Source organism: Spinacia oleracea, chromosome 4, assembly GCF_020520425.1.
Source record: "Spinacia oleracea cultivar Varoflay chromosome 4, BTI_SOV_V1, whole genome shotgun sequence".
NCBI lineage: Eukaryota > Viridiplantae > Streptophyta > Magnoliopsida > Caryophyllales > Amaranthaceae > Spinacia > Spinacia oleracea.
The window spans coordinates 44,816,658-44,888,746 of NC_079490.1; the positions used below are offsets into that span (position 1 = coordinate 44,816,658).

Below are 72,089 nucleotides of genomic sequence, written 5' to 3' on the forward strand. Positions count from 1 at the left end.
AGTACCTCTGGACATAATAAAAATGACTACTCTTACCTTATGTTCATGAACAGGCATCAAGCGACAAAGGAATTAGGAAATGCACACTTGTTCCTAAGGACAAGTGGGAGACTGAAGGAAATAATTCCCTTGGTCCAAGTATGCATTCAATGCTAAGTCTAATAAATGCGGTTCAGTATTAATTAATAAGTTAATAAATTCAGTGAGATCAAGTGAACTGAATTCCTAGCTAGAGGTCGCTTCCGTTCAAGTGGAATTAAAAATATTAATCGACAACTTACTCTTGACTGAACCCGTAGGGTCACACTAAAGGAAATAATGCCCTTGGTCCAAGTATGCATTCAATGATAAGTCTAATAAATGCGGTTCAGTATTAATTAACAAGTTAATAATTCAGTGAGATCAAGTGAGCTGAATGCCTAGCTAGAGGCCGCTTCAGTTCAAGTGGAATTAATGATATTAATCCACAGCTTACTCTTGAATGAACCCGTAGGGTCACACAAATAGTACGTAAACGGATCAAGTATTTAATGGCATTAAATACTCTATCTATGGATATTCGGAATCGACGGATCTTGGTTTCAGTGGGAGCTGAGATCGTCACAAGCAAGTGAATACTCCGGAAACGATGATATTGCCGGAAACGGAAATATGGATCGCATCGGAAATATAAATATTATCCAAGTCGTATATGTTGCCGGAAACGGAAACATGGTACGTATCGGAAAATATTATCGGAAATGGAAATATTGCCGGAATCAGAAATATTGCCGGAAACGGAAATATTGTCAGAATCGGAAATATTATCGGAATCGGAAAATAATTCCGAAAACGGAAATATTAAATATTTGTTCGAAACGGAAATTAATTCCGGAATCGGAAATATTAAATATTGTTCGTATCGGAAATGAATTCCGGAACCGGGAATTTAATCGGAAGCGTATCGTACGAATAAGCATCGGACGAGGCCTGCCGGACGAAGGCCCAGCACGAAGCCAGGCCATCGCCCAGCAAGCAAGGACGCGCGCCAACGCCCAGCCCAAGGCAGCGCCAGGCCCACCGCAAGGCAGGCCCAGCGCGCCAAGGCAAGGCTGCCCAGCGTGGGCTGCGTGGACCGAGCGCACGCGTGCGGGCGCCCTCGTGGCTCCATGCGTGTGTGTTTGTGTCCATGCACAATTCCTAAATCTATTAGGATTTGGTGTGTGATTAAATTCCTATTCCTTTTAGGATTATTTAATTAATTAGAGTCCTTGTAGGATTCTAAGTTTAATTAAATCGTATCCTACTAGGATTCCAATTCCCTTTCCAAACCTCTATAAATAAGGGCCTAGGGTCATAATTTATAGAGACGATTGAAGTATTCAAAAGGGTAAGTTTTGAAAGAAAATTCAGCCACACTCTTGCACAATAATAGCCGAAAATTCCTAAGCACCTTAAGGGCGATTCTAGTTGGTCAATCTTGAGGCGGATCCGGACGTACTGTGGACTATCTACGGAGGGACGACATTTGGAGTCCTAAAGACTTGTTCTTGTTCGGTTCGGGCGCAGCTAGGGAAGGCACGCTACAAAGTGTATGCATCTATACTATGCTAAATGATTATGTGTAAATAATATGCTTTCCTGGCTTTATAGTTTTTCCGCATGATTTATGTATTGTCATATGTATCATAACCTAACAGTGGTATCACGAGTCTCTTATTATTTTCATAATCTAAATTGCATAAACATGGTTAAATATTACAAATTTGCAAGAATTAAAAGGGGTGATTAATTTTCGTAATTGTTAATTAATTGCAAATTGCGTTTATTTAATTATATGTACGCAGTTTTTCGGCAGTTTCTTCGTTACTCATCTAAATCGAGTGATTTTTGTGTCAATTCCGCATGTAAAAGGCATTCTAAAATTTTGACAAAAACATTATTTTTCGGCCGAACCCAGAATTCTCAAATTCGAAGCCTAACTATGACTTTTTGGAGGTTTTAGTTTTTCGAACGCAAAATTTCGTAAATTTAAGATGTTAAATTAAATATTTGCGATTCTTGTTGATAAATCTTGAATTTTTGATTGACCTACTGTATATGTTTAACAAGTTTGAATGCCTAGCCTTGTTAATTATGCAATCTAATTTGTAATTATGATTAATTTGTTGAAATTTGGAATAATTTAGAATTAATTTAATTTTCATAATTAGTTAATAATTTAATTAGATACCTATGATTAAAAACCACTACAAAAATTGTAAATTTGTGTTAAATTTTAAATTTTTATGACCTAGACTTGAATCCATGTTAATCGGAAATCAATTAATTAATAAATTTTCGATTTTTCGCCCTAAAATTATGAAATTAATATGATTTATTAATTTGTCATTAATTTTGAAAATAAAATTTTAATTTTTATGCGATTCGCTCATATAACTTGCACGCACAAAGCAATGAACGCTACGTGTTACCCTTAAGGGGTGTTGTATAGTGCGGGCGTGCGACGACGAGCAAGGGAGCTCGTCGCCCACGCGGTACGAATGCAGCGAGCAAGGCGATGGCGCGCGAGCACAAGGCAGCAGCCCTGCCTTGTGTCGAGCGATGTGCGCGATGGGCGATGGGCGAAGCCATGGCACGCTGTGGGCGCGCGAGCGAGCGAGAGTTGGTCGCCCAGCGATCGCTGCTCTGCGCACCACAACGCGTGGCCTCGAGCGAGCGATCGAGCGAGCGAGCGTGCGATCGAGCGAGCGAGCGAGGAGCATCGTAGCTGCTGCGATGCTATGGGCAGGCAGGCTGCGCGCAAGCGTGGCTTGTCTTGCTGCCTTGCGCGTGGCTGCTGCGACGTTGTGCCATGGACATCGATGGGTCGTGCACTCGACGGGGCTTGGGCGCAAGCCCAAGTGCTCGTCATGTCACGATTGTCGAGTTTTAAAACTTTAATTTGAAATTTTCAGTTTACGTAATTTTAATTAATTTTAAAATTAATAATTTAAATTGTTTTCTTGGATTTTAATTTTGAATATTATAATTATAATAAATTTCATTTATTCTAATTATTTTACTAAAATTAAAATCATGAATTAATTTAAATACGACTGAAAAATAAATTAAATATGTGGATTCAATTATAAATTTATATGAGCTTTGAATTTTAATTAAATTTGTATGTTTCCGGTTAGACTAGAAATACATTTTTATGTTTAAAATTAGTAAAGCATATGAATTTATTGGTTTAAGTGGGAGCCCTTTTAGTCATAAACTCTTGATTAGGTCTACAAATCCTTAAGGTTAAAACAACTTGATTAGAATTAATAAGGACTGAATAATTTGTAGATTATTGGTGCCCTTGATTAATTGCTGCAAATATTTATGTGATGCATAACGTGTTTTACTAACCAGCTATGTGGGCCATTCATGATAATGAATGGGTGAATGGTATATATTGTATATGTACTGTTTTGCAGGTTATGAAGTGACTAGTATGGACCAAATAGGATAGAAAATATGGTCTGCGTACCATTAATTTGAATGTAATTGGTCTAAAGTACCAAAATTGTTTTTCAATTCAAATATGGTCTGCGTACCATCAAATAGTTGTAATTAGTTTAATTATAGCTTATCCTATTTGAAGAAAATGGTGCCTCCCACGGAGATTTTCGAGACGGACTTTGAAGTTGAAGCTTCAAGATGAAGTCGGGCCATACTAGATCACATTTATCTTATGCATGCTTTAAGTTATTTATTGCTTTAAATATGTCTTAATTATGAATGAGATTGTGGCTTGATTATGTTGCATGATTAAGGATTTTAGTTCACTTAAAATCTAACCAACATAGTAAGAGCCTTAAGTTCCAAACTTAAAAAATTGAGTTAAAAGGTGCCATGCCAAAATATACACTTGCTTGGATATCCTTTACATCAATCTAGTAATAGTTTTCGCTCAGCGAGGTGTTACTTATTGGTCCTAAAGGGGCAAGGTACACAAATAAATTGTGAGTACATGTTAGTTTTGGTGAAACTCAACGATATAAGTAAGGAGTCCTTTTATGTCGTGGAAAAATCGATAGGTTTACCTAATAAGTTCTTAGACGTGCCTATCAACCAAGAATAGTTTCTAGACTATTAGCAAAAGGTTTTTGCTTACCTAAAATGTTTTAGGATTGAGTCGACAAACTGTGCTTAATTCTTCAATGGATTTTAGGATCTTGGAATCATTTTATTCACACCTGCCGGAACACATAACTTGAATAAAATGCTTAATGAACATTGAATTATGCATGTATGCTAGAATTTAAGTTTATTAAGAGTACCTGTGAATGGTTATTTATTTGTTTATTCTTTTCAATTGTAGTTTTAATTATGGCAAACAACAATTCATTCAACATAGATCAATTCTCGAAAAGGAGAAGTTGAGCGGGAAAAACTTCCTTGACTGGCAAAGGAACTTGCAAATAGTTCTTATGCAGGAAGAAAAGGAGTATGTCCTGGAAGAGGCGATGCCCGAAGCCGCAGGCGACGGGGTCACTCAGGCAGCCCTTAATCGTTGGATTGATGCCAACAAGGATGTGAAATGTCTAATGCTAGCCACCATGAGTGCAGATCTGCAGAAAACGTTCATCAACTCAGATGCTTTCACGATCATCAGTGAGTTAAAGAACATGTTCCAAGATCAGGCTCGAGTCGAAAGATTCGAGACTCATAGGCAAATTCTTGAGACCAAGCATAAGAAAGGCAAGCCCGTAAGTCCACATGTTCTCAAAATGATTGGACTCATTGAGAATATGAGTCGGCTGGATCAGCGATTCTCTCAGGAAATGGTTGTAGACACCATCCTCCATTCTCTTCATAACGGGTATGATCAGTTCAAACTGAACTACAGTATGAATAGTCTGGACAAAACGCTCACTGAGCTTCACGGTATGCTGAAGACCGCTGAAAAGACGCTCAAAAGTGATAAGCAAGATGTGCTTATGGTGTGTGGGGGCAAGTTCAAGAAATCTGGAAAGAAGAGGAATGCTAAGAAAGGTGGCAACAAGGCCAGCCCAACTAAGCAAACTGGCGCCAAGTCTGAAAAGAGGAAGGTCAGTCAACCTACTTCTGAATCCGAATGCTTCTACTGCAAGAAGAAGGGGCATTGGAAGAGAGATTGCTTGAAGCTAAAGGAAGATCAGAAGAACGGAATAGTCGTTCCATCTTCAGGTATTTTCGTTATAGACTGTATACTTGCTAATTCAACTTCTTGGGTATTAGATACAGGTTGTGGCTCACACTTATGTTCCAATCCACAGGGACTAAGAAGAAGTAGAAAGTTAAGCAAGGGAGAAGTTGACCTACGAGTGGGAAATGGAGCACGGATTGCTGCATTAGCTGTAGGAACTTATTATTTGTCGTTGCCCTCTGGGCTAGTTTTGGAACTGGAAGAGTGTTTCCATGTTCCAAGTCTTACTAAAAACATCATTTCAGTTTCTTGCTTAGATGCTAAGGGATTTTCCTTTTTAATAAAAGACAATAGTTGTTCGTTTTATTTGAAAGAGATGTTTTATGGATCTGCTAGATTAGTCAATGGACTTTATTTATTAGATCACGACAAACAAGTTTATAACATAAATACCAAAAAGGCCAAAAAGGATGATTCAGATCTCACCTATCTGTGGCATTGTCGATTAGGCCATATAAACTTGAAACGCTTAGAAAGACTTCAAAAGGAAGGAATTCTAGAACCATTTGACTTAGAGGATTATGGTAAATGCGAATCATGTTTACTTGGCAAAATGACAAAGCAACCTTTCTCTAAAGTTGGAGAAAGAGCAACTGAACTATTGGGTTTAATCCATACAGATGTATGTGGACCAATGAGTACAAATGCTAGAGGTGGTTTCAGCTACTTTATCACTTTCACTGATGACTTCAGTAGATATGGTTATGTCTACCTAATGAAGCATAAGTCTGAATCCTTTGACAAATTCAAGGAATTTCAGAGTGAAGTAGAGAATCAATTAGGCAAGAAGATTAAGGCACTGCGGTCTGATAGAGGCGATGAATATCTGAGCTATGAATTTGATGACCATCTAAAAGAGTGTGGAATTCTGTCAGAATTGACTCCTCCTGGAACACCACAATGGAATGGTGTGTCAGAACGGAGGAACAGAACCTTGCTAGACATGGTCAGGTCAATGATGGGTCAGGCCGAACTTCCAATAGAATTTTGGGGACATGCACTAAATACAGCTGCACTCACTATAAATAGAGCTCCGTCTAAAGCTGTCGAAAAGACTCCCTATGAGTTATGGTTTGGAAAGCCTCCAAATGTGTCTTTTCTTAAGATTTGGGGATGTGAACGTCAAACGATTAATTTCAGACAAACTTCATCCGAAATCTGACAAATGTATCCTTGTGGGCTATCCAAAGGAAACAAAGGGGTATTACTTCTACAATACATCTGAGAACAAGGTGTTTGTTGCTCGAGATGGTGTCTTTTTGGAGAAAGATCACATTTCCAAAATGACAAGTGGGAGAAGGTAGACCTCGAAGAAATTCGAGTCGAACAACAAACTCTAGAGAATGCTCAAGATGACATTCAGGATGAAACTCAGAGATCTTTAGAAGAATCTGGTGAGAATCATGGTCAATCTAGAAATGTTACCCCGCGTAGATCGCAAAGATATAGATCTCAACCGGAAAGGTACTTAGGTATTTTGACAAACGAGAGCTATGACGTTCTATTACTTGAAAGTGATGAACCTGCGACTTACAAACAAGCTATGACGAGCCCTAGCTCCAAGCAATGGCAAGAAGCCATGCAATCTGAATTAGACTCCATGTCTGAAAACCAAGTATGGGATTTGGTCGATTTGCCAGATGGCTACCAAGCCATTGGAAGCAAATGGGTTTTCAAACTGAAAAAGGACAAGGATGGGAAACTTGAAGTTTTCAAAGCTAGATTGGTTGCAAAAGGTTACAGGCAAGTCCACAGTGTGGATTACGATGAAACCTTTTCACCAGTTGCAATGCTAAAGTCTATTCGAATAATGTTAGCAATCGCTGCATATTACGATTACGAAATATGGCAGATGGATGTCAAAACCGCTTTCTTAAACGGCGTTTTAACAGAAACTGTGTTCATGACACAGCCTGAAGGTTTTGAGGATCCAAAGAATGCTAAAAAGGTATGCAAGCTAAAGAAATCAATCTACGGATTGAAGCAGGCATCCAGGAGCTGGAATATACGTTTTGATGAAGCAGTCAGTGACTTTGGTTTCATCAAGAACGCAGACGAATCTTGTGTATACAAGAAGGTCAGTGGGAGCAAAATTGTTTTCCTAGTATTATATGTCGACGACATATTACTTATCGGAAATGACATTCCTATGTTGAACTCTGTCAAGATTTGGCTTGGGAAATGTTTTTTGATGAAGGATCTAGGAGAAGCACAGTACATATTGGGCATCAAGATTTACAGAGATAGATCTAAAAGGATGATTGGACTTAGTCAAAGCACTTATATCAATAAGGTGCTTGATAGGTTCAAGATGGCAGACTCCAAGCGAGGCTACCTACCCATGTCTCATGGAATAACTCTAAGCAAGACTCAGTGCCCAAAAACACTTGATGAGCGTAGACGAATGAATGGGATTCCATATGCGTCATTGATTGGTTCAATAATGTATGCTATGATATGTAGACGCCCGGATGTTGCGTACGCACTCAGTGCTACGAGCAGATACCAGTCAGACCCAGGAGAGGCACATTGGACTGCTCCCAAGAATATTCTGAAGTACCTGAAAAGGCACAAAGATGACTTCCTGGTCTATGGTGGAGATGATGAATTAATTGTTAAAGGCTATACGGACGCAAGTTTCCAAACCGACAAAGATGATTTCAGATCACAGTCTGGGTTTGTCTTCTGCCTCAACGGAGGTGCAGTAAGCTGGAAAAGTGCTAAGCAAAGCACCATTGCGGATTCTACAACTGAAGCGGAGTACATTGCTGCACATGAAGCAGCAAAGGAAGTTATATGGCTAAGGAAGTTCATAGGTGAACTAGGTGTAGTCCCCTCCATTAAAGGACCAATAGCCCTGTATTGTGATAACAACGGAGCTATTGCACAGGCAAAGGAGCCTAGACACCACCAAAGAGTCAAGCATGTACTTCGTAGATTTCACCTTCTACGAGAGTTCGTTAAAAGAAAAGAGGTCGAGATAAGCAAGGTTGGAACTGATGACAACATATCAGATCCATTGACTAAACCTCTGCCGCAGGCGAAGCACAACTCGCACACTGCAGCCATGGGAATCAAACATATTGGAGAATGGCTTTGATGTCCTTATTTAATGTTTTAGAGTTTTAGAGTTTAAATCTTTGTAAAACATTATTGGTTAATCATTCACATAAATGAATAGAATTCATTTTTCCATTTAATTTGTGGTTTATTAAAATGATGAGTCCCTTCAATTTGACGATATATTCAAGATAGACTGTCAGGACCAGTCCTGTGACTAAGAAATGTCTATCAAGTGAACTTGAATATCAAAAGTTGAAAATGGTCCCTGGTCGGAGTTTTCTATAAAATTGGACGCATAGAAAACATTAGACGACTAGAATGCAAGATGACTAGTAGTTCTGTTTGTTGAACTATGTGGACATGGCAATGGCATAATCATTTGCATAGATACTTACTTTGGGAAGACCAGTATCGGACAGACCTATGAAACTTTACTGTAAGAGATGAAAATCTGTCATAAGTAAATTTCATTAAAATTATTAGACACTAAATCCTCAATACCTGAGTGATTTGAGATTACTTGTTTGAGAACTGGTTGCTTTGACGTTGACCAACCGTCGCACCGTAAAAGGAGGCTATAAAGGCAACGCTCAGGTAATCACCTATCAAACGAAGTCTAATCTCAAGATCGCAAGATTGGGATTGTCCTCCCATAAATCGGGATGAGATGCTTAAAATTTGTACAAGGCCACTCGGAGAGCTAGAAACTGTGAAATGCATGGCCGTGCTCAGATGAATCATAGGCTATGATTATCTGCTTATTTGATCAGTTGAACTCTGAAACTGAGAAACACCTCTGGACATAATAAGGATGATAACTCTTAGCTTATGTTCAAGAGCAAGCATCGAGCGACAAAGGAATTAGGTAATGAACATTTGTCCCTAAGGACAAGTGGGAGACTGAAGGAAATAATGCCCTTGGTCCAAGTATGCATTCAATGATAAGTCTAATAAATGCGGTTCAGTATTAATTAACAAGCTAATAATTCAGTGAGATCAAGTGAGCTGAATGCCTAGCTAGAGGCCGCTTCAGTTCAAGTGGAATTAATGATATTAATCCACAGCTTACTCTTGACTGAACCTGTAGGGTCACACAAATAGTACGTAAACGGATCAAGTATTTAATGGCATTAAATACTCTATCTATGGATATTCGGAATCGATGGATCTTGGTTTCAGTGGGAGCTGAGATCGTCACAAGCAAGTGAATACTACGGAAACGATGATATTGCCGGAAACGGAAATATGGATCGCATCGGAAATATAAATATTATCCAAGTCGTAGATGTTGCCGGAAACGGAAACATGGTACGTATCGGAAAATATTATCGGAAATGGAAATATTGCCGGAATCGGAAATATTGCCGGAAACGGAAATATTGTCAGAATCGGAAATATTATCGGAATCGGAAAATAATTCCGGAAACGGAAATATTAAATATTTTTTCGAAACGGAAATTAATTCCGGAATCGAAAATATTAAATATTGTTCGTATCGGAAATGAATTCCGAAACCGGGAATTTAATCGGAAGCGTATCGTACGAATAAGCATCGGACGAGGCCTGCCGGACGAAGGCCCAGCACGAAGCCAGGCCATCGCCCAGCAAGCAAGGACGCGCGCCAACGCCCAGCCCAAGGCAGCGCCAGGCCCACCGCAAGGCAGGCCCAGCGCGCCAAGGCAAGGCTGCCCAGCGTGGGCTGCGTGGGCCGAGCGCACGCGTGCGGGCGCCCTCGTGGATCCATGCGTGTGTGTTTGTGTCCATGCACAATTCCTAAATCTATTAGGATTTGGTGTGTGATTAAATTCCTATTCCTATTAGGATTATTTAATTAATTAGAGTCCTTGTAGGATTCTAAGTTTAATTAAATCGTATCCTACTAGGATTCCAATTCCCTTTCCAAACCTCTATAAATAAGGGCCTAGGGTCATAATTTATAGAGACGATTAAAGTATTCAAAAGGGTAAGTTTTGAAAGAAAATTCAGCCACACTCTTGCACAATAATAGCCGAAAATTCCTAAGCACCTTAAGGGCGATTCTAGTTGGTCAATCTTGAGGCGGATCCGGACGTACTGTGGACTATCTACGGAGGGACGACATTTGGAGTCCTAAAGACTTGTTCTTGTTCAGTTCGGGCGCAGCTAGGGAAGGCACGCTACAAAGTGTATGCATCTATACTATGCTAAATGATTATGTGTAAATAATATGCTTTCCTGGCTTTATGGTTTTTCCGCATGATTTATGTATTGTCATATGTATCATAACCTAACACACACAAATAGTACGTGAACGGACCAGGTATTTAAGTGGATTAATGAGCGACTTTTATGTCGCTCTTAGCTTAGGATTTCATAAGTTTATTATGCTTTTTCATAGTTTTTATAGCTTTTCGTATGATTTTTATAAGTTTCTTTCCATCTTGTGCTTTATAGGTGATTATGGTGAAATATGATGGAAACAAGTAGAATTGAGCCAAAAACAGGGGGTGTGCTACCGAACAGGAGTTCTTGCGCCCGAACAGTGCTGAACTGGTGGACTCATGGAAGATGGAGCTTTGTGCGACCGAACAGCCCTTTTTGTTCGATCGCACAAAAGCCCCTTTGTGCGATCGATCTCTGTTAAACGGTCGCACAAATTGGATTTTGGAGACAGAATGCCCCAATTTTGGTAAACGACCGCACATGATTTCGTTTGACCGCACAGGAATTTGTGCGCCCACACATGATTAGCTGTTCGACCAAATTGAAATACGAAGAAGACATGAGCCATGAAAAGCTCATTCGACCGAACAAGATTTCTTGTTCGGTCGCACATGGCGAAGGAGTTTGTCTGCTTCGTTTGCTCGCACAGGATCAAGAGTTTGCTCGAATTGGTTTTCTCTATTCGACCGCACACAGGGTATGTGCGACCGAACACTGACGCGGGCTGCAGATTTTTGAATTAAAACGTCTATTTGGGGAAACTTATAAATAGATTTTTCATTTTAATTTTAGAACATTAACTTTTACATTTACATTTTTAGAATTCCCAATTACATTTTCAGCATTTTCTAGAGAGAGAAACTCCTTGCTTTGAAGCTTCAAGTTGTAATTTCTTAACTCTCTTTCAATTTCTTGCAATTTTAATTCAATTCCTTAGTTCTTTGTTCTTGCTATTTTGCTATTGTTCTTTAATTCTTCTTTGATTCTAGAATTCCTCTTTGCTTTGATTTTAGTTTCATTGATTCTCAATTCTTCGATTGGTTTTGCAATTGAATGCTCAACTTCTTGATTCCTTCCTTCTACTCTTTCAATTACATGATTACTTGCCTAGAATTCACGAATTTCCTAATTTCAAGCATGTGTAGTGAGTAGACTTAGGTTAGGGATATGGGAGAATTTAGGGGCTTAATTAGGGGAAATTGATGGTTGAATGTTGATTGATTAATGTAATTAAATTTGATTTGGTGATAGGATATCCATGACTAATTGAGTGGTAGTTGCAAATACTATTTGATTGGATTTGATTAGATTGTATAGGCTAGGTTTGGCAAGACATTGTGAGCCTATTTTATGCAAGTGAATAGTGGTTCCTATATGCAAGTTATCTAGTTTAGGATTAGGCGAAAGCTCTTCCATAGATTAGATGCTTCGCGTGCTCCATCCGAGAGGTGGCGAGCACGTCATTCGATTCTATTCCCCTATGCACTAGGTCGTTGCATCATCATGATTGCTTCATTGTTTAGATCGTTTCCCCCAATTCCCTAGACTATCCCCGACTCCCTAGCGTTTCCCTATATTGGTTAATTAGTTTAATTGTTATCTTAGTCTTCCATAAGTTTTGGGAAAAAAGCTAGATGATCAATTCCATAAGTTTTGGGAAGCAATTAGCAAGCTATATGTGTCATTGTCTTTCACCGAGGCGCTTAAGCAAATGCCACATTATTCTCTGTTCATGAGAGACATTTTGAGCGGAAAAAGGACATGTGGAACCAATAAAACCGTGCACCTAACGGAGCATTGTAGTGCTTTGATTTCGAGCCCGTTCCCCCCAAAGCTCAAGGATCCCGGGAGCTTCTCGATTCCTTGTAGCATCAAAGAGCTGAAATTTGACAATGCTCTATGTGATTTGGGGGCGAGCGTAAGTATTTTTCCGTACAAAATTTATGAGAAACTAAGTCTAGGCAATCTCACCCCTACCCCCATGTCTTTGCAATTAGCCGATCGCGCGGTTATGTTCCCCTTGGGTAGGGTTGACGATGTTCCCCTTGTGATAGGGAAGTTGACTTTCCTCGTTGACTTCATTGTCTTGGACATCGATGAGGACGCGCATACCCCTATCATCTTAGGGAGGCCATTCTTGGCTACGGCGGGTGCTCTCATCGATGTTCAAGGTGGCCTTATCACTTTGAAAGCGGGAGACGCCAAGGCTAGTTTCAAGCTTGCTATTGATGATCAATATTGCTCTAAAATGAGAAGTTGCATGAAAGTCGACACTATTACTTGTGTTGAACACCATTACTCTTGTGCTAATTCTCCTAACAATCCTTGTGTTTCTAAGTGTGATGTTGAGATTGATAGGAAAGTCAAGAAGGATGTGCATGAGAGCTCTTTGGTGTTGGGTGACTCCTTTGATGACGTCATCACCATTCCCGACACATTCGGGATGGATCTTAATGATGTGGGAGCACACACCCGGCAATCAATGGTAAGAAGTGCATGATCAAGAAATCTAAGCAAGAAATCTAAAATGAGAAGTTGCATGAAAGTCGACACTATTACTTGTGTTGAACACCATTACTCCTGTGCTAATTCTCCTAACAATCCTTGTGTTTCTAAGTGTGATGTTGAGATTGATAGGAAAGTCAAGAAGGATTTGCGTGAGAGCTCTTTGGTGTTAGGTGACTCCTTTGATGACGTCATCACCATTCCCGACACATTCGGGATGGATCTTAATGATGTGGGAGCATACACTCCGGCAATCAATGGTAAGATGTGCATGAGCAAGAACTCTAAGCAAGGCGATCCTACGCCTAAGAAGAATTGGTTTGGCCCCCATTCCATGAGTGGAGGTTTTGGTAAGTTGTTTGTGCCCAAAGGGGCAAAGAAGAGTTTGTTGACTAGTGTTGACCCAAAGTTGGGTGTGCTTGACCCCCCTTGACTTTTGGGGGGTCCGTCAAGCTAATGACGTTAAACAAGCGCTACCCGGGAGGCAACCCGGTTATCTAACTCTTAGTTTTATTCTTTGTTTGATTTGGTGCATTAATCTTCCGTTATTAGCTTTATTTTCATTTTAAAGGGGAAGCTTGTTTAAATTTTGCAAAATCAGGTTTTGTGCGACCGAACAACTTTTTGTTCGATCGCACAAAGGCCCCTTTGTGCGATCGAGCTCTGTTAAACGGTCGCACAAATTGGATTTTGAGATCAGTAGCTCCCCGTTTTTGTGTTCGACCGCACAGAAATTTCTGTTCGGTCGCACAACTCTGTGCAGTCGAATTCGTGTTTCTGTTTGGTCGCACACGCGAGCGGGGAGTGCTGCTGCTTCATTTTTCTTCAAAAATCGCGACCCCTTTCTAATTTCTTTCACTTCACTCGACATCCTCTCTCACTCTCAACCTCCATTGCTCCTCCTCTCCTTCTTCATACTCTTTCTCCTCATCAAACTCACTCATTTCCCATCACTAATTTCACTCCCCACACATCAAATTCACTCAATCTCCTTCATTCCAATCCCTAAATCCCCAAAATTTTCAGATTTTTGCAAAACCCCCAATTTCTAGGGTTTTTGAAGAAAATTGTCACATTGTGTGCTAGGTGAATTTGGAACTCTTGAGGCTACTTGGGATTGATCCTTGACCACTTCCTCTTCTTGTAGTGATGATTTCTTTCCTTTAATTCTTACATTTCATTCCAATTTTTACCATGTTCACATTATTTTTGATTTTCTGAAATTTGTGGTTTTTGGGTGATTGTTGGTGCATGTTTGATAATGTGAATGATCTTTAATTGTCTAGATGAGCTATGCATGTTTAATTCCTTATTCTACTTGAGCTCTAGACTTTTTGAGATGATTAAGTGAAGTTTTGGCTAATTTGATTATGCTTGTTTGTGGAAGTGATGGTTGTTTAATTGTGGAGAATTGTGTGGAGTAATGTTGTTGGTTTAAACTTGTTGAGGAGTTAGTGTAGTGTTTGGAGCTTGATTGTGATAATTCTAGCTAGTTTGTTAGAGATAGTTTAACTTTAGCTATTGTAGTTGTTTGTTTGTTAAAGTTTGTGAACTAACTTAGTTTCTCCTTCTTTGTGTGTCTTGGCTTGTTTTTCGTTTGTTTTTGTAGATTTTGCCTTGCTTAAACTCATCATTCAATGGCATCCAAGCGCTCCAAGAAGAACCCTACCGCCTCTACATCAAAGAGAAATGCACCGGCTCCTCCGGACATCGAGACCTATGGCATAGAGTTCCTTGAACAAAGATCTTCGTAATTCTTTGAGCCGCTTTCTAAGAGGGCCATAAAGCCCACCAAGTTCTTCCATAGGGAGAGTGTTCGTGCCTTGGGGGTCGAAGCGGAAGTTGATAAGTTGATCAAGGGGCTAGAGTGGGAAGAGTTCGTGAAATTAAGTGCCCCGGCTTACACAAGGTTGACCTTGGAATTCCTCTCCTCGACCCGAAAGAACATTGTGCAAGATGAGGACGGGGATAGTGTGGTGGAGTTGAGCTTTCAAGTCTTCGGCCGCCAACACACCTTGACCAACAATGAAATCAATTCTATCTTTTCCATTGATTCGAAGTACGGGCTCATCACGAACCCAAGGACCGAATGTGTAAATGACTATGATGAGCATAGTTGGTGGAGATCGCTCACCGGAGAGAGCAGGAAGTTCTACTCCGCATCGGCCAAAGCTTCTTCATTTCACCATCCGGCCATTCGTTACATGAGCCGCCTCCTCGTCTACGCCCTTTTCTCAAAGGGTGCTACCGGTGCCTTGTCGGGCACGGAGCTTGGTGGTTTGTGGTTGGCGACACAAGAGAAGCAAGGGGTCCTTGATTTTCACTAGTGGAAAAAACCCCTATTGTAGCCCCCTTGTTGAGGGGGGCATACATAAGCACGCCTCAATAACCACTTGGTCAACGCGGGTCAAACATTTTAATAACAGGTTGAGGGGGGCTTTTCGGGTGTTCGCTTCTATAGAAGTTGTTGAAGGGGGCTTTTAATTGCCCCCCTCAATAGACACTAGCTAAAGGGGCGGGCTTATGTTTGTTCGCTTCAACAGGGCTTCACAAGATTTAAAACAATTAAAACATAATTTTCTCACCCTAAACCTTCTATTCCAACGCAAACGCATCTGAAGGAGTTCGAGTTCGCTGCTCTCCTCACCGCGCGGCTCCACCACCACCATCATCACCACCACCTTCCTCACCGCGCGGCTCCACCACCACCTAAAGGCGAGTTTCCCCCGACGGTCGTCTTTCCTACCACCGCGCGACTCTGTTTCACACAATCTGTCAAGGTTAGTTTCTATTCGATTCAGTTTCTAAGACCATGAATTCCAGTATTTACTGCTTGAGTGCGACCTACAAATTGGGGTTTTGGCCGAGTCTAATGGAAAGAAGTTAAAGTTGAAATGATGATGAGTATATATATCTTAGGTCTATGTTGTTTTTTCAATCTTCTTTTTGTAGATTTGGGTTCTCATGTTTCTTAGATCTGAACCTGATGTTCATTGAATATTCGCATTTTGCTAATTGGTTAACGCTGTGTATTTTTGTTTATGAATATAAGCGATGGAGCTTATTAATTTTGTACCATGCTTTGCCCTAATTTCACTGTGTGTAAACACTGAGGAACAGGTAGTTTCTGGTATTATATTAGAGTACTATATTACTCTTGAAGCAACTGATGGTGACAACTGACATGAAGGGAAAGTGTGGCTGATGAACTCTACCGAAGTGCAAGACTTCAAGTTTGTGTGTGATGCTGATGTCCTGGAAGAGGGTTTTAGCAGCTAGGTATACACCAATACTACCACGTTTTCCCCTTGACCTCTGCGGTTTAGAATTTACTCTGCACTTTCTCTTGTCTCGTATTTTGGAATTATGCTTCATTAATTTCTGAAAATGTTATCAAATCTTTCGATTAAGTGTTTCCAAGAGAAATTTGATGCACGGTCAACATCCAGATAAAAAAAAATACAACCTTTTTGAACTTTTGAATTCGTTCCCATTTTGCAAATTGGACCGCCTTTTATGTACAAAATTTATCTAATTTGTTGTTCAATGTCTCACATTTTATTGCGATTTTTGACATATTGTCCTGATGATTAACTTTCAAATTTGGTTGTGTTTTGGCCTTCTAAATTTCGTTTAGATGCAAAATATGGTAGTGTTTGATTGGTAAACTTTTAATTCTCAGGTGATTTACGTGATTATGATCATAATGAGGGAATTTGGCATGAACATGGCGTATGGACCGTGCATTGGTTGTAAATTAGGATTAAATCCTCCTAAGGAGGTTGAAAACCTTTTAATTCAGACAAGGTTCACTCTGAGTCGTTATAGGATGGCCGTTTTTATCGTTGTGAGACTGCTGTAATGGTTGATGTCATCTGAATCCACATTTTCGACAGATAAGTTTTAGAGGTAGATGATGATCCTGCTCTTAAAATAATTGTGCAGTTCTCAGTGATATTAATCACTGGTTTTAAGCTTGAATATACAGCTTTTGATCATTGGTTCTGTATTCCTGAATGCCCGAAGACTGTCAAAACAACAATAGCCTGTAATTTTTGATGAAATTGATTATATTTGTCTTGTTATCGCGGCTTGCTAATAGCATCTGATACCTTCATTGAAATATTCATTTCTGAAATGTTTTAGTGGCAGGAGTGGAGTAAAGAACACTCCAAATTTAACAAATGCTAGTTTTGCATTCCTTTTATGCAGAATATGGAAACTGGAAGATGAGCTAGTTCCATATCACATTCTTTTATGTTTTGGAACTATTTATGAATACAAGTGATGGACCGATGGAATGTTTTATTTTTGCAGAATGATTTGTTCGAAGTTCACACTGTTGAAAATGGTTACTGCTACGATATATCGAGTACTATGTTACTCTTGAGGTAACTGTTGGTGACAAATCTGAGAACTGAGATGGAGGAGGTCTATGAAGCGAAAGTGTGGCTGATGAACTCCATGGAATTCAAGTATGTAGGTGGTGATGATGCCCTGGAAGAGCTGCAGAGGTGTTTTAGCAGCTAGGTATGTACTTCCATGACCCATCCGACTATGACTTGAATCTTAGTCTGTGGTTTAGAATATGCTCTGAGTCTGGTGGTTTTTTCCAACTCCACTGTTAAACATGGAGTATTATAGATATTGTTCCACAGAGTAATAGCCATAAATATACAGAGTATGGTTTAGATTAAGGAAGTACAGTAAAGAACAGAATGTTCAGTAGTTGATTACCGCAACCTCTAACTTGCTAATTGTTCAATCACGGATCACTCGTCTTGTCAAAGTATCTGTATTTTTTTGTGGTAATTTCTCAGTGCAATTCAAATCTGTCTTTGTTACACTCGATCTCTATGATCTGAGGCATTTTTTCGAAATCCGAGACTGGTATATTTCTGTGCCCGAAACCATTCAAAAACACAAAACTTTTTTTGTGTTAAACTGGTCATCATTAACTAGCAGAAAAAAATACTAGTGTTCGCTACAAAAGATTGTGGGATCTACGGGTTGGCGGTATAGCCAATCGTAGTTAAACTCACAGGCTCCAGGATTCTATTTCTATTTTAAAGAAAATACTGCACTTAGAACTAAAGAAACTAAGGACTCATTTGATTCTTATTACATGACTAATATGCATTATTTTAACTTTCTAAAACTCATTTGAATCTATTTATGCACATTTAAGGCTCATTAGGTCGTTACAGGTCATGTTTAGAGCTAAAATGACATTTCCGCTCTCAACTTTGAACTAAAGAACCTAAGGACTCATTTGATTCTTATTACAGGATTAATATGCATTAGATATATATAAATTAGAGTTGTTCCACCAACTAATCTTGGTTTGACAGGCATCAGCTTTCCCGGACACTAGCTTGAATGCTCACAGAGCAATTAGAAGTACATGTTTAGTTGCATGGTTTTCAACAACTTAATTATCTCTATAGTCTGCAACTATATCTTTTAATTTTATGCTTCAGTGGAATGTAAAGATAATATCGTGAGTGTAAACTTTGGTACTCATATATATTCTCCTTCCAATTTCAGGGATCAAGTCGATTGGAATAAAGTCAACACGGCCTTAATTAAGGTTTGTAATGCATGATCTAAAGGGGCCTAAGTGGTTGGATTAGAGAAATTTGTTAGATTAGCTCTCTAGCCTTTTGTCTTTAGTTGTTAATATTAGTTGTAATTTGTTAGACTAGAGAGGTGTTTAAAAATTGTAAACGTACGTACTATATATACGCTTTGCTCTGTTGGGTTAATGTAAAAGAAGTTAATGTAATGATTTATTATATTTATCAAAGATAAGCAGATTCGTATCTTTGCTATTTTGGTGTTGATTGGTGTACAGGTTTCAATACTCAATGGAGTATATATCTAGATTTGGTTATTGCCACCTATTTTATATTTTAAAAGAATTTGAAAATAAAATTAATGTTGTTGAAGGGGGCTTTTAATGTACGCCTCAACAACATATGAATTTATGGCGCCAATGTACAGGTATTGGCGCAAAAATACAGGTCTGTTGTGGGGGGCATTTAAGAAGTGAGCCTCAACAGAGGTGTCTGTTGAGGCGGGCTTTTGGTAATGCCCCCCACAACAGGTCCTTTTTTTTCCTTTGGATTTGGGCTGTTGAGGGGGGCTTTTGAAAGCCCCCCACAACAGATGAGCTGTTGAGGCGAACAAAGCCCGCCTCAATAGCTCACTGAGCTGTTGAAGCCCCGTCTGTCGAAGCGGGTCTTGTTCGCCTCAATAGGCCCAAAATGCCCCCCTCAACAGGTATTTTTTCTACTAGTGTTTGGCCAATTTCTCATCTCCCGGATCATTGAGGTTCGGAATTTCCACTTGAACAAGGCCGACATCCTCCTTGGTGGCATGCTTACTCTTCTTGTTCGCGCTCTACCGAACAACCCTCATGCCAAGGAGCTTGATGCTTTGACGCCCGTTCCCGGTGGGGAGTTCTTGACCGTCCGGGCGATGTATAATGCCACATGGCTCCACTACACGGTTAACGAGGAACAATTTATTTGGCTTGTGAAGAAGGTCGATTGGTGCTATCTTCCACACCCAACCATTACTTCATGGTCCTCTAGTGTCCGTTACTTTCTTCCTCGGCATCGCAATTTCACCACCACCACCACCACCACCACCACCACCGCCAGGCCTTCCACTCAAGCTCCTCCTCGGTCTCCTAGTCCACCTCCCGGTCCTTCCCCGAATGCGGGTGGTATGTCTTCTTCCTCTCCTTTTGATTTGACTGGCTTGCAATCCACCCTTGCGGCTATCTTGCAAGGGCAAGAGGACCAAGCTCGTACCTTGGCTTCTCTTGCTCCTCAAGGGAGCGTACCAGCGCTCGTCGCTTGCGTGCACGACCTGTGTGCTCATTGCCTTGGTCTCGCCATTCGCTCACTTGCACACCGCACACACCGCACAGCAGGGCAGCCCCCCGCACGCGTGTGCCCGTGCCTTGCTCGCTGCCTAGTAACGCGGGAGCTCGTCGCCGCATGCCCGCACTATTCAACACCCCTTAAGGGTAACACTTAGCTTCCATTGCTTCGTGCGTGCAAGATTCGTGAACGTTTTTCATAAAAATCAAAACTTTTATAATTAAATTTATTGACAAATTAAGAGCTTATATTAATTTCATAAATTTAGGCGAAAAATCGAAAATTTTATTCAAATTAATTTCCGATTATATTTATTTTCATGGATTCAAATCTAGATCATAATATTTTAAAACTTTTTCAATTTCCACAAATTTTATGGTGGTTTTTTAATCATAGGATCCTAATTAAATTGCTAATTAATTATGAAAATCAAATCAAATTCTAAATTATTCGAATTTCAACAAACTAATTAGAATTACAAATTAGGTTGTATAATTAACAAGATTAGACTTTAAAATTGTTAAACATATACAGTAGGTCAATCATAGATTCAAGATTTACATACAAGATTTGCAAATATTTAATTTTAACATCATAAAAATTATAAATTTTGCGTTCGAAAAACTAAAACCTGCGAAAAGTCATAGTTATGCTTCGAATTTGGGAATTCTGGGTTCGGCGACAAATCTTTGATTTTTGTCAAACTTTTAAAACGTCGTTTACATGCGAAATTCACTATAAAATTATACGATTCCGACCATTATTGACAAAACTGCCGAAAAATCATGCGAACATATAATCAAATAATCGCACGAATTTGCAATTAATTACATACAACGAAATTAATCACCCCTTTAATCCATTGCAAATTTATAAAATTTAACCATGTTAACTATAATTGATTATGGAATTAATTAGAGGCTCGTGATACCACTGTTAGGTTATGACAAATATAAAACATATATTTCATGCGGAAAAACCATAAAGCCAAAAATCCAAATTAATTGTCACATAGTCAATTAGCATAATTTAGGATACATACATATGACGCGTGCCTTCCCTAGCTGCTCCCGAATTGAACAAGAACAAGTTTAGGACTCCAAGTGTCCCCCCTCCGTAGATAGTCCACAGCACGTTCAATTCAGATCCGCCTTAGATTCAATTAACTAGAATATTATCTAAGGTATTATATTTTATTCGAAAGTTTAGGTGCTGTTCGGCACTATCGTCGTTTCCTCCGTTTCCGTTTTTTTTATAAAAAAACCAAACAAAGTTGTTCGGCATAATCATTTATTAAAACAGATTATAGGAGATTCTGACAAAACAAAAACGAAAAAGGTAAAACTGCTTTTAGTTGTTTTGAGAAATTGGTTTTTTAAAACACTTAACTCTCACTCACATTTTCTCTCTCATCCCTGTGACTTTTACATTTGCTCTCCTCTCCTCCACAACTCAGGTTCTCTCTCCTCTTCAATCCATTATCCATCTACCTTTTACTTCCTCTCTCCTCCACAATTCATGCTCTTTCTCCTTCAAGTTCAAGTGTTTAGAAATCTCCTTCCCATAGATCGTATCCTATAACATCAGTTTGACACAATTTTGTTAATCTAGATTATTTTTTCAGTTTTCCCCAAATATTTATTGAATTTTCAATCAAATTTCTGAAAATTTCAATTGAGTATCTTTTGTGGAGATTGATTGTGCAATTGTTATTGTTTCTTTTACTGCAAATCGAGATCGAATATTTAGCTTGATTCGTGTTCAAATTTTTCGAGGGTTTTGTTTTGAAATTTTTGGATCTATTTCTGGAAAAAAAAATTCTGTTAGCCTCCTTCAATGTCAACTTCCTCTTTGAAGAACGTGCAGATTGACGGAGGTACTGCTACGCATAAATTTCAGTCATCTTCCTCCATCAATAAAACAATTGAATTCTAAAAGTTGTTTGGCTGCTAAATACCCATCAATGGCTCAATGGCCATAAAAGAGTTCCACGCCTGAGATATTAGCAGATCTTATGTCAAACTTCAGTAATATTTTTGTTAATTGAATACATGAAGCTATGTTGTACAAGCTAAGGATGATGAAAAGTATAACTTTAATCAGGAGGTACTAATTTTATGAGAGAATAAACGGAGAGTGGAAAAAATAATTGTGTGTTTTATTTTTGTTTTGAGAAAATATAAAATCAAAACTAAAATCAGTTTTCATTTTTTTTAAAACATAAAACTCAAAACTGTAAATAGTACCGAACAAGCCCTTAGTTATTAGTTTTAGGAAAATTATTAAATTCGTTTAAACTTAAAATATATGAATACTTATTGATTGTGATGTATAAATTGTGATTATGAATTACCTATTTATAGGGAGGAAATATGTGCCCTGTTTTCCTTTTTCTTCCGTCCACGAGGTTCTAAAAGAAAGAAAGGGACGGTGTCGGACTTAGATTTCCACTAGGATTCAAATAACTAATTCTATCAGAATTCTAGTTAAATTAATCCATTAGAATTTAATGTTTAATAAAACAAAAAAAATTTAATTCTTGTGGAATTAGGAAAAAGATCAATCAAGCAATCCTAAACGACCAAGGATTCGTAGCATTGCAAACACACACACACATACACACACGCAGCCCACGAGGGGCGTTGTGCGCGGCTTGGCCCAAGTCAGGCGCTGGCAGCACGCGGCCCATCCGTGGGCGCTGCTGCTGGGCCTGGCCTTGCGCGCTTGCGGCTGGTCCTGCCTAGCTCGTTGCTTGCGCGCTGGCCTGCGCTAGGCGCGGGCCTGGCTTCGTGCTGGGCCTTGCGTCTCGTCCGACGATCGTTTCGTACGTCGCGCTTCCGATTTGTTTTCCGATTCCGGAATTCATTTCCGATTCGAACAATATTTAATATTTCCGATTCCGGAATTTATTTCCGTTTCGAACAAATATTTAATATTTCCGATTCCGAAATTTATTTCCGATTCCGACAGTATTTCCGATTCCGGTAATATTTCCGTTTCCGGCAATATTTCCGATTCCGGCAATATTTCTATTTCCAATTATATTTTCCGTTACGTACCATGTTTCCGTTTCCGGCAAAATCTACGACTTGGATAATATTTATATTTTCGTTATGATCCATATTTCCGTTTCCGGCAATATCGTCATTTCCGGAGTATTCATATTTTGCCTTTTGAAGATTTCAGCTCCCACTAGAACCGAGATCCGTCGATTCCGAATATTCATAATTAGAGTATTTAATTCACTTAAATACTTGATTCGTTCACGTACTATTTGTGTGACCCTACGGGTTTAGTCAAGAGTAAGCTGTGGATTAATATTATTAATTCCACTCGAACTGAAGCGCCCTCTAGCTAGGCATTCAACTCACTTGATCTCACTGAATTATTAACTTTCATAATTAATTAATACTGAAACGCATTTATTAGAGTTAGCATTGAATGCATACTTGGATCAAGGGCATTATTTCCTTCAGTTTTCACTCTTGAAACTCTTCCCAAATGATTTTCTAAGCACATTTTCAATATCAATATGCAAGATTCAAGCTTTTATTTCGAAAATGATTAGTAAAGTGAATAACTTTCATACTTGAAAGGTTTCTCCTTTACACCAATCATTATACAATTTTACAAAATACAAATCTTTTCAAAGTTCAAGGATGTTTGGAAAAGTGTAAACCCTTTTTCAAACTAGAACACATGAACATTCAACTTTCTATGTCCAAATACAAGTTCTATTTTCAATATTCAATGATGTTTAAGTGAGATCAACTCCTCCTTAAACTAGAATCAATTTCAAGTTATGGAGCACATTAAAGGTGAGGCCTTTTTCATATTAAAAAGTTTAATCTTTAAGAATCAAGTCTCTTAATTTCAATATTCAAGTTCAATATTCAAGTTCTATATTCAAGTTCTATTTCAATAATCAAAGTCAAGGATGCTTTATGATGAGCAACTCATCTAAAGTTGAGATTTTTTAGAGAATTGAATCCGTGTCGGACACACTTATTATTAAGTAGATGTTTGGCGTTCGGATCTCAAGTACAATAATACAATTTCAATATCGGCATTTAAATATTGTCATTTCAATATCGCACTTTCAATACCGTATTTCAATACCGCAATTTCAATAACGCACTTTCAATATCGCACTTTCAATAACGCACTTTCAATATCGCACCTCTATTTACATGCTTGCAATTTCTATTCTGCACTCTTTACTCACATTTTTTAAGGTGATGTGATTTTGTACGCATTTCAATAATTCCTACTATTTGTGATTCTTTACATGTTTATTGCTTTCATCACCCCACATGTTAAATACAATAATATACAAAAGGTTACATCACGCTTAACAAAAATAATTTTTGGACAAATCGACCTTAAGTTCTCTTAATTAACTTAAAGCAAAGTGACCACGTACAAGTAGCAAATACAATGTTCTAAATGCATGATTCAACCCGCCTAGTGCCATGATTAGGATTTCACGAAAACGATAATTGTCTTGTGTTTGAACGTACTTTTCAAGTTTGCCAAAAATAAGCGGTTCGTTCCCGTACCCGAATCTCACCCGTTCGATTTCAAGATTCAATGCCTTATCCAAAAAGAGTCATGCTAAGGTCTTTCCAAACTAGACCCTTAAACATGTTTGGTGGCGACTCCTTCGAATTTTAAAATTTCAGAAGCCATAGGGGCATCTACGGGAAAATATAAAAAGAAACCCCCTACAGATCGCTTTCGAGTTATTAACGGTTCGCATTCTAAACTAGCGGACTAATCCAATGGGTTCAACGGTTCAGGTTGAGAATTGACAGATCTAATTGTAACTGGTTTTATTTTATATTGTGAGAAATTGAGAATATTTAATTTATTGGTTCCTAGAATGAAGGAAAGAAAAAAAAAACAGAGGAGCGCGAGACACTTCCACCAAAACTCAAAAATATAACTCACTTCTCTACTTCTGTCTGTATACTTCACCCCCACAAGAATCGCTCTCCGTCCCCTTTCTCTCTCTATTTTATTTCTCCACCATTTTTCTTTGCAAATTACACCCAATTCCCAGAATCCTGTAAGTTTTTCTCTTCATTTTTTGCATACTTTTTCTGGGTTTTTCTCCCACTTAATTGCTTCTTGTTTACTTCAATTTGTGGCGGGAACAATTTATCCCACAATGTTTACATTTTTCTTTAATGTGTTTTTATGTTCAAGATTATACATTGGGTTAACGTTATATATTCTGATGCTAAATTTATTTGTACATTTGAATGTTATTTGCATGAAAGTATTGATTTTTTTTTTTTTCAATTTTTGTTTTGATTGTTCCGAATTTTGATGGGGGTAAGTTCATGTTTTAGGGTTTTGATCGCTACTTTTTTGTGTTGCATTGTTGATGTATGATGCCCAATTTATGCTTTAGATTGCTGTCTGTTGATGGGTATTGCATGATTTGTATTGTTTGTGGTTAATTTTGTTGGGTTTTTGTTCATTTTGTGAGGTTCGCTTAGGGTTTCTGACTTTTTGTTTTGCATGTATTGATACATTGCTTACTGGGTTTGGTTTGGATGGCGGGTTTTAACTGTTTTTGCGTCAGGACCTAGAAATGTTGAGCTGACCATTGATTGTTAGTGGGGTTAATGTGAATTTGTCAATTTTATGCTTTTTGTAGACATGCTAGGGTTTGCTTTTCGCTTCCACTGACACATTGCTCGCTGGTGGTGTATCGAAGTCATCAATTACCTGACTTTCTTGGAATTGGACAATGCCACTTCTTAAAAGGAAGCCGTTCTCATTGCTGGAACCTCCCAATGATTTACAGCCTCGTGAGCTTGTCTTTCAAGTTCGGTTCACAAAAGAGATCTTTCGAGATTATCAGTATCCTCTCATAAGATTTAAACTGGATAAATGATTTCTCTGTTTTGCCTTTTTCATTCTTATAATGTTCTCCCCCTTTCCCCTCTTGGATTCCTTAATTCTAAATAGAGAGTACTTGAAGCGGATAAATTTGTATCGCCAAAGAGTATGGACATGTAAAGTAACCGGAAAGTCTAATTTTACGTATGAGGAGGCTTTGGTCTCAGAGCAGCGTGCATCTGAAAAGGTTCAGAATTTCCCTGAAGAGTTTATTGGATCTGTACTGCGAACTATTCAATATAGTAAGAACTTCTATTAACATTATCGGTTACTTCCTTTAGTTGTGCTAAAATGATTTTCTGCTGATCATATTGCGACTGCAATTTTATATATGGAATTGTTTTTCTTTTGTGCTTAAGATTTGCTTTCATCTGTATAACGTTGGTACTAGAAATTGGAATCTGCAAGCATATATGTGAACCAAATGTATAGGTCTCCACTGCTTATGCAGTGCTGTAATTTCTGTCTCTTTCAACTTGTCCTTCAGCTTACTTGTTCTTTATTTCATGAGAGTGATCCTTGCAGTGTTGTAACTCGTAAAACGCTTACAGCATTCAGTTATTGTTGTGTTGGTCTCAGAAATGATAGGGTGCACAACGTATGGATTTTGAATGATAAAATTTTCTCACTACACTGATAAACAAATAGAAACATGCTTATTCCCTACTAGCATATGTTCCACCTTTCTAGTATTGAAAATCCCAAAATCCCAAGTAATATCGAAGGAAAGATGTAAGGAGGGTGGTATTGGGAAAGTGTTACTGGAAAGGACTTTTTATTAGTTTCCTGCTCATGGTGAACGTCTTCCTTCAGTGAAAATATAATTCATCGTTGACTTTGTGAATATAGTTAGTCCACAACCGGAACAGTTAGCTCCCTGACATGGCCATTTGAACCCGGACCACGTACTTGGCTAAGACTTAGCTGAGAATTTGACCCTTGTTTGAGCCTGGATGGCTAGGGAAGCCACTCCACACCTACCTAGACAAATATAAAAAGATAGTCATAAAAAAAGGATGTATTACTTCACATACCCAAAGAATAATGTCTTGAAGTTTTAAGAAGGATTACTACTGTATAGCGTATACACTCAATGAACAAAATAAATCACAGCCCCTGGCGAATAAGGTTCAGAACAAGCTTGAATATATACAAGTGATTTGATGTTCTCAGAAGGTCATATTCCACGGTGCATTTTAGTCCCATTATTTTCGAGTCATTCAGCTATTCATCCATAGGATGCCCGGCACTGTTTTCTTTGTTCGTTCCTCAATTCACATCCTGAGATACTGAGGAGGAATTAGTGTATAAAAAGGCAAGCCTTGGTGCTAGTGATCAAGCTTTTTTGTATAGGTGAGGCGATTTCAATGAGGCACATTGAGACGCGCATGAGCTTTTTCCAAATCTTTTAGTACGTCTCAAATGTGCTGACTGATCCCCACTCCTCAGTCCACCTTGAGCTTTTTTATAACTGTACCCTCCTGACATTACTATCATAGGTTTTCTTGCAACTGTATTTTTCTTTCCCATGCTCTGATGCTCTTCTGCCATAGGATTCTGGAGTAGGATGATTTACCTCCCTTATGTATGTACAATAGAAGTTTTTATAACAACCATTACATATCTCTTTCTCCATAGCGTAAACAAGTCTTGGTTTATATTGGTTGAAGAGAGACTTGTAGAGTTATCCGACCTGTCAAGTAACTATTTCGAACTAGAGTGTCCTTCGATTAAGTTTGAGAATATTGGTTGAAGAGAGACCTGTAAAGTTATATGACCTATCCGTCAGAGGACATAAGCTAAGGAGATACATTTGGTCACAACATGGAAGTCAAGTAGAAATTTCTGGAAAGATAATACAATGGCCTAGGTGGTTTGTGTTAACATACATACATTCACAGGGTGTCACTCGCAGTTCTTGTTCAAGCTCAACTGAAGGTGTGATATGAATAGAGGATTCATGACTTCATATTAGCCGACAGCTTGCTACCCTTGCAATTTAGTTAGCTTCAGTTGTTATGAAGCAGCTCTGTTGGTTGCCGTTGACTTTTTAAGTGCTTGATGCTCATGCTACCTGCTGTGGAACATTCTTCAGCTGTCTTGTAGAATGTCTCGTCATCTTTTTTTGTGTCAATGTTTGTATTTTCTCTTCCATTATTATGCCAACCCTTTTTGTAGAGTCATATAGTTAGCTATGAACTGATCTGTTCGGACGTTAACCTGGATTATTCTTACCTCCTGACTTCATTTCATACATGCTTCTGGATTTATCATGTTTGGTTTCAGTTGTGTCTCTCTGATAAGCCTCTTTGTGAATAAAAAATGCTTTGTTTTCTTGTAAATACAACATGACTTCCTTGTGGTTTCATTCTGCTATACTCAGGCTAAAAGACCAGGGGTAGGGGGACAAAACTTAAGCATCATTCATTTACTATTACACAACAGCTAAAGTAATTCCTCGCGTGGCAGCCGATTGAGTTTCTGCTACTGTGCATCCTCACTGCAATGAATTCATTGCGTTGACATTCCCTTTTTCTTTTTGACTTGATTGACATTCGTGAACAATTAAAAAACGCGATGGCTGCTTCTTTTTTACAGAGTATTGCACAATTAGATAAAAAAAATTGAAGATAAAATGAACAATATCATTGATAATGGTAGGAGGGGGTTGAATTCAGCTTGCTATGAGTTTCCTCTCTCCAACCGTGATGTGCCATGAGCCTGAAATTGCCTTTTTTTTGTTTTTTTTTCCCCGCGTTTAAGGTGGAGAGTGGGACATTGTATGAATCAACAACCCGAGATGAATATGCAATTTTAAATAATACAAACTGTCACTGTGTGGCGTTCTCCCTTAGTTGGAAATGGGATATGGTCCCGGTAAACTCTGGTGTAATTCATACTCAAATTGGTTTTATTCTTCACAGGTATGCTCCCACTAAGTGATTTGGTCCGCAGAATTAAAGAAGAGCTGCAAGAAAACCTGGTTGAGGGTGCGAAACTGCAAGCGAAGAAGGATGGTTCTGTACATCCATGTAAGATAACTAAAGTTTTAGATGAGGAGGCAGGCAAAGGTCGTTATGAGGTGGCATGGCTTGATAATGATGCTAAAATAAGTGGAAATGCTGTGGTAGGTGAAGAGGACTTTGTTCGTAAAAAATTGCCATTTGGACGAGAGGTTCTGAAATCTTATATCAGGGAGGCTACGTATCGAAGTCATCCTTGGGTAATTCAAAATAATTTGGCATCTAGGTATGGAATTCCAACAGATCCACCGGAAGATTTGAAAGATAAAGTATCTTTTCTGAATGGGTGCGTCATCAATAACAAAAAGAGAAAGACGAGTAAGGTAAGAGAGAATACCAACAGTTAAGCCCTCTCTCCCCCAGGTGCCTTTTCTTTGATTTTGAGTTAATACTGACCTTTTCTTTTGTTATTTACCTTGAAATTTTATGAGTAGGAACCCCAAGATGGAGGTGTTGGAAAACATAAAAAGAACAAAGTACAAATGGAGAATGGATCACTCAATCACAATGATCTTGAGAATGGTGGGTAACAGTTAGTATAGCCATATTGCTTCAGCAGTACTTGTTTGCTCCACTAGAATTTCTCATATATTCTGTTGTTTTGTGCTGTTATCAATTTTAGAGTAGATGGATTCATGGAGTACTGACATTTCATACTTCACTAATGTTTTTCCGTATACGGATTGTCATTGCTGAATATACAGGGGATGAAACCATTAAGTATCCAATTGATGACCAGCTGGTGCAGCCTGGTGCTGATGATCCAATTTTCACTGATCGTCCTTCTCCGTCAAGAGATTTCACCATACAAATGGACTGTGTTGGGGACCTTCTATTGGTTTGGGATTTTTGTTCATCTTTTAGTAGGCTGCTTTACTTGTGGCCATTCTCTTTTGAAGATTTTGAGAAGTCAATATGCCACAAAGACAGCAATCTTGCTCTTATTGTGGAAACCCATGCAAGTCTTCTACGCTTGCTTATAAATGACGAGGGAGAATATTACACAGTGATCCAGCGTAAGAAGCGTAAATCAAAGGTTAAACATCAATTCTGTTTTTCTTAGAAGCTCTTTTCTCCTATGAATTGTTGGCGTACACCTTATACTCTAATGCGTGTTTTAACTATATCATGTTATGTTGCTCCTCACCTTTTCTCCTCCTTTTTTCCAGATTACTCTCATTACGTGGACAGAATATTTGTGTGATTTTCTTGAAATGATTGCCATCTCTGAATTAACAACACATATACCAACCATAAAGCGTGGTCATTATGGTCTACTAGAGCCTCTTGTCAAATTGACGATCTTGAAGGAATTGGTTGACCAAGCCATTGCCACAGATCAAGTGAGGGGGAAGATAGATGAGCGGCTTGAAGAACGACAGACACTTGCTGCTTCAAAAAGAGGAGAAGCATTAGAAGAAGGTAAAAAGAAGAGAGAGGCTAAAGAACGTCTGAAGGCTGTCTCTGAAACCAATGGCATCGTACTGGAGCATAATCCAGGTGCTGTTGAAGACGCGCCCTGTGTAGCAGGAAACAATGGTTCTGGTTTAGAAAATGGAAATATCACTAAAAAATTGTCCCCCGATAAGAAAAATCTGTCTCAGAATGGGTTTGTTTTTTCTCTCTTGATAATTAAACTTTCATTTTAAGACTGGATGTATGTGTTATGACACCTCCCCGTTTTGTTTTGAAGTGAAAGTGACCCTGAAAACAGTGGACTGAAGGAAAAAACGAAGAAGCTATTGGAGGATCTGGAGAGGAGCAAAGACGAAAGGGTGGGTGCTTTTCTTTTTTCTTTTTCTTTAAAAAAGTAAATTGTGAGCAGAGATGGGCTTAACCTATATCAGGTTAATACTTAGCAGTTAGCAGGCTTTCTCAAATAAGACCCTCCCTCAAATCTCTCCCAACCTATGTTCCTGAGAACTGAACTCATGGGTCGGTGCTGATAGTCTACCTCCTCTCTGAGTGTTTTCATTCTGTCTCTGAATAATGTTTGTGGGTGTCGGCCTGTCGCTAGGTGTTAAATTTGAATCGTAGAAACCGGAAAATATTTAAGTATGTACAAGTTTTTTAAAAATTTGTGCTACTCTTAACTGATAATGTGTAATGTGTGTGTGCTTTTACTGCAGAAAGATTTTCTTGAGAAGGAAATGGAGAAACGAGTTATTCGCACCAACTCCTTGGGTAAAGATAGAGATTATAATAGATATTGGTTTTTCCGCCGTGATGGGCGAGTATTTGTTGAGAGTTCTGACTCAAAGCAGTGGGGCTACTATTGTAGTAAAGAAGAGGTAAATTTCCAGATCAAACCTTTAACGTGAACATGCTAATGCATTTATCAACTTGTTTTCTGATCCAAGAACTGGGAGAATCACAAGTTGTGTTATTCATCAATATTTATATTTGAAATACTCCCTCCTTTTCATAATACGAAGTACAAGGTACACGCTTTTGAGGTTAGATTTTGACCAATAATTTCTCTCAAGTATTTTAGTAAAATTGCAAAACTATACCCTTGGATTGTGTTCAAAGAATACTTCTATATCTTGTGAGAGAGATTAAGAGTCAAAATTCTATCACAAAAATCAGGGGCGCCTTGAAGGGAATATTCAGTGAAGATTGCAGAGAGTAAAGACGGCCTCAGTGACATCTATGGATGATATTTTTTAGGAACATCCCTAAGTATAAATATATTTTTGAATATGTTATGAAGTTTGAGGAATTTGCTGATGGTCTTTGTTTTAATTATGTGTTTCTATGTTAATTTACAGCTTGATGCATTGATGGGTTCCTTGAATCTGAAGGGGGAGAGGGAGAGGGCTCTCAAAAAGCAGCTTGACAAGTATTATCCTAAGATAAGGTGAGGGCTTGATAATTGATACGTGATAATCCATACAAAATATTATTGATTGACTTTCCCCAATTTTCTACCTAGTCTCTTTCTGCTTCAACTGCATGGGTTCTGAACATACTATATCAGTTGTTTTATGTGTCATACGAATAAGAAAGGGCTGTTAAGGGGAAGGCCCATGGGGATTTTTGATATAAGTGGACACAAAATACTAGATGAAGAACCGGAGGTATGAAGTAATGTGAAAGTAGTTGCATTTTGCATTAAGTCTTAAAAAAACAAGTGAAGTCCTCGATGCTAATGATTTTAAAGGCAAACTGGGGATGAAGTGAAATATGAGACATTTTTTAATTCTTACTGTCATTTATGATCAATTCATTTATTTTCCCCGGGAGAATACCGCTTTTGGATGCGTTTAGTTGAACTTCAAATTTGAGAAACTGAAAATGGCCCGAACACTACTGCAGTATTAGAAACGTCTGTTTCATGTGCTTCATTTGTAGCTAGCTGTTTTTTTTTTTTTTTATGTTACTGGAGTGTGGTAGGTTTGTTTCATGGTTAAACTTGAATTTTTCTTACAAAAAACATTTTGTTGCAGCAAAGAATTGCTGAAGAAATCCAAGGACATTGCCCGGGAAAGTGCAAGTGAAGATGCAATTGTTAGAAGGTCCACTCGGGTGCGAGCTCCTCCAAAGGATAATCCTAGTTTGGCTTTCCTCAAGTATTCCAACAAGTGGAAAGTTTTGATGGGTTAGAGCTGAGGGTGATCGAGCTAAACCCTCCTTACCTAACCTAATTGAATAGAAGAGATCACCGAGTGCTGTTTTTTGGGGTTTTTTTTGCACTGTTATGGAGATCTTATGTAAAACTGTTGATGGCGGATTAAGGTGCTTGGTAGTTAATTTCATTGGAGGAAATATATTCGAGTTAGAGCTTAGTCGTTTGACTTAGAGACCTCCCTATTTTTTGAAGTCCTGTAAGGGCGGGTTCCGTGGGCATGAGCAGCAGCATCAGTTTTGTAAATGACTACGCCAATTATTCTTAATGGTAAAATGCATTTGGCACTTTAGTACATGCCAAAATGTTCATAGCTAGATGTTTAATATCCATAGATGTCGCCCTTCTTACTGTCTGCAATCTTTACTGCCTTGATTTCATAATACAAGGTCCCCCTGATTTTTGTGATATAATTTTGACTCTTTTTTTCTCTCACAACATAATATGTAATGCAAGTATTCTTTACACATCAATTTCTGTTTACAAAAATATCGCACCTTGAGAACTGGTTTGTAGTAAAAACTTACGCATGGGTCACAAAAAAAAGTCCAGATTTCTACAATATTCTCCCTCTGCTTCTTTTTGTTCTTTACGTTTGACCTTTTACCCGTTTATTAACAACTACTTAATGTGCATTGAGATTCCTCTATTTTTTTGTTTTAAACAAGAAAAATTACGTTTATTTATAATGTTTTCACTCTAATCAAAACTAGCTTTTCGCCCGTTTTACACACGGGCTATATTTTAGGAAACTCAATTAAAAAAAATGGTAATTTTACATACCAAAACGATAAAGGTATAAATGTATATTACTTCACTAAAACTTTTTATAGTGTGTAGAAAAACTAAAATTTTCAAGATGTATTGGGTAAAAGCATTACTTTTGTGGAATATATTATGAGCTCTCACAAGACAACATATATATTATTAATTTATGAGTATATCTTTTTGTCCAAGGGTTATTTTTCAAAAAAAAATAGAATAAGAGAAATATGCTAGTACGGAGTAACTAAGTTAAGCATATATATTCTTTGGATTAAACCAAAGAGATCCACAAATCTTCAATATGCTAAGAAATTCACCATCGTGGTTTGTTAGATTAAAACTATGTTTCAATTGCCAAGTATACATGAAGTTTCGCGCCCTATCCTTTGCATCACAATCAAGAAAACTACCGAAAAGAAAAATTACTTAAGAATTAAGAGTTGATGATCAAGCTAACCAAACGTGATATGTCAAAATTCTGGAAAATATCAAAGATTGAACCATTTTTTTAAAACTCGAAATTATGCTTATAGAGTTAGGGGTGTGGTAGTAGTAGATGTCATACAGAATTCAAAATAAAAATGCATCCATGTTTGTCGGATTTTTGAGTAGTTTGTAAATGAACTTGAAATATGATGAAGATTAAGGCAAGTCAGGCAACGGGATGCAAAGAAGATGCACCGTTGATTTAAATGGGCTAAAAAAATGAATATAATGATAACATTAACTAATACCAACTTCATTAGAAGAAATATTTTTTCAGAAAACAATGGGGTGGGCATGAATTAGAAGTTCATTACATAATTTTAACTTCCACCCACCTATAGGAAAATAGTAAAATTCTTCAGAATGAAGAAATTTAGCAAAATAAGTCAGGGAGGAATATCGCTCTTTAAAAAATTGTAGACATGTAGATTTAATAAATAGTCAAATTCATTAACCCGAAAATTATAACTATCTGAAACGTTTCTCATTCTTGATTCACCATAACCGCCAATGTATTAATCTATGTCTCTAATCAAATTGTTCTAAACGGTTAAACTAACATTGGAAAGGGAAGGATGAAATGTTGAGGTGACTTATTATGTATTAAATGAAGAATTGGTTTAGAAGGGAGAAGTGGAAGGGGAAGAAGCAAGACATTGGCATGAGTATATGTTTTTCAGTAGCGTCAAATTAACAATGTTTGGTAAATAAACAATTTATTCACACAAATTAAGAGAATGACACATGACTTTCATGGTTTTAGTTTTTAAATATTAGATATAGATATATGCTTGCCACGTGTCTTCTAAATTGTGATAAATAAGTCTTCGCCACGTGTCTTAAAAATAGAGTTGCTTACGTGTCTTTAAAATAAAGCTGGTTTTCTTTTTTAAATACTAGGTATTGATTATGATATTGGGAAAATGTGAAAATTTAATGTCCCAATAGAAAGGTGTGAGAATTAAATGACCAAATGAATTCAATTGGTTAAAATTGTAACACCCTAATAATTCCTTATATTTATAATTTCTTTTTCCGTCTAATATAAAAGAATTACCAAGATATTACCGCCTCCCGTGATAACGACTAAGGCCATTTACCAGAATTACGCAGCGAAAATAACTAACTTTAAAAACATATTAAATAATGGTCACTTAACAAACTGGAACCATTACGACCCAAAACCAAAGTATTAAATAGTTTCTCCCGCAAGTTATCTCTACGAACCTGCTTATTGAAAACTACTCCCCAACAATGCAAGTGCGATGGTGGTTTATCATAGGGTCATTAAGGCGAAGACCATGACCGAAAGACATGAAGCACGAAGTCAGCAAAACCTGAGTATGAACAAGCTAGAATAAATCCTAGTCTAACATGCTTCACCCAACTACATAATAATTCACATGCAAAAGCCATTTAATTAAACAATTAATCATGGAGACAGACTCGATACTTGACACGACTCTTGACTCACAGATTAATAAGAATTAGCTTCGAACGGGTAAAATACAATAACAAAACTACTGAGGGAAACTGAGGGTGTTGGGAGCCCACCAAGCACCAAATAATTAAGGTCGGGCTTTCTACCGACAGTCGGACCATACCGACGGAATTCCTGCGCATTTATAAGCGATAACCAAAAGAATGAAACAACGTCTTATATCATTCAAGGAGTACAAGTTTCTCCGACGCGACTCCCCCCATTGTCCATACTCAAGGTATATACGTTCCAAAAGTTTTGAAGCTCATTCGGGTTACACTTTACGTTAATTAGTATGTTATGTTCAAGGCGACTCAAGACTCTACACAAGACATAACATGCCAACAATTAAACAATGACACTTTATTTTAATCCTTTAGGACTTGTGATCAAACATAGGACTCAAGTGAATTTACTCTCATTGTTCCTTCTTAAAAACACTGTTTGAGATAACCCGACATTGCCTGTTAACAAGCGGGGTGTGCCCTTAGCACGAATAGTCCTTAGTTCAATTCACATAAACTTCTTAAATGTATTCTACACGGCGGTAGAATAAACAATGCACTGAGACAATATTCAATAGGCTCAAAGTATGCTAGACACCCCGTACAATATATAGCATAATCATAATAACTTGCATGGGAAACACTCATACATGCATATCAATTCGAACAACATGCTCGACATAATTCAACGATTATAAAAGTCCATAACATGATTGTTCACAAAGCTTCATAAAGCATTAATAATTCATAACATGCTCGATCACGTAGAATACATAGATTCAATAATAATTCCCAACATGCTTGTTCACACATCAAACATGAATTCTCAACACTTTAAGTTCACATGATTCTCAATCAATACACATCATATAATCCTCATGGAATAGGTGGTCACCCTAGTCATGTACGTACCTGGAATACCTAAGTATGGGGGCCACTGTGAGAATCACGACTCAAAGCTAGAAATCAACTCCTATAAACACAATGGAGAAACTTAATTATTATCCATGTTTACTAAATTTCCAGCAACTATTTAAGATTCTAAAACCTTTGTTTTAATTAGAAATTAATCGTTATCCATTAAGTTGATAGTCTCAAATAGTCAACTCAAGTCCTAGTATATAAACATTGACTTTTTGGCCTTAAAATCATTAAAAATCAACACTCTAAAGCTTTATAATGAATCTGATAATTTAAGTTGATTCCCATAATTTAAATCATCATTAAATTATGTGAATCAATTGCTTGAACAATTGGAATAAAAATCCTATCAATAGGTCATCAATAAAACCATGTTTTGACCATTAAAATTGACACTTTAATTAATCATTAAATCTGAAAATAATAGTTCGTATAATTAAAATCAATCTCATCAATTTTAAACACGACAATATTAAAACACGGTGTTCATAACCGTTCCCAGCAATTTAAATAATGCAAAACAATAATAATAATTTAAAAACGGAATTTAGAAAAAGTTTAAAATTATACGGAGTACGAAAATCAATCAACAACAACACACACACACAACACGAATTGTGTTGCGTGTGGGCAGCGAGCACCAAAGGGCACAACACTCGGCAGGGGCGCGGCAACGGTGCGCAAGGGCATGCGTGTGCGCTGGGCGAGTAGGGCGAGTAGGGGCGAGAGCTGGGCGCGGGCTTGCTCGGCACAACACAGCAGCAGCGCACAGCAGTGTGCGCATGCTGGGCAGCGAGGGCGAGGGGCAGGCAGCAGCGCGGGGACGGGTGTGCGATGGGCGCTGCGCGGCAATGCACGAAGGCAAGGGCGCGGGAAGCGCGGGCTGGGCAGCGAGCAAAGCACTCGTTGCTTGCTTGCTCGCGGTCGAAGAAAGAGGGCAACAAGAGAGAGAGAGAGTGCTGAAAGAGAGAGAGAGAGAGAGAGAGAGAGAGAGAGAGAGAGAGAGAGAGAGAGAGAAATTCTTAATTTAATGTGGGGATTTAATGAGAGGAAGAGTTGTATTTATAGCTTTTCCTTCCCTCATGGGCAAGGTTTTAGGATTTTGAGTTGGGCTTGCTTAATTAAAATTAGTTTCTTGCAAGCCTTGTTGGGTATGCCAACGAAATTGGATTGGGCTTAGATTGGAATTAAATTAGTTTTCAAAATACGACCAAACAATTCCCAAATAAATAAATTCGTTTAATTTATTTAATAAAAATCCGTTTTTAGTAAATAATTAATAATTAAATTATTTAAAAATAAAATACATTTAAATCACATTAAATGCAATTAAATGCAATTAAATTTGTAAAAATCTTTATAAATACAATAAAATATATTTATAAATTACGAAAAATACGAGGTATTACAAAAATAATCATTTGACACAAATTTTGATTATGCTATATATTGTACGGGATGTCTAGCATATCGTAATGCTATATATCCCTGGACTATCGTAATGCTATATATTGTACGGTATTACAAAAATAAAATACATTTATCCCTGGACTATCGTAATGCTCCTTAACAGGTATTACAAAGAACATTTTGAGATACCTAAAAAGGAAAACGTAAAGAACAAAAAGAAACGGAGGGAGTAGCAAAATTCCCGATAGTACCGAACATTCCAAATAAGACTTGATTGCTCCAAGTTTTATACACTGTCTTGATGGCAGCCTTTCTGACGCGAGTGACATGCTGAAACAAGCCTTATTAAAAATTAAAATAAATAATCATTTTACTTCAATTAAATCAGTTATGATGTCAGTAATCAGTTTTTAATTCAGTTTAAGATTTACTTCAATTAATTTTTTTTTCCACTAAATTTTTTGTTTCAATTTTTTTTTAGTACATACTAACTAAACTAGTGCAAAACATAACTAAAAGTAATAAAATCATAACTAATTAAATAAAAAAAATAGTTAACTACCAGTATAAGACAAATAGTTTCATTTATATATAGAATAGTTATGATTTTTACACAAATTTTATTCTAACTAAAATAAGTTTAATCTTAACTAAAACGAAATAACTCATAACTAAAATAAATTTAATAATATCAAATAAAACTTGACTTAAGTCAATACTCATCTCTTGCCGGTCTCCCCTCCTATCTCCCTCTCTCCTTTTTTTTAGGGTTTATTTTCTTAGCCATTGTAGGTCGAAAATAGTGTAATTTCTTCGGGAATTATACTATTTCAGGCCCCGTGTCTTCATTTAATTCAGCTATTATCTCTTAAATTCAATAAATTATCACCATATGGACGACAATTACGAGTACCAAAATGCATAATTATTATTGGATGTTTTAAAAATGTACCAGATAATTAAATAACAATCATTGTGTTGATACATTTAGCACATATGCAATTGGCTTCACAAACATCTTATTTTTATTCTTTGGATGCCAAACAAGACCAAGGCTCGTCATCCACGCAGAACAGCTATCAAGCAATATTGATGACAGCACGGCCAATAATGGTGCCCTGACTGAGATGTTGGTATGCCTTATCTGCATCTTCAAAGTCATATATTTTTGAAACTGCTGAGCTTAGATTGAATGCCCCCGTTTCTGCTAGTTTAACTATCTTGGGTAGGTCCTGTCTAGCTCTTGCTCCATATGAACCAATAATTTTCACCTGTCGTTCAATATATACAAGTAAAAATGTATCAAATGACTAAAAGTTACAGGTCATATTGAATAGCCCCATTAGAAGCCTACAACAGTAATTATTCATGTCCAACATTATTTCATCCCCAGTATGAATATGGGACAAACCAAGTGATACCACGATTTTAATTCTAGAACAAATTCAACCAATCTAGAAGCAGAAAAAGCTAGGTCTCCGCAATTCATGCAGTCAAAGACTCAAAGCTATGAAAACATCTGTTAAGGAGCATTACGATAGTCCAGGGATATAAGTTTAAAGCTTAAACAAAGTATAAGTTGAACATAGCTTATATACCTAAGGGTTTGCAGGAGAGAAGGGCAGAAAATTTTAGGGTTGTGACGGAGGTGGACGGTGGAGGAGCAGCCCAGGGATTGGGGTGATTTTATACATTTGAAATGTACTCAAAATATTTCACCATTAACCAACTAATCAACTATATCACTATATTAATATTTTGTTGCAGCTATCACCATTCACCAATAGCGCAGATTAGTTTTAGACATTTAGCTAATCAACCTATAGAACTAGTTTAAATAGACATCCAACAATTATTATAAATAAGCTAAGCCAGCATGTCATATGTCAAAGACAAGAATTTGTTAATCTATCAAGCTAAATGTGTACTGCACCTGTCTACGAACAAGACGGTTTATATCGACCTCTCCTCTAGCCCTGGAATCACCAATGCCAATCATGACAGCTTTTCCTCCATCACGAACACTTTGTGTGCACTGTTGGAAAGTTTGTGGTTTTCCCAGAGCCTCAATGGCAATATCAACACCAACTCCTCCAGTAATTTCCTGCACAAGAAATTTCGAAAATAGGTTCAACTTAATAATCAAATAACTTTATCCTGAAATGCATGAAAAAATGGGCATGATGTTATGTTAGACACCTTTACATTAAATTTAACTAGTTTTCAGCCCGTGCATTGCACGAGTTCTCTTAACTAAAAAAAAGGCTCACAATTTTTAATGTAATAAAAGATGGGATAAATAAAATACAAAATTTTTGAAACAACGGTGAAGAATGAATATGAAGTTTGATGAAAATTATTCTATTCAAATTGGAATGTTAAACTAATAAATATAAGAATGAAAAGACATAATGATTAATAAAAATTAAAATATACAGAGGAGAGGAAAGAGTTTGATTTTTTAACGAAGAAAATAGAAATACAAAGAGAGACACGTGGCATCATGGTATGCAAATTGATCTGTTTTAAAATATTAGTATAGATGTAACATTTAAAAAGAATGTATTTAGAACAAAAATAGCATGCAGAATATTAAAATCCATCTGTAAAATGCATGCAGAATATTCAAATCTCTAAATCCCGTTGAAATTCACATATAGATCAAATGCTTGTTTTTCATGAATAAAATGTTGCTTAAATTCTTCCATCAGAAAAGTTCGACGACAAGATAGTCATTTAACCATGAGCAAACCAAGTCAGATGATTAAATCGTTGGTATATACAAAAGAAGAAAGTCGAAACGAAGTCATCAAACTTTAAGAGTACAATAAAAAAATACAAGCATAATACAATCAGATAGTCGCTCACAGCCGTACTGAGCCCATAACTAAGACATCATCAGGACACCATAGAGAAGAGCAATAAATCTAATTTTGACTGTCTCAAGTATATCCGAAATCCATAACTAAAAATTCGAAGTCTCAAGTACGAGGAGTTATGCACACAAGAGAAGAGTTTTAGAGGCATGTAAAATTAAAAACTGATAAAAGAAGGGATAAGTACAGCACTTTGATTTTTTCAACTGCATCTTCTTTCTGAGCATTAACTGTGTGAGTGGCACCAACAGCCTTTGCTTTCTCCAGCTTTTCATCGCTAACGTCCACAGCAATAGTGGTAGAAGCACCAAAAGCACGTGCTATCTGCAAACAACTGAAGAATGGGGCTATTGTCAATACCGCCCCAAGGTAAACAATAAAATACAGGTCAATAAATAAGAAATACATTCAACTTTGGTATAGCCCAAGGATGAGAAGTCTAACACTAACAATAGTTCTGCATCATAAACATGTCGAACTGCAAGCATAATATAGAGCCTAAGAATGAGAAGTTTAACACCTAACAATAGTTCTGCATCATAACCATGTCGAACTGCAAGCATAATATAGAGCCTACATCAACAAGTTGGGTCTGCCCTGCTACAATAGATGAGCACTTTCAAGTGAAGTATATTGGTTTTGGGGAGGAAAATGATTTCTAGAGAAACACAATCATTTAATGTCTGCAACTACACTAATGATTTGCTGAAGGAATACTTTCATCTTTATGCGGAGATGCTGCTGAGTTCTTTATGGGAGTCCTATAAAGAATCGCACTCATATTCCATTCCCGGCTGCCTAAGTTACTAATGTTGTTCTTTCAAATTCACCCCTTTCCCTTCCAAGCAAATTTTTTTATCTTAAAAATAAGTTCCTTCTTAGATATCAACATTGATTTGGGGCACAGAGGAAGAAAAAAGTTTCTGGCTCATACCTGGATCCAACCCCACCAATACCAATCACGGCAACTGTGTCCCCACCACGCATTTGAGCAGCATGAACCATTGCACCATAAGCAGTAAATACTGCACAGCCTAAAATTGCTGACTCGGTATATGGCAATGAGTCCGGCAGTACAGTTAATCCATGTGCTGGAACAACACAATATTCTGCAAGGCCTCCCATGCTGTACATGTACACTGGTTTACCTACAAATGTAGATCGACACCTGAAAAACTCAGTCCATCTATGTAGAATGTTGAGATAAAACTTAGTTTATGCATCTGCATTCTACAGTGGGAGGTAAAACTTGCTTAGAGATTGTTGAGAACTTGTTTCTCAAAGGGGTAAAGTGTATGGAAATTGTTTGCAATGTTACCAATGTGGCGATTTGGGCAGACATAATAGGACAGTTAATACTTTTAACTTAATGACAAAAAACTTCCATCATAAAGAAAAATAAGAATTGCATAGAACGGGGACCAAATTCCACAGAAATTAATTTGAGCATGATAAAACAAATAGAAGCTCAGAAAGGGACACACCAAGGAACAGTCCATGAGGAGTTCATTACTTTATCCAATAAAAAGATCAAAGAAGACTCCTGACGACGAAAATCCTATCACTCCCTCTCCAACAAACCACCCACCCAAAAAAAAAAAAACTGTTTGGTCTCCGATCAGGAAAATTCTCACAAGTATTGACTTTCCTTACGCTGGTAACCAAAACAAATGTTTTTCAAATAAAAGCCGAAAGAGAGTCTATGAACTTGGAGTGGTTTTAAGGTGTTTATTAAAAGGGATGACAAGCAAAAGACCCCAAAGAAGCCAACTACCCTATCTTCTATCCTGGAAAATGACAAGAAACACAGATTCAAGGATGATTTACGATTAGTAAGCTCTCCCAACTTCTACTCGTGATTGTCCCTTCTTAAAATAAAAATAAACACCTACAGTAAATCTGCACAAAAAATTGACATCTAGAGCTTTAAGATGGCCTGTTAAAGCTTAGTCAAAATTTCTGCAAGTGTTACCCACAGATGGGCAAAGAGGTAGGAAAAAACATTGAACTCTTTTAAAAATATGCTAGAAGCAGGCAGTAGAATGATACTGTAAATTGTGGCACTGAATATGACACTCACCATTGCTTCTAAGGAATAATCGTGTTTCACCGTCATAAAGAGTTCCTTTTAACCGGTTATAAGCAAAGAAATCCTCACAGAGATCATCTTGCCCCTATTTTTAATAGAAAATATGTAAGTAACAGAAAATTCAATTATATGGAAGTGAAAAACAATTATTCCTACCTTTGAACAAAAGGAACAGTTACCACATGGCATGATAAAAGCTCCAACAACATGTGATCCAACAGGATACCTGTGAAATTTATTATTTCTCGCAGCTGTGGTCAAGTCTATACATACGAAATTACACATCATGTAAATTTTATCAATATAGCATATTGATGAAAACAAAAAAAACTTATTAGTAAGAACATGATTTGTCAACCTTTTGATGATTTTGCTATCAGTAAGAGGACCATGTTCTACAACTTCACCCGTAATCTCATGGCCAAGGATACAAGGGCTGGCAAATGGAAGTTCACCTTTTATCACATGAAGATCAGTGTGGCATACTCCACATGCTGCATACAGTGAATTGCAAATGTCAAAACAAGTCCGCCAACTTTTCTTCTCTTAATCTTCCCGGGCCTTGAAAATGACAAATACATTTATCAAGAATAAATAACTAGATAAAGAGGTTGTTGTCAATCTCTTCAAAAAGAAGAAAAACTCATAATATATCCCCTTTTGCTTACAAAGGCATCTTCGGACTCCCTTCCTCCAATCATGTACAAGCATGGTAGAAAACACAAACATATAATTAAAAAAAAGTTAATAACTTCTCCCTTAATCCACAACTAATAGCCATTGACCATGACTTTATCTCGCTGTAGATAATTAGAGATCATACAAATACCCTTTTGAGAAAGCACCTTTTAAATTAAATTTAACTTACCTTTCAAATTTCGGTCGAAAATAATTACTAAAGAAATCACAGCTGAAGTTTCAGAGTAGATTTGACCCAGACAATGCAACACTAAAACTATTGTTTTTGGATAAAGGGATTATGCAAATAAAAAGATAAATTGTGTTCAATTGTAATGGACTTATGGTGCTCCTTGTTCTTAGGATTCCCTATAGTTGTAATATCTCATCCAAAAGGTTATAGTTATAGAGCTTCTTTGTGAAACTCGGCCTGTATTTTTCCTAACAAAAAAAGATATACATCCTATGTTTTATACTTGCAACACACCTACTTGGTAGTTTGTGAAAATGATTAGAAAAAGATAAACGGACAAATTGACAAAAATATGTTAACCATAATTACCCTAAACCCTCACTCTTATTGGAAGTAAAGTTATTTTATTTAATTTGTCCGTTTAGCTTCACTATTCTCTTCCTTAAATAGCATGCCAAGGGGGTATGTAGCAATAGGAAAAAATCCCGAAGGAAGTACATTAGTTGTCACAATCTAAGAAGGTATACTAGAACAGTCACCATAAATCCACTACTATATGTGGAGTAATACGAAATTGAGCTCTTCACTCCAAGCTGAAATATATCTTAACGTCCATTTCCAATGGTGCCAAAGATTCATTTGTTCTTTTGGCTGTGGGATGTAATGGACTAAAAATCAAAATGGCTCTTAGAACCTCTTCGCTTCCTTTTCATGAAGTAGAAGATGGTCGTTCCGTTATCGTCCTGTTATCACTTTTGGGTCAACCTCTCTGCAATTGCAGGGGCAAGGTTGCGTACGTCCGACCACCCCCCCTAACCCCACTTCTTCCAGGAGCCTCTTTGACGCTTATTCAAGTTAATTTCCCTTTCTACAAATCTACAATAATTTGAATATAAGGCACATAATGTTTGCTATTCAAGATATTGCGAGTCTTGAAAACTGAGCTTTGAGATTCAAATTGAGACAAAGTAAACTCAATGTTCCTACAAGTTTCATTTAGTAGGCTAGAAGTTGTTATTGTACAATGTCGGGATATCAATTGTTCAAATAATCTTACAAGCATTATCAAAGTTAAAAAAAAGCCACGGAGCGCCTCTCATTGATGACAGGAAGAGAGTTTGGGATCAATTGTTGCAAATTCTTTCATTATATCCTAAATGTTTAATTCTAGGAGATTTTAATCACGTAAAACATTTTGAGGATAAATTAGGCGGGGAGACATTTAATTGAAGGTTGGGATGCGTTTAACCAATTTCTCTTACAAAGTAACCTCCTTGAAATTCCTTTTTCGGGACCGAGATTCACATAGAGTAACACAAGAGAGGTTCGCCATCTTATTCCAGAACGTCTAGATCGAGGTTATATGTCGAATGATTGGTTTATAACCTTTCCGGATAGTAAAATTACCAACCTTCCACTTATTGCCCAGACCATTTGGCTATAGTTTTTTTATGACGATGTTGTTTTATTAAAAAACTCGAGACCATATCAAATTGAAAATTGGTGTCTTCAATTTGTGGAAGTTTGTAAGCTAGTTGATGAAGTTTGTAAGCTAGTTGATGAAGTTTGTAAGGTTAATATTCAAGGTTCACCTATGTTTTTTCTCTCTCAAAAGTTAGTAACCCTTCGTCTCAAAATTAAGTCATGGTGTCTTAGGAATAAAAAGTCATGGGGTAACCGGATAGAGATGAATGACAAACTTTCTGTAATTGTTACAAGTGTGGAAAACTTAAACCAAGGAGGAGAGTATATTGACAAAGTTGACAACGCTTTCTCCGAAGCTTCTATCAAGGTACAATTTTGGAAGCAAAGAATGAAGGAACGTTGGGTCGCTGAAGGGGATTGCCAACATCGCTTCTTTATTCTAGAGTTAAGGTCAGCCACAAGAAGAATGAAATTTTAACTCTTAAAGATCAAAATGGGGTGTGGATCGAGGGGCAACAACTGGTTCAGGGGTTAGTTGTTGATTCCCTTAAGAATGTTTTCAATAGTGATTTCGTTCTGCCGCATATGATGATATTTAGATGGTCATAAGGGAGTTAGACTTGCCTCGACTTTCAGCTGCACATGTCTCTATGCTAGATCTGTCGTTTTATGATAAGGAAATTAGGGACATCATGTTTGCTATGAATGATTTGAAATCTCCATATCCGGGTGGGTTCACTGGTGGGTTTTTTTAAAAAGCATTGGGTTACAATAGGTTTTTCGGTATGTGAGGCGGTTTGATGTTTCTTGACTACAGGTTACCTCCTTAAAGAATGGAATCATTCCTTGTTGGTTATGATCCCAAAGAGGGATATTCAAGAGGATATTGGGCATCTAAGACCGATAAGCCTTTGTAATTCGGTGTACAAGTGTGCTTCAAAAGGTATGGTTGGGAGGTTGAAATTGGTTCTTCCTAGCATTATTCCGCCTTCTCAACATGCTTTAATTTCTGGTAGATTTATGACAAACAACGTTCTTTTGAGTCATGAGGTTATCGATAAGATTAACTGCCATCGAAGGGGTGGAAGCTACCTTGCTTCGTTAAAAATTGATATGAGCAAGGCCTACGATACGATAGGGTTCACTGGGATTTCCTACTTCGAATTCGTAGAGCATATGGTTTTCCGCACCATTGGATTCAGCTGATCCATTAGTGCATTTTAACTATTTCCTACAAAGTATTAATCAATGGTCATACGTCAGACCCGTTCAGACCTAGATGCGGATTCGTCAAGAGGATCCTTTATCCCCTTTTTGTTTCTCTTCAACATGGATTCGTCAAGAGGATCCTTTATCCCCTTTTTGTTTCTCTTCAACATGGATATTTTGTCTTGAATGCTTCAGTTAGGAAATGATTTAAAGCAGTTCAAAGGTATAAACCTCACCAGGGGAAGTTCGCAAATGACTCTATCTTTTCTTTGCGGAGTGCTGCAGTCCCTAAGATTCTTCAACGGTTTTGTGGGATTTCTGGGCAACACCTTAATTTGCAAAAATCGCTCTTTAAGTTAAGTCCTAATACCCCTTTAGCTGAGCGGCAAAAATTCATTGATATTTTGAGAATGGAACTGGTCCAAAAAGGTAGCAATTGACAAAAAGTCTAGCATGAACTTAGCACACTATCGACCTGAAAATCCGACTACAAACGTCTTTTCTTATGTAAGAAATTACAACTTAAAGCTCATACAAAAACCCAATAGAAACATTCTCAAATTTAAATTGTTGCAAAAAGTTACATCCATAGCATAAATCAACCCAGGAATTTTTTCCCTTGAGAAATAGTGCAAAATCAAATGAATGAACAAAATCCTATGTACTCCGCTAAATTAAATTCTTCTAAAATCTATCCAAATAATTAACTCCAAATTTGGCGAAAGTGTAAAATACCAACAAAAATAAAAATAATAATAAAAGAAAAGATTACCCTTGGTTTTGACGAGAACTTCATTAGCTTTAGGACGAGGCATGAGAAAATCTTCAATAACAAGCGGCTGATTCGGTTTAGTGAACATCATGCCCCTCATATACGAAGCTCCACCACCGCTCACATTATACGACGACGAAGAAAACGATGCTGAAGAAGAAGGAAGAGAGGATGAGATTAGAGCAGGATTAATGGAGGAATCAGTGAAGATTGATCTGCAGATTAAGGACGATGGGTTAGCGATTATTCGTTTGACGATTGATTTGCGGATAATGGACGCCATTGTTGAAATTTTGGATTAATTTGAAGGAATGATTGATAATGGAGGAGGTTCGAGAGTTGGTGAGTATGGTAGGGAAGTAGGACGGAAATGGAAATATTGAGTGAGATAGTTAGACGGACTATTTAAAGTTTTGGATTAAGAATTTAAGATTGGATTGATGTCTGTATCATGATTCGGACTTCTTTGTTGGATAAACTCCGGAAATGACGATCACTACGGGGCTTTTGGTTCGGATATTTTTTTTTATCCACTTAAAAGTTTAAATTGTTTTTTACACTCTCTGTATTTTTTTAAGGGATACACTTGTCTTTTCCGGCCGTATTTATTTAAGAGATACACTTGCCATTTTTAGTAACTTACCAACCCCACCATCTAATTAAATAATATATCTAATATATATATCCTATCACCCACCATCATATTAAACAAATATTTTCATAAACCCACCCCAACCCACCAAAATGACATGGTCCCCACATATTTAATTATTAAAATATCTATCCAACCCCACTTGCTTTATTATTTTATTTCATTCAATTATTCTTCTTAATATCCGTGTCCGGCCAAGTGTATCTCTTAAAAAAATACGGAGGGAGTACCATATAATGAAATTGACAAATTGTTTTTTACCACCTTAAAAAAATAAAAAGTTTCTTTTATCATTTAAAAATAAAATAAAAATTATGTTTACCACCTCTTACCCGAAAAAATGAAAGGAAACGTTATGCGGATTCATTTCAACGACTATATTTTTTATTTCCTTCTCTTCTCCCACGATTTTCATGTATCTAAGATACCATTTTCCCTTATTTTCCATTAATTCACATAACGTTTTCGCCCATCTTTTAGTAAAGAGGTGGTAAAATATAATTTTTATTTTATTCTTAGGTAGTAAAAAATAATTTTATTTTTTTAGGTGGTAAAAAACAATTTGTCAATTTTTTAAGGTGGCAAAACACAATTTAACCCATTTAAAAACTCAAAATTTTACCCTTAATGTTTCTTACAATCCCCAAAATATCCCTATAATCCGTCTTCACAAAAAATCAAAATTCTCTTAAAAACAACGTATTATCATATTTGACTCTATGCACTCAAATTACGGTTCAGCTCCCAATCTTCCTCTCTTTGTTACAGTTGGCATTTAATATTTTAATGCATTTAATACAAAGTCTAATAAATGCGGTTCCGGATTAAGTAAGCAAGTTAAATATTTAGTGAGATCAATTGCTCTGAATGCCTAACTAGAAGTCGCTTCAGATCAAGTGGAATTAATATTACTAATGTCACAACTTACTCTTGACTAAACTCGTAGGGTCACACAAATTGTACGTGGACATATCAAGTATTTAGGTGAATATATATCCTAAATACTCACACTTAATTACCGTGAAGAGAATACTAAGGTATTTAAAAGGAACAAATGATCCATGCTTATATTATCCAAGAAGTGATGCGTTTTATTTGGGAGGGTATGCTGACCCTGATTATGCTAGAGATTTTGTAAATAAAAAAAACACCTCTGGTGTGTTTCAATTCTTAGGTTCATGCATGGTTTCTTGGGGTTTTAAGAAGAAAAATATTGTTTCTTTATCCGCTTCAGAAGCTGAGTTTGTTGTTGCCGCAACATGTTGTTCCCAACTGCTTTGGAACAAAACAACAGTTGCATGAATTTGGTATTATGTTGATTGTGTTCCCATATATTGTGCTAACACTAGTGTTATTTGTATTTCTAAATATCTAGTCCGTCATTCTAGAGCCACGCAAATTCATATTCGCTATCACTTGCTAAATGATAATGTTGAGAGAGGTTTGATTACATTGGAGTTTTTCCAAACTCATAATCAACTTGCAGATATTCTTACCAAGCCTTTGAACAAAGAAAAGCATGAGAAAATGAGATTGAAACTAAGCATGATCAAGTTAAATTGATTGCAAGACAAGTTCCCCCAAAAGTATGGCATTACTTATAAGTTTTCTTGTGTTCTCTATTCCTCACAATTTCAGTGTGTATGCATAGTAATTATAATTATTATAATTTCATAAGTGAAGGACTCGTTGAATCTTGTAACATTACCCTTAGTTCCTTTATACTAACTTTAGATAATAGAAAAGAGAGAGATAAGTTCATCATTTCCATTTGAAATATAACAAAGTTTGTTCATTTATATTTCACGCAATTTTTTTTTCTAATCAGACATTCTCCAATACTTTTCCTGTTTCTGTTACACTTTTTCCATTTTTTCATAAATCATGATTGTTTTTCTTACACAACTTTGCTTTTTCCCACCCAACCATCACCACATCCATTTTTTTGTACTTTTAGATAGAACACTTGTTTGCTTTCTCCAATTCCCGATAAAAGTACATAACAATCATTCTTTTTCTTATAACACATGCATTTTCTTAATACCCGTGTTTTTCTCCAAACAGAAAAGTAATAAGGAACGAAGGGAATACAAAAAAAAAGACAATGGTATCAAAATATGAAACAATGGTATCATTTTATCTTCAATGGTATTTATTTTTTTTACAAACTTTTTTATAAGGTGATCTTACATAACAGACCGCCTTGGTGTCATATAAGTTAAACAATAGAATTAATTAGTTAAGCAATGAAACCAATTAGTTAAGCAATGGAACTAATTAGTTATGCAATGAAACTAATTAGTTAAACAACAGAACCAATTAGTTAAGCAATAAAACCAATTAGTTAAGCAATGAAACCAATTAGTTAAGCACTGGAACCAATTAGTTAAGCAATAAAATTAATTAAACACTGAAACTAATAAGTTAAGGAATGGAACCAATTAGTTAAGCAATAAAACCAATTAGTTAATCAATGGAACCAATTAGTTAAGCAATAAACCAATTAGTTAAGCAATCAAAACAGTCTTTTTCGGTAAGGCGGTCTTACACAAAAGTTGCCGTTATTTTTGTCCATTTCTTCCTCTTTCTTCTGCGCTGAGGGACCCACCAGTGTTACAGAAATTTCTTTCTATCACGGTTAGCCGCCTCTCCAACCTCGGATTACATAGTGGCAAATTTTGCTTGCATTCTCCTGATGTTAAACTGATTGTGTTTCTCTAATTGGCCTCGTCATCGACTTTCATGATAGGACACCTTGTCTTCGACAGAGAGCTCGATAAGAATTTTGTGCGTCGTACATGTTTATTGATTCAGTTAAGTGGCACTCTGATAAATAGGCTTATGCAAGGAGTAAAATGATCAACATGTAACTTGGAATAATGCAAGGGGTAAAATGATTGATAACGAACTTAGGAATATGGCAGGACTCAAACTAATTTGTTTGTCAAGTACATTACTTGTACGTATCGATTTCATGTAATACTTAGATGCAAACTAATTTGTACTAAAAAGTACTTTTGCAGTTTTGCCTAAGTTCATGCACCCTAAAAAGAGTTTGTGAACAATACCTAAGCCTGAAGGTGTTGTGGTTCTGGTTCTGATTGCCATATCAAGTTAACATCTCAGAAAATTACGAGTACCAAAATGCATAATTATTATTAGATGTTTTAAAAATGTACAGAGTAATTAAATAAGAATAATTGTGTTGATACATTCAGTATACATGCGATTAGCTTCACAAACATCTAATTTTTATTCTTTGGATGCCAAACAAGACCAAGGGCTCGTCATCCATGCAGAGCAGCTATGAAGCAATATTGATGACAGCACGACCAATAATGGTGCCCTGACTGAGATGTTGGTATGCCTTATCTGCTTCTTCAAAGTCATATATTTTTTAATCTGCTGGCTTAGATTGAATGCCCCCGTTTTGGCTAGTTTTACTATCTTGGGTAGGTCCTGTCTAGCTCTTGCTCCATATAAACCAATAATTTTCACTTGTCGTTCAATATATACAAGTAAAAATGTATCAAAAGTTACAGATACAGGTCATATTGAGTAGCCCCATTAGAATTTAGAAGCCTACAACAACAATGATTCCTGCCCAACATTATTTCATCCCCAGAATGAATATGGGACAAACCAACTGATGCCACAATTTTAATTCTAAAAAAAATCAACCAATCTAGAAGCAGAAAAAGTTAGGTCTGCGCAATTCATGCAGTCAAAGACTCAAAGCTATGAAAACATCTGTTAAGGACAAAAATTACGAGTACCAAATGCATAATTATTATTGGATGTTTTAAAAATGTACAGATAATTACAAAACAATCATTGTGTTGATACATTTAGTACACATGTGATTGGCTTAACAAACATCTAATTTTATTCTTCGGATGCCAAACAAGACCAAGGGCTCGTCATCCACGCAGAGCAGCTATCAAGCAATATTGATGACAACACGACCAATAATGGTGCCCTGACTGAGATGTTGGTATTGTTAGGTTATGAAAAATATAAAACATATATTTCATGCGGGAAAACCATAAAGCCAGAAATCCAAATTAATTGCCACATAGTCAATTAGCATAATTTAGGATACATACATGTGATGCGTGCCTTCCCTAGCTGCTCACGAACCGAACAAGAACAAGTTTAGGACTCCAAATGTCTCCCCTCCGTAGATAGTCCACAGAACGTTCGGATCCGCCTTAGATTCAATTAACTAGAATATTATCTAAGGTTTTATGTTTATTCGAAAGCTAAATTATATATTTAGGCGATTTATTAAATTCGTACTTGAACTTAAACTATATGAATACTTATTGATTGTGATGTATAAATTGTGATTATGAACCATGTATTTATAGGGTGGAAATAACGGACTTAGATTTCTACTAGGATTCAAATAACTAAATCAATTAGAATTCTAGTTAAATTAATCCTTTAGAATTTAATGTTTAATCAAACACGAAAACATTTAATTCTTGTAGATTTAGGAAAAAGATTAATCAAGCAATCCTAAACGATTAAGGAGTTTGGCCGTACGTCGCATTGCACACACACACGCACAACCTACATGGGCGTGGTGCGCGGCTCGGCCCAAGGCAGGTGCTGGCAGCACGCGGCCCATCCGTGGGCGCTGCTGCTGGGCCTAGCCTTACGTGCTTGCGGCTGGGCCTGCCTAGCTCACTGCTTGCGCGTGAAGGAAATAATGCCCTTGGTCCAAGTATGCATTCTATGTTAAGTCTAATAAATGCGGTTCAGTATTAATTAACAAGTTAATAATTCAGTGAGATCAAGTGAGCTGAATGCCTAGCTAGAGGCCGCTTCAGTTCAAGTGGAATTAATGATATTAATCCACAGCTTACTCTTGACTGAACCCGTAGGGTCACACAAATAGCACGTAAACGGATCAAGTATTTAATGGCATTAAATACTCCATCTATGAATATTCGGAACCGACGGATCTTGGTTTCAGTGGGAGCTAAGATCGTCACAGGCAAGAAATGAATACTCCGGAAACGATGATATTGCCAGAAACGGAAATATGGATCGTATCGGAAATATGAATATTATCCAAGTCGTAGATGTTGCCGGAAACGGAAACATGGTACGTGTCGGAAAATATTATTGGAAATGGAAATATTACCAGAATCGGAAATATTGCCGGAAACGGAAATATTGTCAGAATCGGAAATATTGCCGGAATCGGAAAATAATTCCGGAAACGGAAATATTAAATATTTGTTCGAAACGGAAATTAATTCCGGAATCGGAAATATTAAATATTGTTCGTATCGGAAATAGATTCCGGAAATGGAAATTTAATCGGAAGCGTATCGTACGAATTAGCATCGGACGAGGCTTGCCGGACGAAGGCCCAGCACGAAGCCGGGGCCAATCGCCCAGCAAGCATGCGCGCCACAAGCCCAGCCAAGGCAGCGCCCAGGCCTACCGCAAGGCAGGCCCAGCGCGCGCCAAGGGCCACGGCTGCGTGGGCCGTGCTACGCGGGCTGCTGCTCGCACGCGCATGGGCAGCCCTTGTGGCTGCCGTGTGTGTGTGAGTTTGTGCTCATGCGTGATTCCTGAATCTACAAGAGTCAGTGTATGATTAAATTTCTATTCCTAATTGGATAAATTAATTAAATAGAATTCATGTAGGATTCTAATTCCAATTAATTCGCATCCTACTAGGATTACGATTCCTTTTCCATAACTCTATAAATAAAGGCCTAGGGGTCATAATTTATACATAAGTTTCAAAGTATTCAAAAGTGAGTTTTTTTGAGAGAAAATTAAAACACACATCTTGCTCATAAAGTGCCGAAATTTTCTAGTACCTTAAGGGCGATTCTAGTTGGTCAATCTTAAGGCGGATCCGGACGTGCTGTGGACTATCTACGGAGGGACGACACTTGGAGTCCTAAAAGACTTGTTCTTGTTCGGTTCGGGCGCAGCTAGGGAGGGCACGCAACAAAGAGTATGCATCTAAATTATGCTATATGATTATGTGTAAATAATATGTTGTCCTGGGTTAATGGTTGTTTCCGCATGATCTATGTAATGTCATATGTATCATAACCTAACAGTGGTATCACGAGCCCCTTATTATTTTCATAATCTAAATTGCATGAACATGGTTAAATATTACAAATTTGCAAAAATTAAAAGGGGTGATTAATTTTCGTAATTGTTAATTAATTGCAAATTGCGTTTATTTAATTATATGTACGCAGTTTTTCGGCAGTTTCTTCATTACTCATCCGAATTGAGTGATTTTTTTGTCAATTCCGCATGTAAAAGGCATTCTAAAATTTTGACAAAACTAGTATTTTTCTGCCGAACCCAGAATTCTCAAATTCGAAGCCTAACTATGACTTTTCGAAGGTTTTAGTTTTTCGAATGCAAAATTTCGTAAATTTAAGATGTTAAATTAAATATTTGCGATTCCTGTTGATAAATCTTGAATTTTTGATTGACCTACTGCATATGTTTAACAAGTTTGAATGCCTAGTCTTGTTAATTATGCAATCTAATTTGTAATTATGATTAATTTGTTGAAAATTAGAATAATTTAGAATTAATTTGATTTTCATAATTAATTGTAATTTAATTAGAAACCTATGATTAAAAACCACCATAAAAATTGTAAATTTACGATAAATTTTAAATTTTTATGACCTAGACTTGAATCCATATCAATCGGAAATCAATTGGATAATAAATTTTTGATTTTTCGCCCTAAAATTATGAAATTAATAATATTTATTAATTTGTCATTAATTTTAAATATAAATTTTAAAATTTTATGCGATTCGTTCAAATAACTTGCACGCACGAAGCAATGGACGCTTCGTGTTACCCTTAAGGGGTGTTGTATAATGCGGGCATGCGACGACGAGCAAGGGAGCTCGTCGCCCGTGCGGCACGAATGCAATGAGCAAGGGCGTAAGTGCACGAGCACAAGGCAGCAGCCCTGCCTTGTGTCGTGTGCCACGAGCAATGAACGAATGGGCATGGGCGAAGGGCGAGCCAAGGCAGTCGCGTGTGGGCAGCAAGCGAGCTGCGCCACAACGCGCGCTGCCTCGCACAAGTGCGCGCAGCCTCGCGCGCAGCGAGCGCAAGCTCGCGTGCCACGAGCGCTGCGCCCAGCACTGCTCGCGCGCGCAGCGCGCGATGTCGCTCGCCCAGCGAGCGATGTCGCGCCCCAGCGAGCGATGGCTCGCGCGCGCAGCGCGCGATGTCGCTCGCCCAGCGAGCGATGTCGCGCCCCAGCGAGCGATGGCTCGCGCGCACAGCGAGCGAGCCAGCGCGCCCAGCGAGCGATCTCGCGCACGCGCACTGCGAGCGATAGCTCGCGTGCGATGGGGCGCTGTGCGGAGGCTTGCGATAGGACAGCAGCAGCTATGCGACGAGCGCATGGGCTGCGCGCACATGGCCAGCAATGGCTGTGTGCGTGCGGCCCATGGGCGTGCAACGCATAGGGTGTTTGCGTTACGATTAGATCGTTTTGAATGTTTAATTTGAAAATTTCAGTTCACGTAATTTTAATTAATTTTAAAATTAATAATTTGAATTAATTTCTTGGATTTTAATTTTGAATATTATAATTATAATAAATGGAATTTATTCTAATTATTTTACTAAAATTAAAATCATGAATTAATTTAAATGCGACTGAAATTAAATTAAACTTTTTGGATTCAATTATAAATTTATATGAGCTTTAAATTTTAATTAAATTTGTATGTTTCCGGTTAGACTAGAAATACAATTTTATGTTTAAAATTAGTAAAGCATATGAATTTATTGGTTTGAGTGGGAGCGCTTTTTAGTCATAAACTCTTGATTAGGTCTACAAATCCTTAAGGTTAAAACAACTCGATTAGAATTAATAAGGACTGAATAATTGGTAGATTATTGGTGCCCTTGATTAATTGCTGCAAATGTTTACGTGATGCATAATGTGTTTTACTAACCAGCTATGTGGGCCATTCATGATAATGAATGGGTGAATGGTATATATTGTATATGTACTGTTTTGCAGGTTATGAAGTGACTAGTATGGCCCAAATAGGATAGAAAATATGGTCTGCGTACCATTAATTTGAATGTAATTGGTCTAAAGTACCAAAGTTATTTTTCAATTCAAATATGGTCTGCGAACCATCAAATAGTTGTAATTAGTTATAGCTTATCCTATTTGAAGAAAATGGTGCCTCCCACGGAGATTTTCAAGACGGACTTTGAAGTCAAAGCTTCAAGATGAAGTCGGGCTATACTAGATCACAAATATCTTATGCATGTTTTAAGTTATTTATTGTTTTAAATATGTCTTAAAATGCATGAGATCAAAAGCTTGATTATGTTGCATGATTAAGGATTTTAGTTCACTTAAAATCTAACCAACATAGTAAGAGCCTTAAGTTCCAAACCTAAAAATTGAGTTAAAAGGTGCCATGCCAAAATATACACTTGCTTGGATATCCTTTACATCAATCTAGTAATAGTTTTCGCTCAGCGAGGTGTTACTTATTGGTCCTAAAGGGGCAAGGTACACAAATAATTGTGAGTACATGTTAGTTTTGGTGAAACTCAACGATATAAGTAAGGAGTCCTTTTATGTCGTGGCAAATTCGATAGGTTTACCTAATAAGTTCTTAGACGTACCTATCAACCAAGAATAGTTTCTAGACTATTAGCAAAAGGCTTTTGCTTACCTAAGATGTTCTAGGATTAAGTCGACAAACTGTGCTTAGTTCTTCAATGATTTTAGGATCTTGGAATCATTTTATTCACACCTGCCGGAACACATAATTCGAATAAAATGCTAATGACTTGTTTAAATTGCATGATTGCTTTTATTTTCAAGTTATTATTCATGATAAATGTTTAGACTTTGCATGCTTCAATGTATGTTTTAATTATTGTTTATAATTAAATATCTTGCACTGCAATAAATCCTTTTAGAAAGGTAACAGTAAATTTCCTCGATTGGTAGTGAATCCAAGAACGATTCACGGAAAAGAGAGAAAGTGAGCAATTTAAAATGTACGTTTCTTATAGCGACTTTTATGGTTGTTTTCGAATATCAAAATCGAATGGCAAACCAATTGGTGCTTGTGAATTCAAAATACACTGTAGTTTTGAGATCATGAAGCATTGAGTTTAACACGCTCAGCTTTACCAATGGTTAACAACCTAATATCTTTTTCCATTTAATTCTCGAATGAGTCTAGTCCCTAGACATTCGAATAGATCGATGCTTAGAGAACTTTAGAAGCTTCTGGTAAGATCATCTAGTTGAAACAAAATATTCAACATAAATGGTAAAGAACCTTGTTGGGGTGACATTGGACATGTCTAACAAAATATAAAAGTCAACACTAAAGAATTCAATTCTTAAGACTATAAGAAAGGGTACAAGAAATAGGAAAACAAAGGAACAAATGAAAGGAATTTACGATTCCGGTTCTACCTATAAGTTTAAAGAGAAGTGACCTAGCAATCAAACTTCCTTGGTATCATATACCGCTTGAGGTTCTTACTTCGGTAATAACTCAAACAAATGAAGCTAGGATACACTAATGACCTACAAGTGGGAAATGAAGCATGGAAATGCTACATTAGTTGTAGGGTCATCTAGTTTGTTTTAAGTCCTTTCAAAGGCTGGAACTAAATGGCTATTTTATTCCATAATCAACATACCTAAATTTCTGCTTCAAACACAGAAAGACTCACATTCAGAAGAACAAAAACAATGTTTGTTTGTTTATTTGAATGAAATGGTCAATTACAGGTTGAGTCAATATGCTTGATTAAAACAAACAACTCTTTAAAGAACTTTACTAAGGTTCAAATCAACCCCTTGATTTGAGTTCCACTAATCTTTGGCATTGTTGCTTAGACCATATCAACAAGTTAACATTCAAAAACTCTATTTTAATGGACTTTTGAAAGTTGGTTGATTTCTAGATCAACTTAAGACAAGCTAGTCTTACTTGTTGAAAGTAACAAAAGATGTGAACTATTGTTAGAACGCCTAGACAATAGAGTTCAAAGCTAAAGAAAGATTTTATGACTTTATTATTTCGCATGGATTTGAGTGAATGTAGGTTTATTTACTCAAATGTGATATAAGTTGAATCTGTTTGGCTAGTTCAAAGATTCAGAAGTATAAAATCCACTTGGCAAGAAATCATAAAGATCTAGGTTAGATCATGTTGATGATTACTTGAGACCAAATATGATCATCAATGATTGTGTGTTGTAATTTCACAATCTAGGTCCATAAGATATGGCATATCTTAGTTGGAATAATCGAAGTCAATTAGTACTTGATTCGATCAATGATGGATCATAAAAACTTTTCCTATAATTTCTAAAACAAAATGCTCAACTACCACCAAACTAAACCAAATTCGTCAAAGCTATTGAAAAGTAATTTCAGGATATCTTTTCAATTATATATCTAAAGAGTTGCTAAACTCAGTGGGAGCTTAGTGTTTGTTATTCAACAAACTAAGGCCCAAGTCTAGATATATGTTTCATTGTGATTTATTCAAATGAGACACAAGGGTATTGTTTCTACCACGAATTTTTGAGAACATAATGTTTGTTTGCTCGAAATAATGTCCTTTTGGAGATTCGTTTCCAAAATGACAAGTGGGAGAAAATAGACCTCGAAAGTTTTCGAGGCGAACAACAAACATAAACGGACATTCCGGAGGCTTTTCGAAGTACTTCAGAAAATCCGAACTTATTCTTTAAGGACTTTAGAAGTGGCTTTAAAGAATAGATATCTCTTAGAAGACTTTACAAGTGCTTCAAAGAGAACAGAATATTCAAAGGACTTTCAAGTGGCTATTGATATTCTAATGTTTGATGTTCTATACCCAAGTAGGCATAGAATTCAAGTCACTGAAACTATGAGATTCTTCTATTAGATAGTAAAGAAACATAGAGATCAGGTCAATGAAACTATGAGATTCTTCTATTAAATAGTGAAGAAACCTACAACTTGCAGTCAAACTATTATCATGTAGATTAATGAGTTTGTGACTTGTAAGAAAGCTATGACGAAACCTAGATTCCCTAAAATGGTTAGAGGCCATATATAGACTCAAATGTTTTAAATGGTTAGAGGCCATAAAACATACTCAATGTTTTGATGACAAAATTGAAATTTTGTTGATTTGCAAGAATGGGTTCACACCTATTGGTTGCAAGTTTGTTTTAAGGATAAAAACCATCAAACATGGAATTGTGTTCACACACAAAGCTAGATTAGTTGCTAAAGGTTACAAGCAAATTCATGGTGTAAATTGTGTTGAAACCTCATGCATAATCGTAATGCTCAAGTCTATAATTCAAGCAATGATTGCATATTGGTACATATAGCAATTGGATGACAAAACGTATTCCTCAATCAAATGTTGGAATAAACTATGTACATGGTATGTCATAGGATTTGTGGATCCAAATAAATGCTTGAAAGAGAAAGCTAGCTTATAAAATCTAAGTACAGATTTAAGCAAGCAATTGGGAGTTGGAACTGTATTTTAGTGAAGCTAATAAGTATTTTAGTTTCATAAAATGTACATGATTCTTATAGATGTATAAGAAGTTTAGTGGGAGTACATAAAAACTTATTAGGTCCTATGTGTATCACACACATATCTCTCTATTGTGAAATAACATTCAAATGCTAATGACTTAGATTTGAAATTATTCATCAATGATGGACCATGGCGAAACTTAGTACATATTGGGTATTAAGATCTATTTACAAAGATCTTATAATATTGTTTTAGATTAAGTAATGGCATTTACTAAATCAAACACGAAAGTCTCCATTGGAGATATTCGACCCATGTGAATAAATCTAAGTAAAGAATGTTTGAACTATGTATAAGCATTTACTAAGTTAAACATCAAAGAGTCTAAATGAGATTCTTAACCTATATTATATGTCAAAGAATTTAGCTGGATTCAGTATCTACTAAAATTGAATGAGCTAAAGTTACATGAATAGAATTCAATTGGGAATTATTCTGCAAAAGAATTTATCATGTATGATATAATATGAGGATCGCCAAAAACGTATCGTATGACTTTAAGGCATGACGAACATATACCAATCTCTATTGATCTAAGTGAAGATCAACTAGATTGAGACCAAGAATACTTATGGTACTTGAAAAGGTACATAGGAATAGTTCTTGATTCAAGGAAATAAAGATACGCTAAATATTGATGCTACACGCATAAACACTGGCAAAGGATCAAGCAAGACCCTTTGGAGTTAACCATTGATAAGGACGAGCTATAGAGCATCGTGTTTTGAAATGGCAACATGGATTGGAGACCATGAGTTGTTGCGTGGAAAATTAAAATATTAATTTCTATGTTCTAAGATATAGTTGGAGAGTCTTCCACATATCTATGAACTGCTTGGATAGGTAAATCCAAACAAAGCATCACTAGCAACCTATGCAGTTGAAGTAAAAGTAATTATTGCCTAAGAAGCAATAAAACAGGGTTGTTTAAAGTTCTTCACTGAACTTGGGTAGATCACCTATCTGCTGGCTTGATGGTTCTTCATTGAAAAATGCGTGGAACCACTCTTGAAGCAAGAAAAACGTCTGCTAACTTAATGGTTCTTCATTGCAAAATGCGTAGAACCACTAATGTAGTAAGAAAGACTAGATCACATAATAAACAAACTCGAAAAGATCTTATCATCATATCTCAAAGAACATTCGATGAAAAGGATGTTAAGATTGGCAAAGCATGATAACTAAACCTATGCAACAAGTGAGAAGCAACACTCACATTGTCGCACTGGAAATCAAGCATAGCTTTGAATTCCATGAATTGTTTTAGAAAATGGGTTTGAGGCCCATGGTTGTAAAACATTGGGGTTGAACATTTATCATATATGAAATGTATTTTCATATTCCATTTAATCTTGGTTTAGTATTAAATGATGAGTCCCTTCAAATTTGACGAAATATTCAAGATAGACTGTCAGGACCAGTCCTGTGACTAAGAAATGTCTATCAAGTGAACTTGAATGTCAAAGGTTGAAAATGGTCCCTAGTCGGAGTTTTCTATAAAATTGGACGCATAGAAAACGTTAGACGACTAGAATGCAAGATGACTAGTAGTTCTGTTTCTTGAACTATGTGGACATGGCAATGTCATAATCATTTGCATAGATACTTACTTTGGGAAGACTAGTATCGGACAAGACCTATGAAACTTTACTGTAAGAGATGAAAGTCTGTCATAAGTAAATTTCATTAAATTATTAGACACTAAATCCTCAATACCTGAGTGATTTGAGATTACTTGTTTGAGAACTGGTTGCTTTGACGTTGACCAACCGTCGCACCGTAAAAGGAGGCTATAAAGGCAACGCTCAGGTAATCACCTATCAAACGAAGTCTAATCTCAAGATCGCAAGATTGGGATTGTCCTCCCATAAATCGGGAAGAGATGCTTAAAAGTTGTACAAGGCCACTCGGAGAGCTAGAAACTGTGAAATGCATGGCCGTGCTCGGATGAATCATAGGCTATGATTATCTGTTTATTTGATCAGTTGAACTCTGAAACCGAGGAACACCTCTGGACATAATAAGGATGACAACTCTTACCTTATGTTCAAGAGCAAGCATCGAGCGACAAAGGAATTAGGAAATGCACACTTGTCCCTAAGGACAAGTGGGAGACTGAAGGAAATAATGCCCTTGGTCCAAGTATGCATTCTATGTTAAGTCTAATAAATGCGGTTCAGTATTAATTAACAAGTTAATAATTCAGTGAGATCAAGTGAGCTGAATGCCTAGCTAGAGGCCGCTTCAGTTCAAGTGGAATTAATGATATTAATCCACAGCTTACTCTTGACTGAACCCGTAGGGTCACACAAATAGCACGTAAACGGATCAAGTATTTAATGGCATTAAATACTCCATCTATGAATATTCGGAACCGACGGATCTTGGTTTCAGTGGGAGCTAAGATCGTCACAGGCAAGAAATGAATACTCCGGAAACGATGATATTGCCAGAAACGGAAATATGGATCGTATCGGAAATATGAATATTATCCAAGTCGTAGATGTTGCCGGAAACGGAAACATGGTACGTGTCGGAAAATATTATTGGAAATGGAAATATTACCAGAATCGGAAATATTTCCGGAAACGGAAATATTGTCAGAATCGGAAATATTGCCGGAATCGGAAAATAATTCCGGAAACGGAAATATTAAATATTTGTTCGAAACGGAAATTAATTCCGGAATCGGAAATATTAAATATTGTTCGTATCGGAAATAGATTCCGGAAATGGAAATTTAATCGGAAGCGTATCGTACGAATTAGCATCGGACGAGGCTTGCCGGACGAAGGCCCAGCACGAAGCCGGGGCCAATCGCCCAGCAAGCATGCGCGCCACAAGCCCAGCCAAGGCAGCGCCCAGGCCTACCGCAAGGCAGGCCCAGCGCGCGCCAAGGGCCACGGCTGCGTGGGCCGTGCTACGCGGGCTGCTGCTCGCACGCGCATGGGCAGCCCTTGTGGCTGCCGTGTGTGTGTGAGTTTGTGCTCATGCGTGATTCCTGAATCTACAAGAGTCAGTGTATGATTAAATTTCTATTCCTAATTGGATAAATTAATTAAATAGAATTCATGTAGGATTCTAATTCCAATTAATTCGCATCCTACTAGGATTACGATTCCTTTTCCATAACTCTATAAATAAAGGCCTAGGGGTCATAATTTATACATAAGTTTCAAAGTATTCAAAAGTGAGTTTTTTTGAGAGAAAATTAAAACACACATCTTGCTCATAAAGTGCCGAAATTTTCTAGTACCTTAAGGGCGATTCTAGTTGGTCAATCTTAAGGCGGATCCGGACGTGCTGTGGACTATCTACGGAGGGACGACACTTGGAGTCCTAAAAGACTTGTTCTTGTTCGGTTCGGGCGCAGCTAGGGAGGGCACGCAACAAAGAGTATGCATCTAAATTATGCTATATGATTATGTGTAAATAATATGTTGTCCTGGGTTAATGGTTGTTTCCGCATGATCTATGTAATGTCATATGTATCATAACCTAACAGCGCGCTGGGCTGCTCACTGCTTGTTGTGCGCGCGGGCTTCGCTAGGCGCGGGCCTGGCTTCGTGTTGGGCCTTGCGTCTAGCAAGCTCGTTTGTCGATCGTTTTGTACGTCGCGCTTCCGATTTGTTTTCCGATTCCGGAATTCATTTCTGATTCGAACAATATTTAATATTTCCGATTCCGGAATTTATTTCCGATTCGAACAAATATTTAATATTTCAGATTCTGGTAATATTTCCGATTCCGGTAATATTTCCGATTCAGGCAATATTTCTATTTCCGATAATATTTTCCGATACATACCATGTTTCCGTTTCCGGCAACATCTACGACTTGGATAATATTTATATTTCCGTTATGATCCATATTTCCGTTTCCGGCAATATCATCATTTACGGAGTATTCATATTTTGCCTTTTGACGATTTCAGCTCCCACTGGAATCGAGATCCGTCGATTCCGAATATTCATAAATGGAGTATTTAATTTACTTAAATACTTGATCCGTTCACGTTCTAGTTGTGTGACCCTACGGGTTCAGTCAAGAGTAAGTTGTGGATTAATATTATTAATTCCACTCGAACTGAAGCGGCCTCTAGCTAGGCATTCAGCTCACTTGATCTCACTGAATTATTAACTTGCATAATTAATTAATATTGAACCGCATTTATTAGACTTAGCATTGAATGTATACTTGGACCAAGGGAATTATTTCCTTCAGTCTCCCACTTGTCCTTAGGGACAAGTGTGCATTGCCTAATTCCTTTGTCGCTTGATGCTTGCTCATGAACATAAGGTAAGAGTTGTCATCCTTATTATGTCCAAAGGCATTTCTCGGTTTCAGAGTTCAACTGATCAAATAAACAGATAATCATAACCTATGATTCATCTGAGTACGACCATGCATTTTACAGTTTCTAGCTCTCCGAGTGGCCTAGCTTTTACAACTTTCAGCATCTCATCACGATTTATGGGGGGACAATCCCAATCTTGTGATCTTGAGGTTAGAATTCGTTTGATAGGTGATTACCTGAGCGTTGCCGTTATAGCCTCCTTTTATGGTGCGACGGTTGACAACGTCAAAGTAAACAGTTCTCAAACAAGTAATCTCAAATCACTCAGGTCACTACTACATAAACGAGAATATGTAACGCCAGATAACCGTTGTAAAAGGGGGTTTAACTGTTGCAATAGACCTATTGCAACGATTCACCAACCGTTGCTGTTGAGGCCGTTGCTTTAGGTGTATTGCAACGGTCACCGTTCTATATTGCAACGGTTCCTTGGAAAGAATAATTGACCGTTGCATTAGGTTCTATTGCAACGTACTTTTGTCCTATTGCAACGGTTACAACAATATTTTCAAACCCGTTGCATTAGACAAATTGCAACAGTTATGTAGTTCTAATGCAACAGTATTTACATCTACTACCATTTTCCTTGAACCGTTGCATTCGTGCCATCAATGACAATTTTTCACAAACGCAACGGTTTACACCAATATTAGAGGCTGTTGTATTTCTTAGTACATATAATATAGAATTTAAACCCCGCATTTAGACAAATTTTTATCACAACAAGCTAATAAAGTGAAAATGCAAATCAAGGTTGTTGAAAATTTCCATTTACACCATAAATATATAATTGTGAAATTATCTGAATATATACAAAATGAAGTACTTTACCCAAAAGATAATAATCTATCACAACTTCCGTAGGAACGATAAAAAATATACATCAAAAGAGCTAACTAATAAGGCATGTGAGATCCATGCACAACCAAAAAGTTATACTTCCTCCATCTTTAATCCATTTGTTCTTCAACAACTTGTAAATTAATATAATAAAGACAGTAAGGGAGAAGACTCAAAGGTCTCAAACAATAACACACAAACCTTTCCAATAAATGTCAAAAATGGCCACAAAAAAGCACAAACCTTTCATTAGTTTCTTAGCAATCATGAGCACACATCAAAATCTCACATGCATTGTTAATAAACTTGGCAACAACTACATCAAAATCATATATATTTTAAATTTTTTCCAGCTAGCATAGGCTTAGGCCATATAGTAGGAATATAAGTAGTGGAGTCTCCTAAGTATAAATCTAACATAACTATTTGAGCCAAATTTATTAAAAACTTAAACTGAATATAATATGATGCAGTTGGGTATGTATAGACTAGTCATATTACTCATATATTGTGTCTGTACCAAAATTAGAAGCTAGGATATTTTTGGTTATCATAGATCCTTTCTTCTAGTCCTCTTGGATATACCGGGATTAGAACTGTGTAGATCGACCTCCTGGCTAAGAGCCTGCTTATTAACAATGTACTTGATTACACAATATGTCAAACAGATTCAACATCCTTTTACTCTCAGGCATAGCTGCAGTTGGCTTAAGGGATATGTGCTCCCTACTATAATCATCAGATCGAGATAAGAGATGGTCAAATATGACTCAACTTAAGCGCCAGAATACATCCTAACTACCTATTTATCTAAGTCAAACCATTACAGAAACTAGTAGTCACTATACCAGAAAATTAGTAGCCAACCAAAGAATTGAATATAGATGTTAATGTTATATTGTCGCTCATTGTTCAACTGTCTAAAATTCTGTAATCAACTTAAAATGTGAATAGCGTACTTTACCTGATTTGAAAGGTGTGTCCCAGCAGAAGATTGTTCCCCAGTTCGCTCCTCGTTAACTTGTGACCTATCACTTGACTCCCTTGGAACAGATCTAATAGAGGATCCAGGAAATACGAGATTCATTCCGGGATTAGCTTCTTGCAATTGTTCAATAACCATTGCATGGATGCTTTGTAGAAACTCTCCAGGAATAGTGTAGCCCGATTTTTTTCCTTTTCCCTTTAAAAAATTCTTGGTCACAGCTTTCCCAAAAAGGCGTACACGTCCATTGTGTTCAGGTTTTTTTATCACTTCATAGTAGGGATCTGCAGTGTTCGGGCCGTCTTCGTCTTCTTGAGACACTATGGCCTCCATTTGTTCCTGATCATTAAGCAATATAATATTACACCTATCTTAGCTATTCAAGGAAGTAAGGATGTAATAAGATAAACTCACAATATTATCCTTCGTTTTCTTGAAACTTGTTTTGTATGTCTTCTTAGGATTTCTTGACCTTGATGCTTTGTACACCTTTGCCTGTGAAGGTTCTTGCTTATTCGGGTCCTCTTGTTGGTATTTAAAAAATTGATATATATTAGGTGCTTATAAAGTTCAATAAATTCGACAATGTCAACGTAGAAGTAAAGAACATATTACACCTATAATATAATTGCCAACTTATGATTTCAAGGAAAAAAGAGTTACAAAAATGCTTGCCAATTTATGACGTAACAAGGCATATGATTTTGGACCCATTGTGTGCATGTCCTCGAGCATTTGACGATTCCTTTTATTGGTCTCACTTTCTTCCTATGAAATTGAAAAAGAAAAGAAGCATTGATCTCATGTTATATGCAAGAAAATATGCAACTGAACAAAGACTATAAATTAAAAAGCACAAGTTATGTAATGATAGCTCATAACATTAGTGAGTGAATTTTGCACAGGAAAATGTATTGATATAATAATAGCATATCTACAGTTGCAAGAAACAGAGTAGTTTCTTAAGTGGCAAAGAAGATACTCTAGTCTTTAGAGAAAATTGTTCAGTCCTGACATACTTACCAAAAAAAAAAAATAGAAGGAAAAAAAAACCTTACAGTACCTTAGTCGTCGTTAAATTCCAATAATTCAAGAGATCTTCAAAATGAGTTTTTGGCATCGTCTCCGGAGGCTTTTCCAGTCTTTCTTCATCAGTATCAAATGCATAATAGTATTTCTGTTTCATTCTACATTTATGGATACGCCAGGCATAGTTAACAGTTTCCATTACCCACTTTCTTCCTTCTTCAGGCACCAAGTATTTCTCCTAAACCAGAAAAGTATATGCTTAAGTAGGCAGAATTTCAGGCCAACTACTTAACAAGGAAAAATGGATTTGTTTGAGTGATAGAAAAAACACCTGAACATAATCCCATATTTTATCATGTGTGGGAAGACTTGGCCAATTAACAAAATGAAGTGGAGCTAGCTCAGAATCTTTTGCCACGGTTCCCAAAAATCGAGTAAATTCTTCAACAATTTCATCAGTAGGTCCTACTGGCTGCCCACACTTATTCAGAATAAGGTAAGGACGTTCGTCCATTGTACGAGCATGTACCTTCACCAATTTTGTCGGACCACGGCGCTTCTTCATAGTAGGAGCTATAAAGGACAAAGTTGTAAGAGAGTATTATAATCACGACATAGATAATTATAAAAAATATTGAATCATACCTTCCTTTGGGATTTCAGTTGTAATTGCTAGAGAATCCTTTTCACTTAAAGCTTCACTCCTACCATCCATTACGACATTTTCATCATGTCTAAGTTGTGGTTCAATTTCAAGCCCTTGTTCATTTGCACTAGTGGATGTATTCTCACATTCATATGCCACTTTATGGGAGAAAGTACTTTCTATTTCATTTTCCTGAATCATATTTTCGGATTGTTTTTTTTGAAACTCACGAAATGCAGATAATGACCCTGGACGACAAAATGCCTTCTGTTGTTGCTTCTTTTGTGACTTCAGAGAATGTTTTTCAGGTTGATTATTTATGTGTTGCAGACTTCTTTGTTGAACCTTGCTCATTGAATTAACTGCATTATGACCTTCAACTTTTTGAAAGTTCTTTTCAAATGGTTGCCTTTCTGGAAGTTCCAGTTCCGGAGGTCGCTTTTCCGGAAGTTCCAGTTCTGGAGGGTGTCTTCCTGGAGGTTGCTCTGCGAGGTGATTTTCTGCATGTTGTTTTGTACTATGCTTGAGAAATGTAGCCATAGAACTAGACTTTGCTCTGGAGACCTGCAAATATTTGCCGATAAAGTTTCATCACTGATTTATCAAGTCTGAAGTAGTTTAATCATCAGTTAACCCACCCACAGACCTGGCGTGTAATCCTTTTAATCTCACTAAAATGGGGCAGTTGTACAGAAGGTATTGGTGTCCCTCCGTTATTTTCAAAAATCACAGGAACAACCTGCAAAAGAAGGTATAGATTGGACTATATTGTTAACAAAGAAATCATGTACATATGCAAAGAGATTACGCACCCAATATAAAGCTGAAAATAAGGAAGTATAGGCTCCTAACAAATGGACCTACATTGTTAAATTTACAAAATACTGACCTTCTTATTGATTCTTACATTCTCATAACCCAATCCATCTTCATCCTCATAGTCTGGCATATAATCATCATCGTCATCTTTATCTGAAAACACTTGCTTATCATTCCATGTGTTGATTACATCAATGGTATTAGCGAAAGACTTGGATTTATCATATATCTGGGCTGCTGTGAGGGGGTCGAAAAAGCATGAGGCTAATGCGTGACCTCGTCCCTCGTGGGTGTGACGTTTCTTTTTGTCAAATCAAGTGTAATTGGATTTCCTGTGAGTTTACACCCAATTGACTAGTAATATAGGAGTCGCCATTCAGTTTTTAACGACAATGAGAAAAACTGACAAAACCCGGTTATCGTGACATAAAGGGAGTGCAATTATGTTTGACCACGACGACCATAGGTTCCCTTGTGATCCCTGGTGTGGGGATCTCTCAACATACACCCGCAAGGTAGAGATTGAGGGTTCGGGGGACTGTAACTACCGAGAGGAGTACTCGCTCTTCGATAACTCCAGAGGCAGGATATCCTTACTAGCTCAGCATAAATAATTGAAGGGACATGCGTTAACTATTAAACTAATCTAAGTTGATTTTAACAATATGCAACATATAATACTAGATCGATCGCGATTATCTGATTTAGATTGTTTTAAGGGACCTAGCATGATAATCCAATTTCCCAAAAATATTATCTTTATTAGGCGTGATAGAACAATCAGATTCAATTAGTTTAACAGTTCATAAAAGGGCGAGGAAAGATATTAAATCATGGAAAAGGGACACATTACGACGCACCCTTGAGAGGTGCGTCACGGTTCTCAGAAAACTAACCACTTTGGCTTTGCTATTTCTCCTTTTATTTAACGAATCTCAAGTTACGGGACATGATACGTTCTGTTCGATTTTTGGATCGATTGCGACAGAACGCGTGATCAATTTCGCAGCGTGAGGCTTAGGCTTAGGGGTTGGAGTCAATACTCAGAATATGAATTGTGTGTGTCACGTCGAATTTGGGGCTATATTTATAGAAAAGAGTTTGTGGAAAGATAGAATTTTAGAGCTCTAATCCACGAAGAATTAGGAAAGAACACGTCCCAGGTAATTTTAGCGCCCAGGGCTGGGCGTTAAAGATTTCGGCGCCCAGCTCTGGGCGTTGAAAATGGGATCCAGGCAATTTCAGCGCCCAGGGCTGGGCGTTGAAAATGATGTTTGGGCCGAGTTCTTTGTCAGATTTGGACTCATAGAATCCAGAGTGTTTGAGACTTATCCGAGTCTTTTAGTGCGTATTAATTTTGTGACGGAATGCGTCTGGGCCCGTTACGAACTCTAGGTTCGTTAGGATTTTAATTAATACATAACTCTTATTTCCGAATTATACTAGGAATAGGATTCCACTTGCAAATTCTATCTCTTTTAGGATTTATGTTGGAGTGCAACACCTAATTCTGACAGGTTTCTATCTTTTATGACTTGCCACTTTTAACAACTACCTATTATGGCAGTTACTATTTTTAGTAGGTTTCTATAAATAGCAGTCTTGGTCGAAATGAAAAGGGTGATTGAGATTCGTTATTTTATAGGAGATGCGTTGCCAAGTGGAGATTTATGTTCTCATCATCGAACCTTCCCTTTCGGGAATGGGGACAAAAGTAGGTTTCTACAGTTAGCCCCCACTTTGACTGAGTCTTGGAGTAAGACGATGGTCAAAGTATTAGACGGAGTGCGTCACACAAGCCATGGTGACCTGTTTTGCGAGGGTCTCACGAGCCCCCGAGTGATAACATTTGACTTAAGGGTCATCACTTGAAGTGTCGACATATCCCTCACGTGTCATTGGGATTTATCAACGGATAGTATAGAAACTCCCTCACTTTGACATTGGAAGTATCTAAAGATGCGTAGAAACTCCCTCACTTTGTCATTGGAAGTAGCTACAGATGTTTTCAAAATCAAAGCTATAAAGTGTAATCGGGCCTGGCGAAGCCCAATCACAAGGTAAAATGTTTTTTAAAGATTCTCATTTTCAGGGTTAGCTAAACGAGAAAACCCCCTTGTTTTTATAGGACGTAAAACGAAGGAAAATCCAACACATCGTTCTTTTTTGGAAAAACGGAAAACCAATCCTTTAATTTTTGGAAAAAAGGAAAACTACTCACATCGCTCTTTTTTGGAAAAACGGAAAACCAATCCTTTAAAAAAAAGAAAACTACTCACATCGTTCTTTTTTGGAAAAACGGAAAACCAATCCTTTAATTTTTAGAAAAGGGAAAACCAGAAAAAGTTATCGCTGCAGCGACTAAGTGAAGGAAATAATGCCCTTGGTCCAAGTATGCATTCTATGTTAAGTCTAATAAATGCGGTTCAGTATTAATTAACAAGTTAATAATTCAGTGAGATCAAGTGAGCTGAATGCCTAGCTAGAGGCCGCTTCAGTTCAAGTGGAATTAATGATATTAATCCACAGCTTACTCTTGACTGAACCCGTAGGGTCACACAAATAGCACGTAAACGGATCAAGTATTTAATAGCATTAAATACTCCATCTATGAATATTCGGAACCGACGGATCTTGGTTTCAGTGGGAGCTAAGATCGTCACAGGCAAGAAATGAATACTCCGGAAACGATGATATTGCCGGAAACGGAAATATGGATCGTATCGGAAATATGAATATTATCCAAGTCGTAGATGTTGCCGGAAACGGAAACATGGTACGTGTCGGAAAATATTATTGGAAATGGAAATATTACCAGAATCGGAAATATTGCCGGAAACGGAAATATTGTCAGAATCGGAAATATTGCCGGAATCGGAAAATAATTCCGGAAACGGAAATATTAAATATTTGTTCGAAACGGAAATTAATTCCGGAATCGGAAATATTAAATATTGTTCGTATCGGAAATAGATTCCGGAAATGGAAATTTAATCGGAAGCGTATCGTACGAATTAGCATCGGACGAGGCTTGCCGGACGAAGGCCCAGCACGAAGCCGGGGCCATCGCCCAGCAAGCATGCGCGCCACAGGCCCAGCGCGCGCCAAGGGCCACGGCTGCGTGGGCCGTGCTACGCGGGCTGCTGCTCGCACGCGCATGGGCAGCCCTTGTGGCTGCCGTGTGTGTGTGAGTTTGTGCTCATGCGTGATTCCTGAATCTACAAGAGTCAGTGTATGATTAAATTTCTATTCCTAATTGGATAAATTAATTAAATAGAATTCATGTAGGATTCTAATTCCAATTAATTCGCATCCTACTAGGATTACGATTCCTTTTCCATAACTCTATAAATAAAGGCCTAGGGGTCATAATTTATACATAAGCTTCAAAGTATTCAAAAGTGAGTTTTTTGAGAGAAAATTAAAACACACATCTTGCTCATAAAGTGCCGAAATTTTCTAGTACCTTAAGGGCGATTCTAGTTGGTCAATCTTAAGGCGGATCCGGACGTGCTGTGGACTATCTACGGAGGGACGACACTTGGAGTCCTAAAAGACTTGTTCTTGTTCAGTTCGGGCGCAGCTAGGGAGGGCACGCAACAAAGAGTATGCATCTAAATTATGCTATATGATTATGTGTAAATAATATGTTGTCCTGGGTTAATGGTTGTTTCCGCATGATCTATGTAATGTCATATGTATCATAACCTAACAGTGGTATCACGAGCCCCTTATTATTTTCATAATCTAAATTGCATGAACATGGTTAAATATTACAAATTTGCAAGAATTAAAAGGGGTGATTAATTTTCGTAATTGTTAATTAATTGCAAATTGCGTTTATTTAATTATATGTACGCAGTTTTTCGGCAGTTTCTTCATTACTCATCCGAATTGAGTGATTTTTGTGTCAATTCCGCATGTAAAAGGCATTCTAAAATTTTGACAAAAACAGTATTTTTCTGCCGAACCCAGAATTCTCAAATTCGAAGCCTAACTATGACTTTTCGAAGGTTTTAGTTTTTCGAATGCAAAATTTCGTAAATTTAAGATGTTAAAATCAAATATTTGCGATTCTTGTTGATAAATCTTGAATTTTTGATTGACCTACTGCATATGTTTAACAAGTTTGAATGCCTAGTCTTGTTAATTATGCAATCTAATTTGTAATTATGATTAATTTGTTGAAAATTAGAATAATTTAGAATTAATTTGATTTTCATAATTAATTGTAATTTAATTAGAAACCTATGATTAAAAACCACCATAAAAATTGTAAATTTACGATAAATTTTAAATTTTTATGACCTAGACTTGAATCCATATTAATCGGAAATCAATTGGATAATAAATTTTCGATTTTTTCGCCCTAAAATTATGAAATTAATAATATTTATTAATTTGTCATTA

At 37.1% G+C, this 72,089-nt stretch overlaps 2 protein-coding genes across 3 annotated transcripts; one reads left to right on the forward strand and one right to left on the reverse strand.

Annotated features, from left to right (window-relative positions):
- Positions 1-24,764: 24,764 nt before the first annotated feature.
- Positions 24,765-32,738, forward strand: LOC110794047 (uncharacterized). 2 transcript variants are annotated; one of them, XM_021998982.2, is made up of 11 exons: positions 24,765-24,928; positions 25,586-25,731; positions 25,840-26,012; positions 28,695-29,116; positions 29,228-29,315; positions 29,498-29,829; positions 29,963-30,402; positions 30,487-30,568; positions 30,923-31,084; positions 31,565-31,653; positions 32,243-32,738. In XM_021998982.2, the coding sequence occupies exons 2-11, from the start codon at positions 25,619-25,621 to the stop codon at positions 32,397-32,399; spliced, it is 2,058 nt and encodes a 685-aa protein (XP_021854674.1). In that variant the 5' UTR covers positions 24,765-24,928; positions 25,586-25,618; the 3' UTR covers positions 32,400-32,738. The 2 variants fall into 2 exon arrangements, with proteins under 2 accessions (XP_021854674.1, XP_021854673.1); XM_021998981.2 differs by having other exon boundaries at positions 24,766-24,928; positions 25,526-25,731.
- Positions 32,739-38,391: 5,653 nt separating this feature from the next.
- LOC110794046 (uncharacterized) lies at positions 38,392-47,182 on the reverse strand. Its single transcript, XM_021998980.2, has 8 exons — positions 46,731-47,182; positions 42,812-42,947; positions 42,610-42,679; positions 42,445-42,538; positions 41,299-41,512; positions 40,557-40,698; positions 39,422-39,592; positions 38,392-38,759 (listed from the first exon to the last, which is right to left on the reverse strand). Exons 1-8 carry the CDS (start codon positions 47,011-47,013, stop codon positions 38,568-38,570), a joined length of 1,302 nt encoding a protein of 433 aa, XP_021854672.1. The 5' UTR covers positions 47,014-47,182; the 3' UTR covers positions 38,392-38,567.
- Positions 47,183-72,089: the final 24,907 nt, after the last annotated feature.

What these genes read in the sequence shown, in the direction of transcription:
- LOC110794046 (XM_021998980.2), bottom strand. Translation starts at nt 47,013, where the DNA reads ATGGCGTCCATTATCCGCAAATCAATCGTCAAACGAATAATCGCTAAC. An exon ending in ACTGTTCCTTTTGTTCAAAG is followed by an intron (nt 42,539 to 42,609) that starts GTAGGAATAATT and finishes TATTAAAAATAG; the next exon opens with GGGCAAGATGATCTCTGTGA. An exon ending in ATGCAGTTGAAAAAATCAAA is followed by an intron (nt 39,593 to 40,556) that starts GTGCTGTACTTA and finishes TTTCTTGTGCAG; the next exon opens with GAAATTACTGGAGGAGTTGG.
- LOC110794047 (XM_021998982.2), top strand. Translation starts at nt 25,619, where the DNA reads ATGCCACTTCTTAAAAGGAAGCCGTTCTCATTGCTGGAACCTCCCAAT. An exon ending in GAGATCTTTCGAGATTATCA is followed by an intron (nt 25,732 to 25,839) that starts GTATCCTCTCAT and finishes AATTCTAAATAG; the next exon opens with AGAGTACTTGAAGCGGATAA. An exon ending in GTAAGAAGCGTAAATCAAAG is followed by an intron (nt 29,830 to 29,962) that starts GTTAAACATCAA and finishes CCTTTTTTCCAG; the next exon opens with ATTACTCTCATTACGTGGAC.